The following is a 61,668-nucleotide window of genomic DNA, read 5'->3' on the forward strand; positions in this document are numbered from 1 at the left end:
CACTGTCTGTGAAGACACCTCTGACACTGACTCAGGCAACACTTAAACATCCACACATGTCCTGACAGCCTTATATTCAAACTAGTCTGTTTTGCTGTGGACCAGAGGACTCAAACACAAAAAAAACCTCCACAACTCTCAGAAAGTGACCACTAGAAAATGGATCTGAATTCTTCTAAAAGACAATACAAAAAAATTGGTCTTTTAAAGGTCGAAAGAGTCACTTATTAGTTGTTTATTCAGACAGTCTACTTAAAGCCACTGAGAGAATTTAAGCTTATAAGTCCTACTGACTGTAAATTCTGACTCACACAGCATACCCCCTTTATAAAGACAGACAGATGAACAAACCAATGGCAGTTTTTTTCTTTCTCTTTTTTTTTCCTCATGTCTGAAGAGAAGGGAAAGTACATAAAGAGGCAAAAATTTTAGAAATGCTATGACTAGTTAGAAAAGAAGTACAAATAGTAAGACATAGAAATGGGAATTCCATTCCTCCCTTTTGAGAATAATTTTGAGTAAGCCCACTGACTTCTCTATGCCTCTTTTCCTCCAGCAGTGTTGTTGTGCCTTGCTTCATTTATCTGTGTGGAAAGCAGAGACATATTTTGGGGGGGTGTTTGGAGGCATTTGTAAGAATTTACTTTGCATATGACTGAATCAAAACTCACACTCAGCCTGTGGTGTCATCCTCTCCCTGCTTGTATTGCCTGAGACTTGGGAAAGATCTTAGCAGCAATCTTTGAAAACATTTACAGCAACTACATGGCAGTGAACAGAAAACCATTTCTGATAATCTTGCAGAAGAGGTGAGGACTGATGGCATGGAAGAAAAAAAGAAGATGAGAAGATGACTGCAGGAGCTACTTTACTTGGCAAATGGGTACCCTTCAATCAAAATGTGTTTCATTCTGTCTCACCAAATGCCAGATAGCAGACTGAGAAGTACAAGTTAAGCCTAGAGAGTGGAGTAGTTTGCTTTGGAAAGCAGTGACTCTGAAAGGAATTTAGGGGTCATGCTGGATATATGACTCCAAAAGGCTTTTTGCAATAGTGTGGGAAAAGGGTTAATGCCATCCATGAGTTTATAAACACAAGAGAAGAGGGAGGTGAGCTTTCCCCCATATGATTGTTATTTCAATACCCTGTGCTGTTCTGGCCTCCATATTTTTAAAGGATGTTGGCAAAGGTGTTGAAAAGAGCCATAAAAAGTATTTAATGGCTGGAGACTTAGTGACTTACAAGTGAGAAATTTAAAGGACTCATTTTGTTAAGCTTATAAAAGGAAGATTGAAAGGTGATTTGATAATGGTTTGCAACCATATGCATAGGGAAAAAACACCAGGGAACAAAGGATTCTTTAATCTGCTGGAAGAGAAAAAAAAAGTATAGAAAGAATTGATGACTGAAAGCTTAAACTGAAAATTAAAAAATATATATTTTTGGCTATAAAGGTAAAAACTAATGAAAATTAGCAAACATGTTGGACTCTCCACCTCTTGCTGATTTTTTATAAAGAATGGAATCTTCTTCAGAAAGTGGCTGTAACTGAACAAAATATTTTTATTTATGTAAATGTAAGAAGAAAATTAGAAAAAAATAGGGTCATGATCAACTTCCAGTATTTTAGTTTTGTGATTGTTTGGTTGTTTGTTTGTTTTATTCAATCAGCTGTAGTACATGGTATCTTGCTTGAGCTTCAGGATTGTAGGCCTCCAGTGAGTGAAAGTGGAACTCTGCATAATATATACATAATATATACAGCAAACAGCAACTCCTTCCCCAACTTTTATTTTGAAGGACTTTGTCTCCAGCTGTCCAAAACCTAAGAGTCAAAATTAAATTTAAGCTGAGCATTCCTTTCTGGAGTTCATGAAGTGAAAGGACACAAAACCAAAATGTCAGCAAAAGAACTCATCAAAGAAAACTCCCTAATATTTGAAAATAATTCCAAGAGGTTTGGTCTGAATTTGAGTTTTACTTGTTGGTTTGCTTATTTTCACCATCTTCTTTTTGCTTCCTTCCTCTCCCATTTTTCTGGGCATTTTTCCATGTCCCACACAAGGAAACCAGTCTGGAATTGCTCTTTGACAGCTTCTGCTCTTGTTACAGCTCCCCCCAGGCTGTCTGTGCTGACCAACCATACTTCACCTCACTGTTGAGACAGGAGGAGACCCTGATCCTTGTTATTCTCCTTTAAGAGGCAGCAAATAACTCATAATGAATTGCTGATTTGTTTAATCTCACTCCCTCCTCCCTGTTTGGGAGTTATTTATGATTCTCATAAATACACTTGCCGAATAGTTCCTATTAACAATTCCAGGCTGCATCTCAGTTCAGAGCACTTCACTGCAAGTTTGCAATGTGTGACATTTGAGCTGTGTTATCTAGTTTAGAATAAGGATTTCTGGTATCGTTTTCCATCAGATGACTGAATTTCTGGAGTTCACTTTTCTTAACAGCTTAGGATAGTCTATCAAAGCAAAGCAGGTCTCCTCCTGTCACATTCACTGTGATCTCTGACAACTATTGTCACCTTTCTCTGCCCTAGGTGTAAATTGGAGACAATGCTTTCCTACTCACCTTTCAGGAATGTATTTCTGTAATAAAATATTGTCCTCTTTATAGGCAGTGGGTTAAATGAAGCTTTTACTGGTCTGGAAAATGATACCAGCTCCTTTTTTTTTATTCCTTTATTTTTCTTTCTGAGTTCTCCACATATTCCTGATGTTTCCTTGCATCTCCAGGGTCCTTGTCACCTGGTGCTGGAAAGGAAGTGCTGCCTCCTTGCTAATTTCTTCACTGTAGTCATGAAGACTTTCCAGTGCAAAAAAAAGCTACATGGGCAACAAGCAAGGACAGACTCTATAAAAATATTACATGAAATCATGCCTGTAACATATTCCTCCAAAAAGAAACACAATATATCAGTGGTTTCTGAACCTTGCACCAGACTTTACTATATGAGTGGTTCTGTGTAGTGCCTCTCTAGTGACCAGTGTCACTAATTATGTACCACTGATACTCAGGGCAACCGAGAGCTTAAGGAACTAGAGCTGTAGTAGCTCCTCTTGTGAAACTGGTAAATAGACAACCAACCATATTTCTTCCCTGTTCTTCAGTTTTCAAGAAAAATGTGGGCCTGGAAAAAAAACACAGGAAGATTTATTCTCATACATTTGTCCTTAAATCATAGCAGTAATCACATGGTCCATTCTTGCCATAATTTATGCATTGTAAAAACAATTTATGCATTTGTAAAGACAAATATGTGTCACATTCAAGGTGATACATACTACTGAGGTGGAAAAGAAGAAGAAAATTAATTTCATATTCATTGGTGATAAACATCTAAGTGCTAAGTACAAAGAACTGGAAAGTTTCCTTATGGAGAGGTAATCTAGTCTAACTCACGATGCTGAAAGCCAGTGAGAAGAGTTGCATGGTTATAGTGTGGAAAAAAAAATCACTGACCACAGTGTTTTGAGGATGGATAAGACAGAGAGTATGTTCATTGTTAACAAATGCTGCTCTCTCTCATTTGGAAGTGGAAGGTAATTAACATATGTAAATTAGTGTACAGTTCAGCAAGGTGAGGGGTGGCTGTTTGTTATAGATCAAAATGTAGTGGGCATGAATAGTTATTTCAGATAATTTAAGATAGTTTCCTTACATAAAACTATTGCATTGACTCATTTCCTGTTCATCATGCCAGTGGACAACACTGAATTGATCCTTCCACTGAAATTATAGCAATGGCCCAAAATCTGCCCAGTCATAGCCTCAAAACATTCAATAAGCATGAACACAGACTTTATTTTTTTACCTTCATACTTAATTTTGACACCTGAATTATTTAAGTCTTTAAGAGTGTTATATACAAGGATAGGGAGGAAAAAGAAAGAAGAAAACCTCTGTAAGGAGTAGGTGTTTGCCAGTAGTTAGACTGTCAGCTCTAGCTCACAACACTTAAATAAGGCTATAGGAGGGTAATACAGTGGCAAACTTGTTGTCTGAGACAACTGAGTTGCAGCTGCTCGGAGTAGCATGTGGGCACCTTTGCTAGTAGTGACCATTAGAAATACAAACCTTTGAAAATGTGATACAGAATTGGAGATTCAGGATGTACAGACATTTCACTCAGTTAAATGAACACTTTTAAGTAAAAGCTGTACACCATGGCCTTAGAAATGGCCTTCATAACCCTGGTCCCTGTTACTCACTGACTCCAGACACAGCATTACAAAGTCTTCTGACTAAGCAGATTTTAGTTTTAGTAGCTTCTCTGCAAGGATATGGATCTACCTTAAAGGCTACTTGTATTCCAATGACAATCTAACAATTCATTGCTCTTCATGTATCTATTAAAGGTATTATTTGCAGCATGAGTTACAGGTAAGTTATAGGGAACTTCTTTTTATTAAAGTGATTTCATTTCCATCACTTTTTATACCAACTTTTAATTTCTTTATAGTAATCCAGATAATAATCTACATATTATTGTATTAATAAATAAAGTGCTATCCTTTCCAGAGGTTTTGTGAATTGATAAGTATTTTGGACCATGGCAGATAACTCTGAGCTGTTTCCAGTGAAGAGAAAGTCTACTAAAATGACTAGTCATTCTAAATGTACAGTTTGAACACATTCAGTACAGTCATGTGAGATTTTAGCTGCTAAAGTAACCTAAGCCTAATGCAAATGCACTGAAATAACTTTTGGAGGATTCTCTAATTTGTTACCTCTATGTCTTTATTGACTACAGGAGTCAGACCAGTCAAACTGACCTAAAACTAAATGCATGAAAGATGATTTTGTTATTTCCCCACCACTAAATAATTGAAAAATTGAAAAAAAACCCCCAAACTTTGTTAAGGTTTTAGGATAAAAACATTTAAAGTTTAGAAAATAAAAATAATATAAATGACCAGTGAAAATTTCAGGTATTTTGGCATAAATTTTAAGACACAGTCACATTTTGTGCACAGTCACATTTTGTGCACAGTCACATTTTTCCCCTGTGAGTTCTGTTTGCTACAATGTTCACGTAATCAGATCTCTTTTATCATTATTGCCCAATACGTGTGTATAGGATTTATTCAGTGCACTCTGACAAATCCTTCCCTGAAATCAGAAATGCTAATTGCTCTGTATATTTTTCTGATTTGATTTTTACTCCAGCATCTCAGTACTTCAGAAACCATACCATAACACGTCTTTACAGCTGGAAATAGCATCATGATTCAGAGATTAAGAACAAAAGTATTCTTTAATCTTATAATAGCCAAATTATGCCTTATTTTTTCAGATGGTGTTGGATTATTTACAAAATCATTTGCTCCACACACAGATATGCCGGAGCCTTCTCAGTATTATCAGTGGTGCTCATATATGTCTGTTCTGTCACCTCCCAGAATTAATGTCTCCATGTCAGATTTAGGTCAGTTTAATGCTACTGAGAAATAGTTGCACTCTCACATTGCTCAGAAAATGAAGTCATATGCAAATGAATGGGAATCAGATTGCAGTGAAACTCCTTAGACACGACTTATTAGTCTCTGGCGCATCAATCAATGGCTGTGCATAAAAGATAGATATCAGACTAATCCTGCATCTTTCATAATGCATAAAATTTACAGTACCTATAATGGTCTTATGCATAAACTTAAATGTGAATTGTGAATGTTTACAATTATCTAGAAAATGGCCTGCTCTTATAATTATTAAAGCAACTGTATAAACCCTGGATGACAGAAAACACGGTTCTACTGCTATTAGGAGACAATTTAATGTGTGAAATCACATTAGCATGCTCAAAAGATGGCTTTCAATCATTCACATGAACATTACAAACCTGTTCTATGAAACTTCAAAAGGAGGACGGGTGAATTTTCAGGATATACCTTTAGAAGTACATTACTTGCACGTGGCAAGTAGAGCAGAACATCTCTCTGCTGTCCTGAGAAACCTTCAACTATACAAACTTCCTTCATAAACCAAGAAAGGAAGCTACTTATCTAAATCCGATACAAAAATTTGGTTAGGTACTAAAGCCAGTTTCCAGGTCTCATGACTCAGTGTTGCTTAGATGTTTTTCTCCCACTTCAGGAGGGAAGGTGAAGGAGTTTTGTTCATGGGGCCTCTCACATACTCTGTGACAGAATTAGAGATGACTTAGACTCACAGCTTCCTCTGCTGGGGTGAGCTCAAACCAGAGTGCAGGCCTGTATCCCAGTGTCCAAGCCTCTGGACACCCAGAGGGGAGAGTGCAGACATGTGGAGTACAGACCCATCTGTAATGTTTGGGTTTCTATGCCTGAAGTTCCCTCTGTACAGCTTGTCTTTCTTCTGATGCCTCTCCCACAACAACAGTCATCTTCCTCAGTCTTTATCAAGAAGATCCTCTCTCTGAGGATGGACATTTCCAAACTTTCATGCACTTCAAAGTTTAGAAAACTTCCCTGGCCTACTTCCTCTTTCCACTTGCCCTCCTACCTTCTAGCTCCATGACAATCTAGACTATTCTAACTGGTATAATAGCTCCAGTTTTTGACATAACTCTAAGGCTGATGTCTGCTTTTTGAAAATACTCTTCCAAGTCAAGAAATACTATCAGCAGGAAAACTAACTTCCAGTAGGACAGACCTGATCCTGAATTTCGAGGGCTACCTGGTTGTCATATATATTAACTAGAATGTTGCTTCTGTAAAAGTTACAAATTTTCTTGCTTCAAGAGAACCTGCATCAAATTCATAGAAAGGTATCCAAAAGGCAATGGTAGAAAAACAGAGACCTTCTATAATTGAACATATTTCATATTGCCTTTTGTATAAATGGCTTGCCTTTTCATTATGGATTATTTAATGTCTGTCAAAAGTCAAGAGCCAGTTGTGCTGTAACAATATTTCTGACTAGCTGATAAATATGAAATCCAGTTTAATTTATGAGAGGACAGGTAAGTGCGAGCCCTTGATACAAAAGATACATGAATGACCAAGGTCAAAACCAGTAATAGAATTTTGTATTTAGAGCTTAAATAATAACTCATAATCAGCAGAGATAGGAGAGGAAATGGAGGTCAAACACTGGTAGAAAGATTGAAGCAGCAAGTGCAGATGCTATTCAAACTGACAAAGTAAATATTATTTCACTGAATGGCATTTACCTTTTTTTTCACCTCCCATTTGTGACATGCAATAAAATTATATCACCCTGGACTGGAACTGCTTATCTGTTAAGAAAAGTGAACGAAAAGTGTACATACAAGACTCATACACACAAACTGGAGGGAAATCTCATTTGTGTAGACAGGAATATATGTGTATATATCTTTCATTTGAAAATAACACCCAAGCTCAGTTTTCATTGTTGCATAAACATGGCTGTATTTCAGGTTTCATTTTCTACTTGAATTATCATCTATAACTCCACCCATAGAAAATTAAAATTATTTCCAAATAATTAAAATCAGACTGTCTTTCAGTGCTAAGGGCTTCCATAGTTTCATATTCTCCGAGCCTTGATTAATAAGTCCTCAGTTGAAAGAAATTTTTATTAGGAGAGGACCCCAGGGACCATCTTCCTCTGAAATTTTCTAGTGGTGTGAGACAGTATAGTTTCAAATTCAATTATGTTCATGAAAGAAGAGGTGAATGTCTTACCAAAGAAAACAGAATTAGGAGTACTTGTCAGAGTTCTTCACCATTTTTTTTTTCTTGAACCATACATTAAATAAAGACATTGGAATCTCTAGAAAGCCATTCTCGAACAGAAGTTAACATCCATATCAAAATGGACATTTATGATCCATGGCACAAGACAAGATCACAGGAGAAAGACAAAGCCTCAAGCTGAAGTCTAAGTGAAACAGGCTATGAGAAGAGCAAGGTAGAGCAACATAGAGCAAAAACTATTTTCAGTCAGAAAAGAATATGGAAAGATAAAGGATTTCTGAAGTGTTGGCTGAGTTGCAGACAGATATGCACAAAGATGAAGTGGTGCTTGAAGTGGTGCTCTCTCACTCAAAGCAGAGCAGAGGCAAGAGAGCAATGTGAACAAAAATAGAATTAATGCACTCACCTGGACATGTTCTACAGGGTCTGCAAATATTGGAAGATAATTTAAAAATATAAAACAAAAAATAATATTGCAAGAATAGAGAATAGGACAATAGGGTTCACTAATAATCTGTATGCCATCCCACTGTATAGCTGATATTACCATAGAGAATATGCTCCACAAAATATTTATCAAGTGATCTTGGTCATTTATGCTTTAAAACCATAATAGGAGAGAAAGTTTTAGAACTGATGAAATGTCAAAAGTTACTACCTTCTCCTGGTATTTTGCCTTATACTTTCTGGTTGAGATTTAGCCCAAAATTAATTTCAAACACATTAATTTCATGTGACAAGTTACAAAATAGAAAGAAAACCTGTGCTGCCTTATGAATGGCAGTCCAGTCTCTGCAAATTTGTGGTCACATAATGCAAGAAAATAATCCAGCCCATTGCTGACCTGAATTACTGTGCAAATAATCTCTTCACTGAGCAAATCCATCTACAAGAAACATAGGATGTCTTAACCAAAGATCAGAATAAAGAAATCAGTCAATCAAATATTAAATGAGGAGAAGGAGGTGAGTTATTTTGCTTGCACTCAGTGCTCTAAAAAGCAGATGCCAATCGTATATCATCATTATACAGGTCTGATATAATAGGACTCAGCAGTCTTTTTCTTGTATCCAACACAACAAGGTAAGACAAAAGTATGAGTCAAATTTATTAAAATTACTAAAATAATATCCTTCTTTGAGCTTCGAATATGGAGTGAATTAGGGAACAGTATGACTTCTGAGATCACTCTACTGCTCATAGTCTTTTAAATAAGGAAAATCAGAGAATACTAAAACTTGGATGAAAAGAAGCCCGGTTTGTAAAGGCACAGAACACTGATCCAACAAGCTGTAGTGGGACAGTTGACATCAAAATTAAATGCTTTTGTTCACTTGGATGTCATCAGCTCTCAAAGCTGTCCTGGAGTTTATGAAAAGCAGCTTGTACAATCAGTGAGTACATACTGATTAGTAATGGATTCAAGTGTACTGAAATGTGCAGGCTACCAACTGTACCCATCAGAAATTAACGATAAGATGTACAGACATGTACAAAATTACTTTAGTGATGATTTGTATGGAGAAGGGAATCAAGATGATGTTTGAAATGCACATGTAGTTTCTTTTGACTGCTCTCCAAATTATCCAAAACCTCTTTAGGATATTTGCCAGATGAAAAGTATTGTGGTGTTTTTTGACTAGCATATTTAAAGCATAAGTTTCTCTCCTAAAATGTGTAAGTGTTTAAGGCCAAAGTGGAATACAACAACGCATTTCTTAACAGAATGGAGAAAATCATCAATAAGAACATCACAGCCTGTACTCTCAGTGAAGTTAGAATGAGACAAAATAATAGAATAAATCAGTTAGATTCAGAAGTCATTGGGTCCTACCACACCACTTGAAGCAAGGTCATCTTCAAAAACTAATTAGTTATGCTTTAGGAAACTAGAGCTCCCTGGGATAGCTTTGTATCCAATGGCAAGAAAAAGAGTGAAAATGCAAATAGATAGGATACCTCTTTTAGTCAAAATGGGCTTGCTTTTATTTATTCTGACCTGTCCCTGGAAGGTCTTTTGTAAATTAGAGTTTAGCCTCTTAATGACTAAACCTAATTTTATTAATATTTCCTCACATTCATAACATGTCAAGTATTTCAGAGGAAAAAAAATAGTTTTCAAACTATTTATTGTTCTTTGCTCTGTTAAAAAAACTTCCAAAATAAATCATTTTTGTGAAAATAAAGATTAGTGATATATGGCTAATGTCATGCCCCTAAACTCCAAATTGGAGAACATTCTAACATTCAAGTAAAGGCAATGAAAGGCAGTCTGTGGCCTCCTTTATTTTTGTAAGACTGCAATTTGACAGTAGTGGCATGTACCCAGAATGACAGAGAAGGTGGGTCAAGTGGGAAAAGCAAACCAGTATGGATATTATATGCTGGGATGCTGATGACAGTTACAGTTACAGAATTTCCAGGGGGATTTATGTTGGCAGCTATCCAGAAGCTGTAAAAATTCTTAAGGGCTACTAATGGCAGTCACACAGCTGGTCCCTTCCAAAGAGAGAAACTCAGAAAACTAACCCTAAGAGCAGATTCAATTGCTGCTTTTTAGTATCTCTTATTGCTGTGCATATTTTTAGCAGCCCTGGACAGCAATATTAATGTTGTTCCCCTTGAGCTGCACTTTGTGGAGCACCGTTACCCTTGTTGTAGCCTAGGAATTTGCTACCTTGCTCCCTGGCAGAGAGCAGAGCACACAGACCTGCCCATGTACACACAGACACTGGACACACAGACATGCACACTGTGTTACAAGGCTGTTCAAACAATGTTGGAAAAGTTCAAACTGAAGTTCTAGAGGAGGCATACCTTTTACTCAGATGGCAGCAGTAGATCTGGTACACAAAGTACGCAAAGTGCATTTATAAATCTTCAGTCTTCAAATTCATTTCAGGCTGCACTGCACACTCTTCCATCTACCAGTCTCTTACGTACCTGGGTTTTAATTGTTTCTCTCTTTGACATAATGAATGTCAGAAAGTAACCCTGAAGCACTGATTTTGCATCATAAATCACGGTATCTTTTTAAAAGGGAAAGATAATTACAACAAAATAGCAGTTCAAAACTGCTTGGAATTTACTTCTTACCTTTGACAAATAGCAGAGAAAATAATTGCCTAAAGACAATGTACAACATTGATTTAGATGATTTGTTATGCACACATAGTGTTTTCTGTGAAAACAACATTCTTTCCAAAAACCAAACACAAGCCAAAACAAAACAAAAAACCAAACCTGAGAACTCTTCAAGCTCCTGACAAATTAATTTGTTCAGGGCAAAACACTGCACATTTGTTATTCCTTGTCTGTTTCTTAAAAGCCTGTGTACCACATCTCTTCTGCCCTCTGTATTTATATGTGTTGTAGTTTATTTTAAAGAAGGCTTCATTTTATCAGCCTGCTTTCTTATTGCTCCTCTTATTTTTCATGAGAGTTGTCTTTCCTTGACTTTTTTTCTCTGTTGCTCTTTTAGTTTTGATGGAAATGCAATAGGATGTCATGGTTATGTGAACTGCTGTGTTCTGGTAGTGTTCTGTTTGTTTATTCTTTTTCTGGTGTGGAGTCTGTCATTACAGATTCTGCTGCTTTTGCTGAAAGCTGCTTGAGGTCATATAAAGTTAAACTTGAATATATGATGATCTCTTGTAGATGTTGTCCCAGACAAAGCAACATTATTTGAATCATATAATAGCCATCAGATGGTACTAGATTTCTCATCATGAAAAGCAAAGATTAAAAGAATATGATAGAAACAGAGGCAAAGTTATCATTGTGCTACCTTGAAGATTGTTTGTCTGTGTAAGTTGCTGTTCCTTTTGTACTTACTTCTGCTGTTGTTTTTAAAAAGCAATGGAGACATAGTCTGCATTATATCAGCCATCTGTTTAATATCTCCTCTTCTGTTCTTCATCCCCAGACCTTTCTCTTCACCTTTTAGACCCCATATGCAGTGCCTGAAACCTATTTCTCTAGGCTAGCATCTTCATTAAAATCACTGAGGTTTGTGTCTCCAAGCAGCCAGGGCAAACACTCTACATTGCAGTGTCAAGGTTTACAAAGAAAAGTTGTTCAGCAGCTCATCTGGAGCTAGCAGAGTGAGGCTGCAACTTAATCTGAAGCTCTCCAGATACTACTGAACCATGAAGGATAGAAATGGCTTACAAAAACCAGGTAAGCAGGTCCACCTGCTACTTCCCTGAAGAGGGGTATGGTATGAGGGATCTGAATAAAACTCCATTCTCTTCCAAATGTTCTCTTTGCTTTCTTCCCTACTATAAATCTCTCCTTGAGCTCATTTATGGGTCTGATCCTTAGCTGCAACGAACCCCTTTCATGCACATATCAAGCTCCTGACACTTTCTTCCTCTCCCACTCTCCTGTACAGCAAGTTTCCTATGGCAGATCCAACATACTCAGAAAAAAACACTAACCTGTAAAATAAAGAACAAGCAATTTTGAATCTTTCCTGTCATAGCAATGCTGTCAAGAACCTACTGGAGTCACTGTGTAGAAATGTAGCTTCTGTTATTAAAAATAAAACAAAAAATAGTTCATTGTCCCTATGTTCGCTAGAGAAGAATATTTCACTTATAGTGAAACAGAGTTAGCTGATACTTTTCTTAATGACTTAGATAAAGGCCATTTTAAAGACTTTTTTCTTTTTTTCTTTTTTCTTTTTTTTTTCTAAATGAAACAACAATCAAATGGAAGTGACAGCAGTCAGAATAAAGAATTCACAATGGAAATCAGAGCTTCCAAATAGTCTGTAGATGATGAAAGCAAAATTTATGTCCTTGGATATAGTAAGTACTACAAAATCCATCATTGTTGAAGCATCATTTTGATGACATTCTGTAGCATAGTCTTTCATTAGCAGGATGTTTCTTTTCTTTGGTTGTTTATTAGTTGTGTGGTTTGGCAACAACTCTTATAAATTAGTTCTCCAGAAGAAAATACCACATAGTTTCCTATTTTTTTTAGTATTGGAAGCAAACACAAATGAGGGTCTTTCTCCTTAGCTCTACCAATAATATTCAAAATAACAAATTAATTGACCTATCAGTGGCCTCTCTTGACCTTGGTCCCAGGGAAGCCCTCTCTAGTATTGGCCAGTTTCTGAAGCTAAACCTTCAACAAGAGAATGACTTGCCTTAGACAAAGCTGTCTGTAATCTGTGTCCTATGGTTTATGCCTGGAAGCACAGAAGGGTTTTATTCCCCCTCATAAAAAAAATAAAAATATAGAGCAAAGCAAATATACAATGTCACTGGATGCATCTGTGACCACTCTAAAACCCACTATAAAATACCTAATTTTGTCTCATAAAGCTCTCTGGCCTTGCTGTCACCAGGACATCACATTTTGACAGATACCTTGATCAGTACAAATATGTCCCTTATCTACTAATTACAATTGTGGAAACAATTTATCAAAAACTCGTTAGGTAGTAAATCAGAATTGGAAGTTGGTGTGGTAAGAAGTGGGCATTAACCAAAATGATTCTTTCTTTATTTTTTTGTTAATGCCCACTTCTTATCACACCAACTTCCAATTCTGATGCTACAAAATGTCATCAAAATGATGCTTCAACAATGATGAATTTTGTAGTACTATGTCCAAGGACGTAAGTTTTGCTTTCACCATCTACGGAGTATTTAGAAGCTCTGATTTCAATTGTGAATTCAGTATTCTGACTGCTGTCACTTCCATTTGATTGTTGTTTCATTGCAAAAATTTTGAATGTCTCCTGTCATAGCAATGCTGTCAAGAACCTACTGGAGTCACTGCGTAGAAATGTAGCTTCTGTTATTAAAAATAAAACAAAAAGTAGTTCATTGTCCCTATGCTCGCTAGAGAAGGATATTTCACTTACAGTGAAGCATAGTTAGCTGATACTTTTCTTAATGACTTAGATAGAAATAAAGGCCATTTTAAAGATTTTTTTTAACTGCACAAGAAGTTTAAATTCAGATCCAAACATTAATTTCACTTCTGTAAAGGACTGAAGAAGCATTCAGACTGAATAATATCCTCAGACTTTGGAGTTAAAACTGGAAATTCATGGATATCGGATTCAAACTGTGGCTTCTACATGATTAAGTGAAAAGATACTTCAAGTTGCTTTCAGGAGAGCATTACTTTGCTGAACATTGCTTCAGTGACTTCAGCAACAGTAACAAAGAGAACATTCATGTATGGCTGAAAACATTTTAAGATTTACATGAATGATGTGCTAAAGTGATTGAGAAGACAAAACAAACATACCTAAACATACCAAAACAAACATACCTAAATGCTGACCTTCTGAGAACAGCCAGACACCTTTGGGCTATGCCTGAATGATACTGAAAGGAATATACTGTAGAAGGTCCCCTCCTTCTCATATTGCAGAGTGTTCTTTGGCATTCTAGACTGTTACCATTAACTTTTCAGTCTCAAGTAAGATGGGCAGCAGCTTTTTATGTACTTTTAATGTATATACATGCATAGAATGACGTCAGTATCCAAGTTACATGCAATATAGGTCACACCTTGATACAGATTTTGCTAAGTAGCCCTGACAGGGAACAAAACAGCAGGAAAACTATCAGAAGTGGCAGAAAAAGTACAGCTTTCTAGAAGAACAAATAGTAAAATTAACTAATCTGCAGTCAGAAAAAAACATATATATATTTACTTGTCTTTAGATTCACTTGAAGACTAACTGAAATATCAGGCTCTCAGGTTTATGATGATTGTTTTCACTTGGCATACCATTCCCATGCAAAAGAAACACGTAAAGAATTGTTTCCTCCTAAGTTCATATACCATAGCCAACAAATTGCTGCCCAGGCAATGTCACTTATTTCCTCTGAACTATGAAATGCTATAGAAAGCTGTCATTCTCCTCCACAAGAGCTTCTGGAAGCCTAACATCCACACTTACTAATCTAATGATTCTTAACAAATCCACTTCTCATTTTCTAATCAGTTAGTTTCAAAACAAATTTCCCTGTCCCATTCCAGACAACATATTCTGACCCGAAATAAAATGTACTGTTCTGTCCCCTGAATTCAGCAGTTCTCAGCCTGTTCAGTCTGTCAATTCTTCCAGTTCCCCATCCCTCCTCACATAATTATACCCATCGCTGCCAGTTCCCAAAGAAGTCAGTGTCCAAACATGTCATCTATGAAAACTGTACTCACATAAGTAGCTCTGTGCAGGAAAACTAGGATACCAAACGCCAAGAAGGAAGTGGAAGAGTAACTAACTTTAAAAATACACATACTCTCAAACTATGTAAGATCTTAATAGCATTTAGCATCCTAAAAGCATGGCAAAATTAATTAGCTAGAAGAAACAGGGCTCTACTAAGTACCAGACAGTATAAAAGAAACTTTTCAGATCTACACAGGAATGTAAAAAGGCTGGTGTCTAGGAGAAAGTAAAACCACAGACTTCCTACTGTTTAAGAACAAAGTATGACAATCATGAGCAGCACAGAAAACGTCATTGAAGTTCTTTGTGGGAAAAGACCTAAGTGTGTATCAATCAAGACAATGTCAGTGGGAAAATGGCTTCAAACCACCAGTGGCTAAAACCAACAAGGTATACTTAGAAACAAATGCTCACCTTGAAAATTTAAAGCAGAAAGGGAAAGGTTTAAGTAATCAGATTGCATGGTTACTGATTCCCAGAAAGCTTTTCAGCCCATCCTGTGTGAAAGTGTATGCTGGGGCATAGCTCTGGCTCTTGCTGTCAGGGTGTATTCTCATGGAAATTTCTAACTGAATCACTCAGTGGGCACATTTACATGGCAAAAAGCTGTAGAAAAATCTCCCAAAGCCAGAGGAAAGTTATACTGCCAAAACTGTTAAGCCCTAAGTGGGTTTCCAAATAAAATTCAGTTGCTCTATTGGGTGCCTCTTGAATGAGTCAACAATAAACTAAGGCACTAGTTAAAAAAGGCCTTTTTAATATGGAAAAGTATCTTTCAGTTTCTGAAGCAGCAATCCCCTTGAGAATAAACTGAAAGGTGAGACTTGTGAAAGGCTTTGTCCAGTTTCAGCCCAGTGCCTTTCATATGTTTAGAGATGCATTCTACTGTTGCTGCATATCAAGTTTGCAGCTTTAGTGTGGTTTTCATCAGTTGCGCAGAGCAAAAGAAACATTTCTTTGGCCTCTAGACAGCTTTTTAACATTTTCAGTATTGTGACTAACCTTCTAACACACAGGCCCATTCATGGTCCACTTTCATTCCCTCTCTTGTTAACCTCACATCACGCCTTTTCCTTCAGAAGTTCCTCTGTTTGAGTACATGGAGAGTTCACAGAAGGTAAGTTTAAAATGAACTTCCTTCAGTGCAGGGCTGTTGTGGAGGTTGCAATTAATTTCATACAGCACTAAGAGACTTTGGAGGCCCCTTGTTATTTCATAAAGATCTCCATCAGTTGTTTTGATCTGTAGCTTTCTCTTAAGTACTTTATATAATTATGGTAAGAATGACATATTTTTTCTGAAACCCAAACCTCTGGGGTGTATGGTAGACAAATTACTGTTTATGACTTTATAAAACCAAAAACTAAACACAAGAATCATGGTAAGAAGTATGTACAGCCTTGTTTGCAAATGAATGTTACAAGACACTGGAGTTGCAAATACATGCTGGGCTAATTCCTTCTCTAAAAATACCAGTAAAATACCTGAAATTAATGTTGAATCTTAAGGCATTCAGTTACTTGAGCTCACCAAAATATTCTAGAACATGATTTCAACATTATTAAACAGCTGTTAAAGAATTGGTCCTCCTGCATTTTACCTCTAACAGATAAGTTATGTAAGAATATTTTCTCTCTGCTTGCTTGAAAGGTAACAGCATTTAATATCTTATAAATAATTACAGTGGCTAACATGAGCAGCTCTCATGGTCTGCTGAAATTCAGCCTTAAAAGACCACAAGTGCAGCTTCCATTGAGTTTTTGTTCATGTGATACTGTGCTTCTCCCTGTGATGTTTCACGTGCACTGTGATATTATGTCCAATGAGTTAACCAGGCTGCCTATTTGTCATATTTTATTGAGATAGCAAGGTTGTATTTGGAGGGATGGCTCCTAAGAGATGCAAGGTGTGACCATACTTCAGGCTTAGTCTGATGTTTGAGAAGGGGGAAATATTTTTGACAAATGCACATTGCAACCTCCCACATCATGACAAGTGTCAAAATCCCTGATTTCCTATTAAGTAGTAAGGTTCCTATGCAGTATCACCCAATTTTCTACTTAAATGTGTGTATTTAAATGCTGATTTACAACCTTTTGTTTCTATCTATAAAAGAATATTTTCCCCCAGTTACAATTGTGCAACTGGCCTTTCATTCTAATACTCCATTCAATTACAACTTGGTTCTTTATAATCTTTTTGTTTTCTGTTTAAATGCTTTATTGCTATTTAAATTTTCCATTTACAGAACATAAAGTCTGGCAAACAACAGCAAGAATAAACATATATGGAATATAGAATACAACTGTACCCATCATCCTTTCAAGCACAAATAAAATCACCAGCCAAATCTTCTCGTTACTTATAGAAATAGTTGAAAAAAGCCCCCACTCATGTGCCATGAAAAGAATTTCTCATGTAGATTATTTCCCAATCAAACAGGGTAGGTGGATAATAGCACAGAAAACAAGGACTAAAAAACGGAGTAACTTTTAAATAGCATAAATGATAGCAGCATACAGACAAGGTAGCTTTAATGAGTCTGCCAGCACGAGACAATTTTAAAACCTGGCAGTTAGCAGTGTTTTTCTTAGCTTGTGGTATTTGAAGGACATTGATATACACATCAAACAGAATTCAGGACATGTATTGTGCAAGTGCCAGTCGAAGCTTTATGTGTAAGCTAAAGTTGGAATTCAATCCCTTTATCATACATGAGACATACAAACTCCCTCCTACCACTTTTCCACTCATTCTGAATGAATAACAAATTTTCTGAGGATTTGCAGTAAATATGGTCATTAAAAGGAAGTGTCTAAACCAAAAAATATCACACACTCCACACCACAGATAGGTCAAATGATATACTGATCTTGCAATGATTGTATTGTTTTATTACTCATAAAATTGAGCACTAAAATTATAAAACACTAAATTTATCTAAGTGGTCATATTAAAAACAATCAAAAATACTCTTTTTCCACAAATGGGGGATAGGAACAAATGTAAATTCCCAAATATTGACCTTTGTTTTCTTGTCATACACGTTGTCATCCATCACGTTTTCCCTGTTTCTTCCACTCTGCAGAAATGTGCATGTATGAGCATACATATGCCCTCAAAACCCCCTCTTTCTGCTTTTTGTGGCATCATTACCTCACTTGAATCTATTTCAACCCAAATCCTTTTATCTTTCTGCAGTGCAACTCTCCATGAGATAATCATAATTTGCCATCATTTTTAATAGCTAGAAGTTCACCAGTCACCAAAAGCAGTTGCATAATCTCTTCTGCAGGAGAGAATTACAAAGGCTATCCCTCAGTCACCTAAGGAAAATAGGAAAATTGGATGTCCTTCTAAAATAATCTCCTGAAAACAAGTTGGTAAGATCAGTTGTATTGTTGAAAATGGAAGATGACAACCACTTCGAAAGATATTTCTTTGTTTACAACATGTAAAACAATGTTGTTTTCCTGAAGAGAAAACTGCTGATTAGAGGATGACAGAGAAAGACTTAATGTATCTGTTCAGGTGGCTTTGTCATCCTGTTTTCACCTGCTTATGATGAAATAACAGACTTCTCCTTGCAATGGAATTGCAGGATATCTTCCTGCAATGATACATGCTAATGAGAAATAAATGGAAGTCATTGAAAATGAAGCAAGGCTTCCTAGCCCAACTAGATACTTAACATATCTGCCAACTGCACTGTTAAATCATCATATGCAGTCTTTATAGAAAAGCTGTGCTATGCCAAAAGTTATAGACTAAACAAAGTTGCTTCCCGTGTCATGTATTTTACATTTGAAATATCGAGAAATATTTTAACTGGTTTTTAATACAACCTGAGAGGAATGAGTGGGTAAAAAACATAATGCAACAAACTTCTAGGAAGAAAGGTAAGAAAGATTTGGAAGCAGACTTACAATGAATACTTTAAAGATGAAAGATAATTACTTCTAGCTAAGTTCTGAATGCTTCAGCTACCATAAAAGGGAACAATAAACCTCTGGCAAACACACAGGGCAAGATGTGGCTAAGTGAAAGGGTTTACCTCTAGAAATAAATTTAGAATGTTGCAGTGCTTTGAAGATAAGAAATCCCTTCATAGCTGCAGGTACAGTTGATCCCTGAAGGGGGACTTGTAGCCCAAGGTGTGGAGGGGGAATAGTGTCTCCTGCCAAACTGTGTAGAGGGGGTGGAGGCTGGTCCTGCTGGTACCAGGCTCTGGGGTGGAATTCCCCTCCACAGGCACAGACCAGTACCCCTCCTGCAAGAGCAGCTGACAGACACCTCCTGCTAAAAAATCTAGCATACTAAGAGTCTTTTTTTCAATATATTTAATGAGTCTTTTGTGACTCTTTTAAGCAAGACTGGAGAGCAGGTTTTTTATATATACGTAAAACATGACTCCTTTCCCAAGGGTGGCAGTTGTCACCATCACAGTCAACAAGAGCCACAGGTGCTTCCACAAATGCAAAGCTGTGGTCTTTTGAAAAGGAGATATAAATATCTGAGTTTATTTCTGTCCTTTACCTTAGGCAGCTGGTTTTGTAGCTGTTTGTAGCACCATGCAGTATACAACTGGTGAAAAGATAAGGAATCATTTGGATGGAAGGCATGATACAATTGTAAGAAATTATTATCTTTGTTCCCCAAATGTCACATAATCAATGAGAGGAAAAATTGTTTCTTTGAGAAATATTACTGCTTCTAAAACATCAAGGCTGATGAAAGGGAATAGCTAAACAACTCCCTAGCTATTCTAAATACTTTTTTAACTTTCTGAAACAATTGAACCTATGCTATGAATACATTTTTCTTACACATCTCAGCAGAATAGAATCAAAGGAAGAGAAGAGGAGGGAAGACATTAATTCCTTCCTTGTATGAAAACATAAAATTTCATACTAACTGCAGTACTTGCAAAACAAAGTGTTTATGATAAAATAAAAAATGAAATTTTCTGAGAAGTGAGAAGTTTATGGTGTTCATTGACTCCTGAGTGGTGCTTGAGGTGTCAGTGTAAAACTACAGGTATAAGCTACTGTAAAGTAAGCTAGACCAGGCATTCATGGTGTGTTTGATACTCCATTGAAATTTCCCAATTTTTTAGCAGCAGATGTGAGGAGTAAGTTATCTTATTTACTTTGGATAGTAGAATGCTCAAAATCATTTCAAAATAACTAAATCTGTAACTTGCTTATCCTGTGGTGACTTGTTCAGAGTACTTTTGAATAGTTTTGCTAATTTGTCTGGTCAAGATCACTCAAAAAGAGTGATCTAAAGAGAGGAAATACATTTGCTGTGGCTTTGATAAATCACATTAAACTCAAAGTATTCACTGATAACTTAAAAATTCATTTAAACTGAGCTTCATTTAGTTTATTTCACTTCCAAGATAAGACCAGAATGAAAACTATATAGAAATTGTTTCACTTAGACAAAGATCAGATGAAGTAGTAACTCCTAAACAGAACACTTTACAACTGTGTAATTTTGTCTCTTTAGTTCTTATTTAATCTCAGAAACCTTTGAGATTTCTCCTAAAGTATATTTACCTTCAGATCACTAGGACATTTATTTGATTACTGTATAACTAGCAGCAGCCAATAATGCTGGATAAAAGTTGTTTACCCTGGATAAACAGGACATTAACTGCTGTGCTTCTTCCATCCTTCAAAGGAACGACGTTACTGTAGGACAGTCAAACTTACATTCACTAACAACACAATCAATATTTTAAAATTTGCCAGTCTTTTAATGTTAGATTTGCTTAGGGCAAAGCAGAAACATCCAAAGTCTGCAGCAGAAATGTGTATCATGGCCTCTAGCCTTTAAGTAGGCTACTATGTTAACTACCTTAAGTCACCCAGTGACCAATTAACTGATTTTAGAAATGCCTCACGAAAAAATCCTCATTTTGAAATATTTGCTGCTAGAATCCTTTTCTCTGCAAAATGTATATGTTTTAATCTCACTGAAGCATAGACAAACTTCAAGAGGGACTTTGGAACACAGACAAATCATCCCATGGAGCGTAGGTGACAAGATATTAGCAGAGATTATCAGTAGCTCAATGTAAATTGCTGTTATCCAGCACAAGTAGCTGCAGGGAAAGAGCCCAAGTTTTGGCAAACACACAGATATGTGCACACCTGGGCAGGCACAGAGTCATGGATACACATAGACATGTATGAAGGCAGACACATACATGTGCCCACATGTGCATGACCAAAAATGTACACGCAGTCACACACACAGATGCACAAGCAGAGTTCCATCCAGAAAGGCAACAGAGTTTCTGGACCTACCATGAAAGAATTCTGAATAGCTTCTAGTTGGCCTAGGATCTCAGAACAATGGAAGACTATGGTTCCTATATGTCACAATAAATAATAATAACCAAAACAAAAGCCACCAACCAAACAAAACCTCCAAAACCAAACCAAAAAATCCAACCAACCAAAAAGAAAGAAGGAAACAAACAAAAACCAGAAAAAAACCAACCAACCAACCAAAAAAACCAGAAATAAACCCAAACTTACAGAATAAGACACTTGTTCTTCCCATTTTTATATGATTTCTAATGGTTGTCTCAAGACAAATATTTTTAAGATATCTGTATGTATGCATCAGTCTGTACAGTTCCTTTCATCAATATTCTTCCTTTTAGTATCAAAAAGAATTATTTGCTTTGCCTTTGGCTGCAGTATCTCCTCTCTGAGAAAAAACATATCTCATACCAAATCTACTGCTCAAAACATAGATCAATAAATGTGATGTGGCCAGTGACACTGATATGGAGGGGCTGAAGGGGCCCAGACAAAGGTGCAGCAGAAATGGCAGAAATGGGGAAACTGTGGCAGAAATGGGAAAATATGGCAGGACACAGCAGGCACCACAGGACAAACTTCAGTGCTTGGGCAGTTGTCACTTATATCTGCAATCATTCCTGATCTTTCCTGGGGGAAAGGCGGAGCACTAGGAGGAAGCAGCTCCTAGGTTTGATCCATGGCATTACCTTGACCCAAACTATTCAGCTTTCACAGGGACACAAGACAAGATTAAATACTAGTGAAAATTAATAAAATCCCTAGTTTAATTGGCAGCTACTACCCATATTAAATAGATCCTCTTAAAGAATGGTGTTTCTGAACCACTAAGGTTGAAATGTAATTGAAAATGTGCTTATGAGAAACATTTTTTGCAAAGCCTGTGAAACTGTGAGGATTAGGTTAAAGTATCGAATGTGATCAATATCTTGCAATCGCATTAAGGCCTTGGGCAACAGGGATCCTCAGCCCTTCCCATTTTCTGTTTTCTGTTTCTAGGCACCATCGTAGGCAATCAGACATGAACAGAAAATGAATTTGCTACAAGCTAGTAGCATTGTAAGTGGCTTTGATATAAGTGGAACAAGGGTCAGTAACTTCTAAGCTCCAGTAGCCTGATAAGAATATTAAGTCTACCATTTATCCCCAGTGACTGCTTGATTAGCCATACAGTGCTCTGCTGACAGAGTTCACTAAAAATACATTATGCTAATAACACTTGAGTGCCAGTAAAACTGGGGAAGCCCAAGTTTTAACACAAAGAATGAGTCATTATGGTATTTACCTGGCAGATAGTTACAGGCAAAATATGGGCCAAAAAAAAAAAGGCATATTAGTTCTGTTTGCAAAGATATGAATAGAAACAGAGGTGACTTCTAGAGAACATTAGAATTAGAATAATTAAAAAGAAATACCCCACGTTGTCACGCTGGAACATGGGAAATAGAGATGCTTAGTTTTCCAGAGCAAGCAGCTGCTAGCGGGGACAAGTCACCTATATGTATTTATCTTTGTCTCAACTATGTCATACGGCTATTCACTGGTGCCTCTTTCTGCCTGGTTTAACACCGGGTGTGTTTCCTCCTTGCTGTGTGTTGGGATCACAGTCAGGATTCCCACTGTGATGCCACAGCTCCTGCCTGTTCCCCAGCCCACTGCCACTGCAACCTCACTGCCCTGCCAGAACAGCCTTTGCTCCCTTCTAAGGGGAGGATTTGAGCCTGTCTCTCTTTCTTAGCATCAGCTACAGGTGTTACATGTCCCAGCAACAATCCCAACCACTCTGCCAGTACGGGAGGCTGGGGAGGTTCTTTGCTGCTTCAGATTAACTCACTGAATCTGTTTCTTCCAAACACTGAACACCCTCGGTCCTCCTCACAGTTCTGCTGTCCTCTACTGCAATTAGCACCCTAATTAGCTGACCTAGCAGGGCTCTGAGCTCCATACAGAAGGCAGACCCATTCTGCAGCAGAGCCTGGCTGCCAGCTACTGCACAGGCGAATTGGCCACAACTCACAGCAAAGGCAAGCAATCATTTCACAGACATACAACTGAGACTTTTGCAAAAGAGGATCAAGCTTGAAAAAAAAAAAGGCATGATTAATCTGGCCATTAGTGCTGATCATTTTTTTCCCCTCCAAATCTTTTACTAGCCAAAAATACTTTTAAAAGCCCAGCCAAAATTAAGTCAAATTTACCAGAACACTTCAAAAGGCAATGTCTTCTTAATTTGAAAAGGATTTGATTTTTTAATGTATTTTAGAGGTGCCATAAAAATATTTTCAAGAGCTGACAACGGTTAAAACCCAAGTGTTTTCTTTAGAATATGTTAAATGTTTTGGTGAACCTGAAATATATCTTTAATTTTAGTGCTTCATTTTGCCCAGAAAATGGAAGAATAAAAAAATATCTTGGGACTCTACCAACTTTGAGAAATTTTGACAGTGAGCCAAACCCCTCAGCTACTCCCAGTCAACTATTACAAGCCACCAAACTGTTTAAATGCAGCAGAACAAAAGAGCTAAGTAGTCTAATCTATTGTAGCTGCTTATACATGAAGCAGTAATGTGAGAAAGGTCCAGGCAATGCAGAAAAGCAAACACTTCCATGCCACAATCTGTCTTATGCTAATGGAAGTGCCTAAAACAGGTCAGATAAATCATGCCTTAAAAATGCCTATTTCTCTTCATTCACTAGAGAGAAAACAGGTGACTAGTGCTGGTTTAACATTCTACCTTGTCATTGTCAACAGTGGGGTGAGAGGAATTTCTGCATTTTAATAACTCACCAAATGATTAAAATTTTGATGTGAAAGCCCCAAAACATGAGGTCAGAAGCTGGAACAACTGAAAAATGAAGAGGATATAAATTCTTTTTGCTTCCTCTGGCATTCAGCATTTCATGGTCTACATTTCATGTGTTTTCCTTCCTTTCTTACCTTTTCTTCCATTTACCCCTCTCATCTTTCTTTTATATCCACCTATCTTCTGTCTTTCTTTCTTGAAACCACACAGTTTGATAGCTGTTTTTAGAATGTACTGGGACAGTGTCCACCTGCTTCTGTCATCTGCTGGTTCTCTTTCATCACCATTAGAAAATGAAAGAGGACACTTTAAAAATCATGGGTGTAGCAGGTTATGGGAATTCCCCCAAACTGGCAAACTGTATCCTCAGTACAAAATGACATTAGATGTGATTCCAAGCAAGGATTCCTTTGGTTTTTCAGAGTTTAACCGTGAAATATCACTTTTTTTGCCCTCCATTTTTCAATTTATTGTCTGAATTGAGACCTCCCCTTGAAGTATTGTTTTGAAATCAAGTATTCCTGGAACCCTAATTTCACTTTGTGTCTTTCCCTTCAAGGACCTACTGTGAATTTGATATGCAGTATTTTACATTTTACATTCATCTTACAAGCCAGATATCAAAGTTCTTGGTTGGACCTTAGAAGATTCTTCACTTGGTCCAAATCTAGCCAATGGTTTCACTGTTGATTTCCATGATAAAAGAACAGTGAGCAAATTAGAAAAATATAATCCCTATAGTTAAGCAGAAAAGAGTTTTGTGTAGAGTTAATAACAAATCTAATGTTTATTCTTCATTATATATATATATATAATATATATCATTCTTCATTATTCTATATTATGCATGCATGTGTGTATGTACATGTATATATATACATGCACTGCATCTATGAAAGTGAAATTTCATTTCACTTTTATCTAAAGCTTTTTGATTGTGACAACTACACACTAAAAAAATACAGTAGGGATCACAACAAAAATTAAAGGCAATCTGTATTACTTCTGGTTGTAAAAAATCATGTGTTTGACTACACCTCTGAGAGAAGAGAGGAAAGCCTGTATCATCCCACTCCATAAAAGCAGTTTACAGGCGCCAGACAACTAAGTAGAAAATGTCATTCCATAGCAACTCATCATGCTCCTGGATGACTGATCTGCTGATCACTTTGGCTGTATGGAAAGTTAAAGCAAGCTGAAAGTTTTCAATTTCTAGTGAATACTGTACTTAAACAACAGAAAATTACATACATACACCCACTGTTCCACTCCAACCGTGTGTGATATATGGACTCCAGTTAAAAAAAAAAAAAACCAAAACCAAAAAAACCCAAACAAAACACTAAACCAAGTGGTAAATAATCAAACTATTCTCATTAGCCTTGTTGCATAGTCTACAATTTTGCAAGCAATAAGAAACCACATGCAATGTTAGTATCTTTTGTTTTCTACTGTCCTTTACTTTTTGCCATTTGCATTACCAATTACCCTTTACATTTTCCCTTATCATTTTTCTTCCCCTTCTGTGATTCTGAAATTTTTATTCACCAAATTCACTATAATTTTTAAGCACACTTTGGTTTAGAAAGTTAATTATATTAAAGTTAATTATCCCTAAACATGCCAGTGTAGGTTCTTCAGCTAATCATACAAAAGTCTATCCTGTTAACCTGATAGATTCTCAGTTAATGCCAGAAACATAGGACAGGGCCAAAATCTTTGCTGAGCACATCTGAATCTGATTTTTGGCAGTGGAAGGGTGAATTGGACACATGCAAACTACGTTTCAGGCACAGCAGTCATGATCAGGTAACATCCTGCCACTGATACCTAAGAATTTCATCATGGTAAGTCTACAGACACTTCAGTAGATCCTGAACATGGAGCAAGTCAAAGACACTGCAGAATGAGGTTTTACAGAAGCAAACCATCATTCTACCTTCAGCTTATCATGTAAATTTACTTTTATGGAAATCTGGGACTTTGGCCCCTGTTTTTGAATCACTTATCATCTGTCTTTTTCATAATTCAGTGCTGTGCTCTTGGCAGTAACAGTGAGCATGTTAGACTCAGAAACCGTAATTAGTATCTGTTCATACAAATGTTCCGGCCTGTTTTTTCTCATTACTCAAACTCCACACACAAGACATGTTTAGAAGCATAAATTGTTTCCCTACTGCGCTTCTAATTAACACTTCCATTAAGACCCAGGCAGAGAGCATGGAACATACTGAAAGGAACTGCTGTTTACAGAAACGGTGATAAAATGTATACAAATATGTCCTGCAAAGTGCAATCAAGCCAGCTTGTGTGACATGTGGATGTGTTTCTCTGTATGTAGGCACAAACAGATGTGATACACTCACTTGCAAGACTAATTTGTTCATTAACATTAAAAAAAACCCTAGATGAATAACAGTCCATTAATTTTTGTAATTACTTCTTGCATGCCCATATCATTGCTCAATTTAGTTTCTGAAGCCCTTGGTAGCTTCAGATTGGCTCCTTGGCATGATCATACTGGATGCTTGAGTTCCCCTCCATTGACTAGCATATTAGATTTACTCATATTTTTATATTTACACACTTTTTAATGGCCCCTACCCCTTTTCTAATTCAGTGGGAAATTTGAATTAACCTTAAATTAAGATAAAAAGTAACAGTTTAGCTTTTTTCTTCTCCATCTTGAAAAGCAGAATGGATTATCAAACGGCTTGCTAAACATCATAAATAGTTCTGGATTTCTAGAAGACTTGATTTATGCCTTTGAATAGAAACATGCATAATCTTTTCGATTTTGCAAATGTTCAATACAAAACCAAGTGGAAAAAACCTCCAAGCCTCTGTAACTCAATTTCACCTCCAGAAATCCCAATGTGAGACTCAGGAGAGTCAATTCACATGGAAGGAGATTAAACAAATAGTCTTGTGACCTAAAGTGCAATAAGCTTTGCACTGTAAGTTTGAAAGTCTGACAATTAGCTGCAACTCAGGTTGGTTATAGGGGGATGTTGCTTTTGTTTTTAATTACATTTTATTGAAAAGCCAAGTGATAAGCATCAAAAGACAAGACTGTCTTGGCTCATCAAAGATGGGGTGGGGGAGGTTGTTTGTTCTGTGAATTCAGGCAAACTAAAAGAGCTTTCTCCTGTGTTTACCTGAGTAATTAACGAAAGACCAAATAGCTTTTGAGCCAGCAGGCTGCAGTTAATTGGAGTTACGTTCATTCAGTGAACTTAGTGCTTTGGCTTAAAAAGGATTTACAGTGTAGGTGACAAACCTTTATAGGAAAACATTGCAGCAAAGGCTGAATTTAGAAGACAGCTTCCAGATGATGTAATTTATGTGGAGACCTTTCTCTTTCAGTTAAAGTTTGAAAGTGGAAAAAGTACGGGATAAACTGAGCAAAATGCTTGGAAGAAGTTTAGTTAAATAATAAGTTTAAAAAGAAGAATGAAGACAAGAAATCTATTGCTAGCATTTTTTTAACTGGTAAGATCAGTGACTTCGGAAAAGTTTGTCAGTCTGCCTTAAGGAAAATTATGTTTGTAGGGACAGACACATTTTAGTTTCTGAAGTTATTGCCATGCCTTTTTTTTTCTAATATATCTCACGAAGGACTGGAGACATACTGTGATGCTCTTTATCAGATGTAGTAGCATTTAATAATCTACTGTTATTATCAAATAATAAGACAATTTGCTTTTAAGTATGCGACTTGAAATGTCAATAATTATCAGTATTTGTAACTCTGTTGGATTTTTTTTTCCAGACCTGCCTGAATGAATTCACCAAAGAGTTCTTAGACAGACCTCTGGTAGTAGAGGTGATCACCTTCTGCCCAATGGACAATCCTGCTGAGCTAAAGGACAAATCCAAGAGGTGTACCCTCTCACCCTGATGAATGTTGTTAAGGTAAATGAAGAAGGTTCTTCTTGCCTCTTTCCTTGCTCTAGTAAACCAAGAGTTATTTTCTGTGCTTTGTAAAAGTTAAAGAGTTTTTCACTTGTACAAGAAGAAATTTGAAATAAAATGAGGAAGTGTTCTTTCTTTCTTCCTGAACAAACTAACTTTGAGGTATATACAATTTTCTTGGATCCAGTTCTCACCAAACAACTTTGAGTTGGTCAGACCTCAATCTCAAGACACCTCATGAGTTTGTTCACTAAATATTTATAAAATTCAACCTTTTTCCTTCACTCCCATTTTTACTGTCAATGTTCAAAACAACCAGAGTTCTTTGGCTAAATAATTGCATTATACATTGTTGTAGGATAAATGAATTCCCAGTCACTCCAAGTTCTCTCTGACCTGTGTCCAAAAACCTGTTAACCAGATTTCTTGGAGTTTATGGTACTGGTGAGTGGTGTATACTTCCATATATTTTTAATAGTAAAAAAATGTGAAATGTCATAATTTGTTCAATTTCTCATGTTTTTATATGTTTTTTAATATTTTATTTTTGTCAAATAAGAGAAGATAAAACATATTCATTGTTCTCTCCTTTTAAAAACCATAATTATACTCAGTCTTCCAGTAATGACTTTTTATAGACAGTCTCAGAATTCATTGTTCAAAGTCAATAATTGTAGTTCTTCCTCTCTATCTCACTCCTTTCTCTGTTTGCCTTATTCTTTTTGAGTAGACATGCTGATGAGCTAAACTGGTATTTCCACGAACTTTCAGGCATGAAGTGTAATCAGAGTAATATGTGAAATATCATTGTCATCACTGGGCTGGGACCAGGTCTGGATGCCTTTTACCCTGAGCCCTACTACTGAAATATCTGCAACACTTTCTGGGAGGCAGGAAGATATTTCAATGGTTTTATTTTTAGACTGTCTGTTGAGACTAAAATTGTGCAGTGCATTAGAAAACTTGTTTCAACCTCAAGTGCTGTGACTGTCTGGAAAGGTTGCAGCACAATCTGTGTTTAAGATCCTGTGGGCTAGATTCCCAATTGCTTCCTTTCTAATTTGGTAAAGCTAAGAGATCCATTACATTTTAATATGCAGTTCATGAATTTATAGAAAAAGCTGATATTTTCATAGTACTGTAACTGTACCACTACACAGTTTTAGTGTGCACAATATTATTATTTACAAAGCAGGTTCAAAATTGACACTTGTTAGATCAAGGAATCCTGAAAAGGTAGTAGCTACACAGAGAATATTGAATATTTAAGCAATCTGATAAACAAGATTTATTCTGAGTAACCAAAACGTTTTTGGAAGTCAAAGTGTTTTCATAATCTAAATGCAGAAAAAATAGATTTAATTGAATAATTTATTGCAGGGGGGTTTTATATATAGAACTAATGTTTGGTATTATTAATCCTCTGAATATATTATTTCCCAACATAACATTTCTACAGAATCTGTTAAATGTGGTTCTCTGAGTTAATGCAAGAACATACATACACAAAGGGATTTTTCCCTTTTCAAAATCAGTACTAAAAGCAATGAATTTGATTCCCATCATCCGTGGACAAGAGTTTTGAAATACTTCCTCTCCTGAAACTATTCTGATATGTGGAATTAGCTGGCAAAGTAAATTGAAACTTAGAGAAATAGTTCCTTTGTAATGATTTACAATCATTATAATCTTCCCTCTGGTTTCACATAGAAAGATACTTCCCATGTCACAGGTTCTCAGTCCAGTCAACTCCAAAGCAGAGGAGAGGAGAGGACAAGAGCAGAAAAGGAGAGGAGACAGGAAGTAACATATGGATGATTAATTCCAGGCACAAAATCCAGCTAGCAGGTGCCTTTTCTTATATGGCTTGTATAGGCCTATGTAGATAATTCAGAAATCATAATGCCAAGTCACATAATAAATAAAGTCCCAATTATACCCATCACCTCGTATTTTGGCCAATACAACACTTGGCTCCATTCCATCCTATGGGATCATTTGCATGTAAAACAAGCCAGATAGTTTTGCAAAGAAGAAATTGTTTCTGGGATGAAAGATATGCAGAGCCCCACATATGTGCCAAGCTCAAAGTTCCTTTAAAGGCATAACAATATGAGAAGTGATTTGGGGATAAATTATATTTATTGCTGCCTGATTTGTAGCATAGAAAGAAATGAGGGACACGAGGGGATTCTATCACACACATCTACAGATCCCAGGACATAATTTTGCTGCATAACTCCACAGGAAGAAAATGATGCTTCCTCAATTTTATCTAGAAAGGGAAAACACACGAAAAAGACCTTTTCAGTTCACTAAACAGGACAAGTGTAAAAATTCTGATTATTTTCTGTACATTGAAAAAATAAATCAGGAAATGGATCTGTTCATTGCATTACAGGCTTCTAGTAGCTTTAGGCTTGATCCACAAGAACTGCATTACATTGGATTTGCAAGCACATAGTGGGCATGAAGGGCATTCCCCTCCCCACCATGAAGAGTCTCTCTGGGAACAGAGTGCCCAGGAGTCACCAGTTGCAAGGAACAACCTAATCTAGTCACCTCAAATATCCTGAAGCATTCTTTTGAAGCTGTTCCCTTGTTCTCCAAATTGTGAAATATTTGAGGGACAAAGAAAGTGACAATGCAAGAATGACAACCAACATATTGATAGAACTGTTGTCAGGGTAGGATTCAAGTCCCTGGTCCATTAAAAATAATTTCAAAAGTACAAAGATAATTTTAAAATAGTTTTTAAAAATGTACAAAAGATTCAGTGAAACAGAGCACAAAAGCCCTAAACCAGAATATGCTGCAATATGGTGATCAGCAAACACCATCCAGGGTAGAAAAGTATGCTCAAGTAACTGCAAAAATAATTTTACAGGTAAGTTCTATAACCAGTGAACGAATGTCTAAAAAGAAGCCACACTCACTTCAGCTTTGCTTTCTACAGATTTGGAAGTGGTTTGACATTGCTTTCCAGATCAATTCCTCAAGTGACCTACACAAAGAAATATCTACATCTATGACTCTTGAGCTGGAAGGGGATCAATACTTCCCTCTGTTTCCCTTCATTTTTGCAAGAATATGTCTCCATATTTTTCCAATGACAAAAGTTATTTCTAAATCCCTCACATTAAGGACATCTAATTTTTACTTTTATTTTTTTTGATCATACAAACAAGTTTCCTGAAATAGAAAGGAATGTGAAGGAAGAAGCTGTTCCATCTCAGAAATAAGTTCTCAAATAGCTTTTAATGTGTTATAACAGTAATTTATATACAAAGTTGTAACAAACCAAATATTTAAAACCATTAAATTTTCTCATGTTACAGAATTTTAAAAATTAAATCAATGCATTCAAAGGAGGCTGTAAGGAGAGGAAAGTAGCCTGGAGCCCAAAGCTAGGAATCCACTAATTAAGATATGCAATAAAAATGTTAATCAAGTAAACTTAGGGAGGATGGGGGAAAGCGATTACATAATCCTCTTGGCACCGTATAATGTCTCAGTGCTCTCACACAGGAAAATGATGAGTAGGTAAACAAGAGGAAAAAAACCCAGGTCCTTTGATTGTGGGCCAAAGAAACTGCTCCAATCAGCTTCTCTAACCAACATTTGCAGTTCAAGTAGAAAACATTCAGATCTAAGAGCTCTCTCTAGTGTGCCAGCCTGGGTACAGATAACAGAAGCTAACAAAGGAGCCTGAGAAACAGGAGTATTCATGATTCTTGTTGAGTATGGCCATAGCAATGTTTTCTGTTATTCTATTTTAGTAACTATTCTATAATTGCAAAACTGTAAGTAAACGGGATTCTGTGTTCTGCATTATAGATGTTTCACTGCTAACCAGCAAGGAAATGCTTCATTCAAACTTGCTTGGATCTGTAAAGTGAGGGCTTTGGGACTATGTAGCCTTGTTGCCTAATAAGTACAGTGCTGTTTGTAACAGGCTTTGTGCTAAACTAATAACACAGAACCCAACACTGATCAGGCTCTGTGTGGACTTCTTTTGGCCTAACTGGAGCCATATTTAGTCTTGTTTAATGGTGCCAACAATTATCTAATAATCGGATGACTATTACCTACTTTGTTGTAGCTTGTGAACAACTGTATGGGGTAATAGCAAGCAGGTACTCAGTGAACTATTTATCACCCTAGAATAAAGTAAAAGTTCAAGAGTATGGGCATGGGGTGATAGCAGGGGTGTTGGAACTATAGGCACAGGATGACACCAGGGGCCACAGGGCTATAAACATGTCACCGATGGTCATTAAAGGGATGCAACCATGTGAGCAGTGTAAACATTGCTTTAAGGATAACAAAGAAAATAATGACCGTGCCTCTAACATAAGCTAAAGGTACTACACATGGTAAAGTGGAAATGTGAGCCAATGAAGAAATAGCAGGGCATAGATCATATTGTAGAACATATAAAATTACTCCAGACAGACCCAAAAGTGAGGAGGAAGGAAACGCACATCGACATCACAGTTCTCTCAAAAAAAGACTATGATGCTGATGACAGGTTGTGATCCTTTTCTCCTGCCCTGAACCAATGCCTGAAGCTTAGGACCCAGAAACACACTGGAAGTATGACAGTATACCAGAGAAACATGGAGATATTTGACTCTTTATATATACCAATCTTAACTGCATATGATTTGAATCATAATTATTAATAAAATTATAAATGGACTAATGGTCATTCTTTGATAAATCTATTAGAATAACAATAAAATCCCTCTTTGTGTGCGATATATACTTATTTTCCACGTTACAAGATGTTGAATGTAGTAAATAGGTGAGTATAAACACAATTTATTCTGTAACCTGGCTACAACAAACTGGCAACACTTGCAGGATGCACAATACCCCAGTGTATTTCTCAGGTGTTTTAAAAAGAGACATTTTAGGAGATCAAAATAATATAAAGTCCATAAATACAGAGAAGACATTTTCCCAAATTATCCAAGAATCCTCTGGTTTGGAAGTAGGGTAATATCGAAAAAAAAAAAAAAAGAGAGAGAATTTTCCCACATTCATAATAAATTGCAATTATTACCATTGGCATCTGCAGCTCAAAGCATGGTGCTGGTCTGAGGATTATTTGAAACCATCCATCTATCTGTCAGAAATTCATAAACTCATAAAATGCTTACCAAATTGTGCAAGCATATATTTCAGAGAACTCATTATTTTTCAATAACATTTAATTTATCATTAGAAAGCAGAACAGTTAATCACAGCAACCAGCTAATTTCTGGCAAAAATAAACTCATTGGTACTAATTTTAATAAGTTCTCCTTTTACGCTAACACTGTAACTTTAAACTTCCTGACCTGAATGTTTTTCGCTATGTTTATACTGAATTATTGTGCCCAATACAAAAAATGATTAGGCTTAAAGAAATCATTCAGGTTAGGTGGAAGTCATTCTGTAAAGCTCAAATAATGTATTTATTCATTACATGGCTAAAGGTCTCTACTGTTTTGTGATTCTGTATATTGATTTCAGAGAAATTGTCTTTTTGGATCATCCTAACACACCTTCCAATTCTACTACTTACTTATCAAAACAGTAATAATGATTTGCAATAAGCAATTTTGATTGCAGTTGTGATACTATTGTAAACAAAAATTATTAGCATGTGATGTCTTGCCTGGAAAACATCTATAAGTATGTGCAGTTTGACTTCATCGACCAGATTTTTGTTGGACCTGGATTTTGTTACAAAAATATTAAAATATTCATATTTACTTGAAAAAATTCACTTTGTTAACATGTGACATTGCAGTATCAGAAATGATAATGAACAAATGAACAAATAATTATATGAATTAAAAAGGAATTTATAGTATCCATGTGGAAATCACTCCTCATTAGTTTTTAATCAACATATTTTTAATAAAACTATTTAAAATGGGAAAAGAAAAAATTAAATTTACTTATTACACACATTGTAAAAAAAGCAAGAAAATTATCATTTTTGTAACCAAGATAGTGACATATTTATCTCTTCTACCAAGACAAAAAAGGATGAATGCATGAAACCAGGGAAATGAAATAAATTAAAACATTTTTCTTTCTTTTCCTGAATATCAAAAATAGCTATAATTATTGCTGTTTTATAAAGAAGGTGCCTTAGGAACAGAAGAGTCACCTGGGTACAGACTGGTCTGGTTATTAGTGCCCATTCACCCTGGTGCACGAAAGCAGTTCAGGAAGTGCATCTGAGCCATTGTACAATCTTAGTTTTGATTTTAGTCTCTTGGCTTTGTTTTCAAAGGCAATATATAAAGTTTTTGGTATACAAATGGTGTTTTTCTTATAGTCTTCAAGCAGATACAGATTTCAGCACAATGCAGGTATTTTCAAAGGTGAAATACAACCCCAGTAGAATGCAGGTTGGGAACAAATCATGTATATAGAGGAGGAGAAGTCTGGAGAATTAGGCTATAAATACACAGAAACAATGACAAACCTCTAACCCTTAACTGTGTAGCACTACAGGCCAATACAATAATTTATGATATCAATAAAACTGGATGGAACATCAACTAAAAATGCCTATAAAAAGGAAAAAAAATCTCTTCCCCAAAATATCAGTAACAAAGAAAAGGTTAAACTGCAATGAACATGCCTTTTTTTACTTTTCAATCCAGAGTTTTGAAGGGAAAAAAATGAAATTTACTCCACTAGCTAGTCAGTGATGTATATAATTAAATAGAAAGGTTTTGGAGGATGTGATTTTATGGTTACCATAGCAACTAACACCTAGATGGTCCATATTCCTGTGCTCTTCTACCATGAAAAAAAAATAAAAAATAAACCCTTCTCTGACCTACTTGAAAACAAATAGGTTTGTATTGTTCAAACTCCCATTGTTCTTCACAGGCATTTGTTATCACTCAGAATCAGGGATAATCATACCCTGGAAAGCAATATGCATGTGGCTTGACCTATAGTGTAGCAGTGGAAATCCTGTGCACAGTCACATGCAGCTCAATCTGGCCATTCATGGCTCCAGTTCTATGTGTGGGCAAAGGAAATGAAAGGGCTTAAAGGGCTGTTCCATTTTATAGCCTAAGCTGCTCATATTTAGAAAAGTTTCTGATTTTTTATTTACCAGTGTCACTCAAATACTTTGATCCTATAACTTTAAGAACTACAAACTTTTGAAACCTTATTTGCAGTGAGCAGAAGCAGAAAGTTTCCCACCTTGCTGTTGTTCTATTGTGAACTGAAGATGAACTAAAGCAGAAGTGCTGATATTGCCAGGGAGGATTTTCCAGTGTTCATGTTGCTAAGAAAATCACCTCCCCTCTCTCATGTTGCACCTGAGAACGTAAGAGAATAGGGTCAGAAGGAATGTGACAAAGGGCAGAAATTTATTATCTATTCAGTACTTGTGGACACTGTTTAAATTATTTGTTCTGAGTTTAGAAGTTCTCTAATTTCAAATTTGTTTCATATGAGTTTTTAAAGGGTGCAATGACATTCAAGAATGAGAACAAAAATTCAGCCCAACAAAGTAAATTACCATTTTATTGTTTATTATCTCTTCCCTCAAAGACCTCACAAATGTTACTCTTAATTTTACGTGTAATCTTTGACTCACCAGGAGTTTGTTTCTAATATATGCACATATGGAAGGTAAAATTAATATTGACATTGACAAAAAAGGAAGAAGATATTACTTTCTGTTTTCTATTGAAATGTCTGGACATAATATCAAAAAAATTTAACACCTCTTTATCACCTGCTGCTTTTAGGCAATAATTGACTATGAAACACATCCAAATGTAATTATTAGTGAAATATGTATTTATTAATGAAATATTTCTTATTAGAATGACAGCCTCCCCTTTTACATTCTTTCATTGTTTTCCCTCTAGGACTTCCTATCCTGATGTCTAGAAATCTTAACTTTAAATCATAATCATTTCCATTCTGTGACCAGAACAGAAATACTCTGTGCTACCAGACAAGCATACAAGAAACTACCTTGTCCTCCTCAATCAGTTCATCCTTTTAGAACATCAGTGGGAAAAAGTCCAGTTTTAGAATAGAACTGGGGAGAGGTTTTACCTAGTCAGTATTCCACAAGCTTCTCCACTAGCCTTCGTGTACTCCAAGTCTTCACTGTACCTGCCAATCCATATGCAGGAGACAGGTGTTCATCCTTCCAGTTTGTTAACTACCTTGCCACAATACATCAACATTTATGTATCATTTTGTGGAGGTTTGGTTTGCACAGTTTAGTCTGCATTTCTGCCTGTGCTTGAATAGGATTGGAGAAATACCTGTTAAAGCTACTGGATTACCTTATGTTTATATAGCTGGTTTTAATGATATATTTAATATTCATATTATATAGCAAATATTTCAAGTTTCCTCTGTGCTCACTGCAGGAAGTAAGCTTGCAGTTCTAAACCAGGGATCATCTTCTGCCTGCAGAGGTTGGGCAATGTCTGCATTGTATTTTCACTTGGTTAGACAACTTTAAGCATGGCAAGACAACCAAGCATTAGCAGCTTTTTGATCTCACTCAGATGCAGCCAACAAGGACAGACACACTGTACCATGTGTAGGTTCATCTGTGAATTTAAGTGAGTGCACTGAATCACTTCACAAGCACTTGAAAAGAGTCATCATACATGAAAAACTTGCATCAGGATCAGTGTGTGGCATTTGATCCATAGAGCTATCAGAGACAAGATAAAGACCCATATAAAATGTCATAGAATCATGGAATGTTTTGGGTTGAAAGGGACCTTAAATGTCATCTTGTACCCTTGCCATGGGTAGGGACACCTTCCACTAGACCAGGTTTCTCCAAGCATCAGCCAGCCTGTTCTTGGACTCTTGTAGGGGTGGAGCATCCACAGTTTCCTGGGCAACATGTTCCAGTGCCTCACCCTTGTCACTATAAAGCATTTCTTCCATATATCCAAGCTTAACCTAGTCTCCTTCAGTTTGAAACCTTTCCCACATGTCCTGTCACTGTCCTGTCACTACATGACCTTGTAAAAAGTCCCTCTCCATTACCCTTGTAGGCTCCCTTCAGGTACTGAAAAGGCTGGAATTAGGTCACCCCCAAGCCTTCTCTTTTCCAGGTTGAGCAATCCCAATTCTCTGTCTTTCCTTATAGCAGAGGTGCTCCATCCCCAAATCAACGTGATGGCCTCCTCTGAACTTGCTCCAACAGGTCCATGTCCTTCCTGTACTGGTACCCCAGAGCTGGAGGCAGCACTGCAGGTGGGGTCTCACCACAGCAGAGCAGAGGGGCAAAATCCCCTCCCTCCCTCCCCTGCTGCCCACACTGCTTTGGATGCAGCCCAGGACATGGGTGGTTTCTGGGCTCCCAGTGCACATGGCTGGGGCATGTCCAGCCTCTCACCCTCCAGCACCCCCAAGTCCTTCCCAGCAGAGCTGCTCTTGGTCTGTTCATCTTCCAGCCTGTGCTGATGCTCCAAACAACAGAGTGCAGTGACCTCAGGCACTCCAGTGGTGTTGGTGGTCAACATGACACATGAGCACACAACCCATACACTGTCATCGGAAAACAACTGAGCAGTCTCAGACCAAAAGTTTAATGTTGTTCCTATACTTTGCAGGACACCTAAGGAGGAGTTGAACCTTTCTGTCTCACTGAAAAATAAATGTTAACGCTTTCCACTGTACCTATTAAAAATACAAAATGAACAATTTGCAAGGTTAATAATTAAAGGCAGATTTTCTGATACAGTCTGTTATTTGTCTCACGTAAACTGCCTCATATATTTGGCATATGTCAAGCACTACAGAAATGTGAAACATGCTGCACCTCCTGACTTACACTGCTATGACTGAAAGTGGAATTGGAATTATGTGAGGGGAGTTTAAGTTGCTTCACCTTCAGTAAAACATACCTTGCCCTTTTTCTTCTCAACATCAAATACAGCTGCAAATATGACACTATTTAGCCTATGGAGTCATAAAACACACACATAAATCACAGGTATATGAAGAAATACCAGAATTTCTGAAGCATATCGACACTCCCTAAAGTATTTCTAACATAACCCTGTGCACTGTCAGATTCCAACCAAAATAAGAAAGAGAAATTTGGGAGGTCTAATGTTCACACACCATCAGTCCAAAGTTATTTAACACAATTGTTTCTGTAATTGCAGCTCCCTGGAAATGTTTGGTGTTCAATAGCCCTTGAAAATCAGACTCCCAATTGGCTGATGATGGGTTTTGTTAGATGCACATGCTGAGTTGGAAAATACAACCACACAGAACCCCAGAGATTTCTCAATGCTGTCACAGGTTTTGGGGTGAACAGAGTCTCAACAGAATCTAAGGCATTTTTCTTCATACAGAGATGCATCTCTCTGCTGACTTTTTAACATGTATGTAAGAGTCTAAGCTACTGAAACTCAGTAACTTCTAAACTGGGGTGATAGAAAAATTATGGCAACAACAGAAAATGTATTTTCTAGAAAAGGCCTTAAGAAACTTTAAATTAACCATTTAACCATTGACCATTACCTTTGATGAAATAGCTAAGTCTAACTGAGATGTCTCAGATGACACAAAACAGGTTATTTTTAAACTTTGCAGATAACCTTTTTTTCAGTTAGCAGTATATACAAATCATCCCTCAATTCCTAATCAAGTTAAATGAGTTGCCTTCAGGCTTTATCAACATGAGCAGTGACATCATTAAATATTAAGAAACATTAGGGCATTTTCTCCTACAAGGGACATCAGTTGGCAAGAGTCTTGTTTCAGCGGTGAGGAGACAATGTCTTGGGACTGTAAAGGTGGAGGAGCACATATTCCTGACCAGGACCACATATTGTATCCACATCTACTGAATGGAGAAATCTCAACAGGACTGAGGAAAAGGTAGTGGACTGGTCCATAGCTCTTTGAGGTTCTTCTGATTTCTGTAGCCCTTCTAAAGCCACATCTGATGATACAACAATTACAAGACATGGTGAAAATTACAGCTGATTTTATAGAGGCTTCCTTTCTGCAGCGCTTAAAGTATTGCAGTCAATAACTGCTGCCTCAGGAATTATTGTGCTGGGTAAAATCATATCCTCAGGAGAACAGAACTCTGTGTTCAAACAATGAGACTTTTCTGATGTGAAGAAAATACAGTCAATGTGTAGGAGCTCTGTGAAGGATTCTGCTATGGATCTCAGGCTGGCACAGAGGAGGACTGCTGATCCTGGGGCAGCCTGTTAGAGGCAGTCTAGACCTCTGTGGGTTCATGTCCCAGCTTACGGCTTCTGCCCATTTGACTTGGTGACAGTACTACAGACTATCAGCTCTGCAGGGTGAGGATGCAGACTCAACCTCCTTGTCACATGGGGCAATGGCAGCCAAAGAGACCTCTGGTCTGGGAATGAGAGACCCAGTAGGGTCAGAGCTGCAATCTGTGAGCACATTCAGCCTGAGAGGCAACCCCAACACATGTCCTCTCCAACACGAGTTCCAAATATCCACTTTGCAAGCATAGTGCTTCCCAAACCAGATTACACTGATGTTTTACAGAGATGTGCCAGAGCAATAGACTGCCAAAAGTGCCCAAGTTCACAGACAATCCCTAAACAATCTCTCCTTTTGCCACCACAGTGCAACTGGCTACTGTAACAGATGTTCACACCAGCCAGGAGAGTTTTTTCCTTATCCCATCAGTTAAAATCCTCAACAGTATTAAAAAGCCATAGTAAAGAGACCAGCAAATCAAATCCATTACTGACTGGTATATGAAGTTTAACCGAGACAACTTTGCAAAGACACAAGCTGTGCAAACAAAGCTGTATCTATCACCATCTCCTACACGCTGCCTGGGTAATCTGCATATTTAAAAAAGCTTCCTAGTATTCATGCCTGAAAGTGCATACTGAGGGAAACTGAAGCCAGATGGTTAGATGTCACAGTGACTAAAAAACTGCTTTTAAAAAGGTAAGTTTCCAATAATTAATAGTCTGCATCTTCAGATAATGTAAATTACTGAAGTGAACTGCACAGTTCTGATTTACACTGCCACATGATCTAGTTGTGTGTGTTCAACCCTTATTCTCAAAACACTTAGCACAGATTGCTTGGATAACTCATTTTTGAGGTGGGGAGGGGCTTTCCATTTGCTGAAAGCCTTTAAGGATATGACATATTCTGAACCACTCTAAAACATAACTATGTGCTAATTAAAACTACATATTTTTAAATAATATAGCAGGGAAGAGATATAACTCCAGCTGGAATGGCCATCTCACTACAGAGTAGAGACACAGCAGACTTTCCAGAGACACAAATGACAGTGAAGCACCTCCCAGCAAGAACTGGTGGTGACAGGTCAAGTCATGACAATTCTGCTCACTCTCAATATCGTAATGGAAAGACGTCAAAGAGCTTCTGATGACAAAATGACTGTCACAATTCTTTGCTGATCAAAGCAAAATTTTCAGTTTAAGTTTCAGTGTAATTTTTAGCATTCATAAAGTAGCTAAAAGATATTATACCTCTTCCCACCTGGTAGACTCTTGTGTTACACCATGCATGGCAGTAATGAAGACAGATTAATGTTATTTATTTGCTGACACTGACAAGAGTAGCCTGTCTTTTTTTCTGTGTTTTATCATTAAAGTCTTGTTTTTCAGCCTCAAATAGCCCCAAGACAATGCACTGTAATAATTAAGTACCAGAAAACCCAAACCAAATGAAAAAAAAATCCAACAGCAATATTAATAGGCTGAATGAAGTCACCAAAAGGCAACAAATTCTACTCAGTGATAACAATACAGCCTTAACACACTTCTGAATTAGGAACTATTAGAAGAAAATGGGTCTAGTTTTTATAAAGATTTCTTTGAAGTATTTCTCAGAAATCCCTGTTCATCAAGCACTATAGGTAAACATTAAAAAAACCTCTGCAAACCAAAGCAACAGCAAGGCTATGCAGGTAGTGCAGTACTAGAGCACATTGCACAGAAAGACTGTCAGATCTCCAAGTTAGTTTTTCAAGCCCAGCTATACCAAAACAGATCTGACCTGATCCCACAGTGGCTACAGTCCTGCTTTGTGCTGGGATTTTGACTAAGAGACTTTCAATGGTCCCTTCCCAGTGCCATTTTTGTGATTTGATGATTCCATGAAAACAGCTGCAAGATGCTGGCCTGATGCGGGATGTGCTTGGACAGCCAACACCTTGCCAAGAAAACAAGTAATATCACTGTGTCTCTATAATTTCTATGCAGCCTGAGACTTTCCCTGCCTGCCACTGGGGCTGTAACTCTTACTGAAACAAGCAGGCAAAACATCTCCCAATGAAAATAGTTATACTTTTAAGTACAGTTTTAATTACAATGACAAAGACCATTGATTTTCACACATGGAAACAAATTTATTCTGGTGCTTGTGCTTACAAGACCCAGTATGAAATTCTTGGCTTACTTCTTCTAAGTTCTTGAGCTGGCTTCTTTCATCTGTTTTATTTTTCTTTTATTAAGAATTAATTAAAGCTATCAAGCTCATCTTTCTGACTGAAGTCAGCCTCTTTTTCTTGGGTAAGTATAGGCAGTACTTACAGCTGCAAGCAATGTAAAGTCTATTTTACAACTATTTTTGATTTCAAAGGGTCGCTGCCAAGGTGATTAGCATGAAATCTAAATGAGCTTTCAACCTGCTTCCTTCACTGTGATGCTGATTTAACTGGTAAAATCTTGCCAGCAACACCAGTTTGAAAACCAGCCTTTGAAGCCATGACACAGCCAAAGGCTTCCTGAAGTCCAAGGAGATTATGTCTGCAGTGGCACTCCTGTCAGCTGTCACTGTCCCTTCTCAGGAGAAGTTAATCAAATTTGTTCAGTCTGACCTCTGCTTTAGCTATTCTGGGCCTGTCTAAGCTGTACCTGTCCAGTGCTCCCTGTCGGGGTCCTGCTTGCTGCTGCAGTCGGGCTTGGCTCCCTCCCAAACAGGGGTGTCAGGTCAGCTCCCCTCCCCGCCTGGCCTCTCATCTGCCTCTTCCAGCTGGCAGGGAGTCCAGCCTTTCTGCCACTTGCCCTTCTCCTTCCTCATCTAACTTAGGGATAATGAGTATTTCTGCTTTAATTTTTCCTCTTTGTGACAAGGTGGGTATGTACATCCTTCCCAAATTCAGCTGTTTCGTGATTATCCACCACCACTGGCTGAAATGGGGCTGCAGGGACTTTGGGGAGGGGAAGGAGGAAGCTCCCCCACCCCAGCACTAAGCTGTAAAATCTTCCTTTTCTTTTTAATGTTTATTCACCATTAACTTCATTTTCTTTTACTCAGATCAAGTGCATTTATTATGTGGAGAGCTGGTAGTGATGTTTTTAATTAAGATTGTCTAATAATTTCCTTCATAGCATTTGGTTTTCAGTATAGTTTATAACCCCAGGAATGTTAATCATTCTGGGCTAAATTTTGCATGCTTTGTTTCTGCCTAAAATGGAACTGAATATGAGATCATCAGCTGCCCTGCTCCTGCATCCTATTTTTCTTCCCCCAAATATTATTTTGCTTTAATAAAGTACAATAGTCTGGGAGCTAGATGATCATAAATTGCACTTTGATAATTTCTACTCCATAATGCTAATAATTCTGTGCAATTGTATCTGTAATCAAGCAAGGTGTTATGCATTTTTTGCATAGAAAGCAGAAAATTGCCAGTCCATCAGCTTAATCAGTGAAGCAGTGGAGGTTTTCAAAGATTGTACAAGGTCACCAGTGCAAACTGGGATTAAGACTTCATGGAAGAAATGTGATGTTATATGCCATACACAATGCTTCCAGACTGTTTTCTTTTACAAAATATTAAGCAGAAGAAGCCAAGACATGAAAAGAATTTGTACAGCCATCAGATTTTACACTCTGATCATAGAGGATGTCCTGCATACCATGCAACACATCAGAGACTCAGCGGAGCTGGGACTACTAGGCTTTTCATGATAGCTGGCAGGGAGTCTAAGCACAAGTTTGTCAGATCAGCATGGGGGGCCACATATCATTTCTAAAAGTTAAATAAAAAGTTACTGTGATTACGAAAAAAAAAAAAGAGGGAAAAAGTGGTTGTTTCCATTCCACTGGACATTTCAGTAGTAATGCTGAGCTGGAGTCTTGGTGACCTTTATCTTTTCCCTTTTATTTCCTTTCTTTACAAGGTTAAGATTACATGCAAAATGGAAATTCAGGATTTCAGATACATTTGCAGTCTTTTTTCTTCTTCACTGTGTTCCCCTGGGGAAGAAGACTGCCCTCAGAAACTTTCCATAACTTGCAAGATTAGCTGTACTCTGGGGCAGACACAAGGAGACACAACCCCTGTGGGGCAGCTCAGCAGCAGCAATTTGGGTCTGAGCTCCAGTGAGAACTGTTTAGTTCTCAGAACTCCAGGCAGCAAGGCTGCCCTCTTTTATTCTAATTACTTCTACTGTCTTCAACAAATTGGTAGAAAGGCTTTCAAGCCTAGCTATACCCTTCCAGTACCCACCAGTTCAAAGCAGGTATCTCACATCTTTTTTCCCGCAGGATTTGTGTGCTCAGAGCTCTAAAGGGGCACAAGGAAATTTTACAGACATCGAGTGCTTCTGACCTGCTTGGTAAAGCAGAAGAGTTGCACCTGTGGCCCAACCCAGTTTGCCTCAGCCATGAAGTAGCTTCATTGAAGTTAGTCTTCAAGCACACAGGCTTTGTCCCTTGTGAGGAAAGCTGCCGTCACCTTTGGCACTGAATCCAAGATCACTCACTCTTCTGCTTCGACTGTAATTCTTAGGTCCAATAGATAAGGAAGAGAGCCCGACTCTAAAGTTCTCCTATTCTGTAAGGTTAACCTTCACTTTAATCCTCATACTTTACATTCATTTTAGTGAGTGTGATTTCTTGAATATATCAGGTCACAATCTTCAGCAGCAGAAAGAGAAGGGGAGAAAACCTTTCTTAGACAAGAATGCTAATTCTGAGAGTGAGCATCCAAAGGTTGAGTCAGCCTGTGCCACATTGTGAGAGTTCAGCAATGCTCCATTCATTTGTGTGACAAGCCTCATTATGAGGAAGGTTTTTAAAAGCAATTCATTCTGAGGAAGTCTTGGATACAGTTCCAAAAGCAGAAAATAAAACTTAAAATAAAAAAAAACTGGGGAAAGCAAAAAGAGCAGGCAGAAGAATCAAGCAGGAAGGCATACAAAAAATCAGCTCTTTTGCAAGTTCATTTTTTCATTATGTTTGACATTCTTTGGGAGACAGAACTGTGCTGCACACTTGTGGCCTCAGGCACTGAAGCTGGAAGAAGATATTTGCAGAGCTGCAGAACACACACATAGCTGTATAACACGGAAAAGATACAAAAACTGAATTGACAAGATCCTGATGCTAACTTGCTACAGAATTGCATCAGCCAAGATAGTCTATTTTGAAGTAGAAAATTGCACATAATCCTGTTTTATTACCTATTTGGACCTTTGGGTAGTGATGAAAGGGTGTAGTATTTAATGTTCCGCTGAAAAATAAAAGCCAAGACCAATACAAACAGATTTGACAGATTTCCTGATGAAAACAAGCAGTACTTGGAAGTCGGTGATTTTCTGGGAGATGAGTGATACCATCAGTAATAATTCTGATCAGACAACTAGAAAAATACATAACTTGATGAAGCTCTATGGGTTCTAACAAACTTTGTGATTGTAATTTTTAAGTTAATCACATAATCACTGAGCAATTAAAAGAAAACAAAGTGTTTTGTGCTCCCTCTGCTGTTCTGGAGCAGCAGGCAGCTTACAAATGCTAGACCCACAGCTCTGCTGCTTGATACAATTCAGTGATGAAGAAGCAGAAAGAAGAAACTGTGACTTTCAGTGTATTTTCGTATGTAGCCGATTTTGTTGTTGTTAAAAAAGTGAACTAGAAAGGCAAAATGTATTTTAGTTCCCTGTTAGAAGAAAAGTACAGTTCTCTTCTTGAGATTGTTAAAAAAATGATTTCTAATTATTTTCATTATGTGAACTTTAAGGCACCTGGCAAAAATCACCTTCTGACTGTTGCTTGAGGGCAAGGCTGTGAGACTGAGTGGCTTGCAATAATACAGATATGGGCAAATTCTCTCCAGATCCTTGTTGCTATTTAGATTTTCTGCTACAATCTAAGCTAATGGTTGATCAGGCCTCAGCTAGGCATATTAACCAGGTAAAACTGAGGATTTCACTCAGATGCTCAGAGAGGGCAAATACAAAAGATTTCCTATTAAAAATAATTTGAAAGATATGAGAAATAGAATATATAGTGTTTTAATAAAAGGACATTTGAACTCATTGGATTTACAGGAAAATACAACTGAGTTTGAGATAGGTTGAATTGTTCAAGAACAGGTTGGATGGGGCCATGAACAACCTGGCTTAGTCCATGACAGGAGGGTTGAAACTAGATGGTCTTTAATGTCCCTCACAACCCAAACCATTTTATGGTTCTGGCATGTTTTGGTTCAAAGTTTTTCCCATCCTACACAGCATTCATAGGTGCTATGTGAAAGGGATAGTTCCTCTCCCACAGCAATGGTGCTTCTGCTGACAGTTCCTGAAGGAAAAGGTAGAAAGAGTGATGTCAGAGTACAGGGTGACCTCATTACTCCTGAAAAAGCATCACACTTATCTTTTAGTAAAAAATGAAAAGAGATCAGAAGTCCAATGGGACTTGTGAGATACTGAATGAAGGACCTCTTAACTTTCAAAAGAACAGAAGCTGACCTTCCTCGCATAAAAATTGCATTGGTAGATTCTCTTTATATCTGATTAAAGCTGGGTTTTGGTTCCAGCACTAACTCAAGGTAAAACATGAATTGTAAATACAAAGCAGAATAAGTATATGCACAAGCATCAGTGACACATATAACTCCAACTATCTCACTAGCAACTTGTGATGTTTTAAAGGACCAAAACAACAAGAACATTGGTGTTTGAATGCACTGCTACAGCCCTAGACCTATAAGATAGTATGCATGCATAATTCTACTACTTCTTTGTCCTTTTTTACTACCACATTAGCACTTCTGCTCTGGAAAAGCATTCATGCAATCTCTCTACATGGGCCACAGTTGCAGGGATCAGCTGGGGGAGTTCTCCTTTGGTGGCATAACTCAAAATCAGCCTAGTCCCAAGGCAGATACAAGTCCCCCAGGGACAACAGGATTGCATTAACAGAGCACCTGTGTAAACAACTGGAGAACTAGGCCACCTTCTTGCTGCGTCCCACAGTTTTTATCTTATCATGCTCTTCATCATTTATAGAATTGCTCCTAAAAGCAATTTCAGAGGGATATAAAATGTCTTCTTTCAGCAAAGGAATTTGCGTAAGGCACACATGAAAAAGACGTGAGAAAATTCCACTGGCTGTTTGATAACTGAGAAACACAACTTGCTAACACAATGAAGCATGACACATCATCAGGATGCTACATTTTTCTGGAGAAGTGTCAAACAGCACATTTTTATGAAGCATGAATACTGTGCATTATAAAAAGAGAAAAAGATTTAAGTTTTATTTCAACCTCAGCTACCAGCTCATCACCCTTAGGGCAGAGATGCTTCCATATTGAAGATTGCATAGTTTAGAAGTTCACATAAAATATTATGGCATGAATAACAGTAAAAGCATAAAACTCAGACCTTTTGATGTGAAGGTGGTAGGTAAATCTCATTCTTTCTATGATAATAATTTTTGTTCTTTAAAAATACCCTAAGAAAAATTAATTCTTGCTTTAAAGTAAAATGGAGGAGGAATAACATAAAAATTGAACTGCTTACATTATTAATTTGATTCTATTTTATAAGAGAAAGGTAGTTTCAGGGAACATTTTCCTTGTGATTCACTGAAAAATGTGTTTTTAATGGGATCTGTAGGCTTAAATGTTCTGGACAGTTCCGAGTGATGATGTACATCTGTGTACTATTTCCCTCTGTGGAAATTACAACATCTATGAATTATGTTTATAACATCTCAAAGCCAGAGAGACAGATGAGATTTGGCAGCATTAGGGTCTAATTTTAGAATGCACCCGGTTGCCTAATAATCTTTTACACCAGACATGCTACTATACCTTCTTATGAACTGCAGCTTATTATTGCTAATATATTACAGATAAAAAACCCCTCTCTCATTTCTGCAATGACTTTCGTATGGCTAGAGCCAGCAGAAAGGAGACTCAGTTTCCAGAGAAACAGCTTTAGCTCCCAGACTGAGATTCAGCTTCACAACCACATTTGGGTCATCCTCCCTCTCCTTCAGTACCACTTCAGTCTGGTTTGGAACTCTGCTCCTGACTTTTACTTCCTTCTAAGCAATGTCATGTATAAAAATAATCTGGTTTCACACTTGATTTTCTATCTACTCCCTTTTTGACTTAGCAAAAGTCATTATCTCTGCTGAAAATGTTCTTTGCTGTCTTGAAGAGTCTATATTTGAACTTTAACATCAACCCTAAATGATGTAATGGACAATTTTAGTGAGAAAACTCTATACCAAACAGGCAACTGCGCTGCTAATATCTCATTCTTAACACTATCACAATATTCATCAGAGCTATGTGAAGATTTGGAATTAATTTTTTCAAAGACACTTCTCTTCTGAAATTTTCAAGAGTCCTCATCAAGGTTTGAGTGAAATATTCTAAGATCATTGCCTGAATTTCATCTTCTTAGAAATAAAAATTACACAACTGGAATAATAAGGAAAATGAAAAGGAAAAAAAAACAACACCCCAACCACAACTTTGTATAGAACAGGCATTAATTTTCAACTGAAATAACCAGACCAATTTCCTTCCTTTTGTACCTAATATACAATAAGTAGAAGGAAAATGTAAGCATTACCCTGAAACCTGCAGAAGAATTACGGGACTAGTGATACCTGATCACTGTGCCCAGTTATTTTCTACAGATCAGTTCCTGAACAACATGGTCTGCTTGAGAGGTGTGAAAGATCAACAGCTGCAAAAACAGAGCAATAGCTGCAGTGAAGTTTTACACCTGCATGCAGAGAGTCCTTCAACAACTGCATGAACTTTGTCCTTTATCTATGAGGCAAAGGGGCTTTTTAGGTGTCATGTTGTTGTTTCCTTAGTAAACAATGGGCATAATTAAAGCTATTATGTATCCTCCAGGTAAAATGATGCCAGTATTAAGTTGGAAGAAATATGGCTGATGATTTAACAGGCTACGTTTGTAATTCTACTGGAGATAAGAAAACACTGCCAAATGAAAAGAATAAAAGGTGGTAGTAAATTTTTGTTATTGCTCAGGAAATGGCTGCAACACTTAGCTGTAAATGCAGTTCATAGAAAAATGTTATTAATAAACAGGCTTTTGACAACAAAAGTTTAGTTTAGTACAGCATAATGTAAGTTTCCCTGGACTGCATTTTACTTAGTAAACAGAGCCTACCTACAGATCCAAAAAACACTGTAGCTGAGAAAAACATGAGTTAGAAGAACCACTTGAAGTTGTGAATTTAAAACTAGAAGTCAGTGATATAGTAATCACTTGCTGTTCTCAAAGGAGACTGAGAAATAAGCAGAAGGGTAGGGTAGAATAAAAGGTATAATTCATCATTCTCTGAGCATTTTTTTAGAAGAAAAATGGTGCTAAGATGACTGGAAGAATTTAGTTTGGGGGTTTTGTTACCAGAACCACCATCTATGTAAATGATATGGATCGCATTGATAAATGGTTAAAATGGAATGGAACAAACCCCAAAAAATAAGAATCTGTGGCAACAGCTGTCCAAAACAGAGTATCTCCGTCTTTCATTTAGAAACCTGCAGCAGGTTGAGTGAGTTATTCCATGCTGCAAAAATGCCTTTGGGATGTGCTCCTGCTGGCATCCTTGTACCACCTGCTTGGGAAGTACTGTACCATGGGCCTTAGCATTTGCACAGACTTCTGTAAGAGGGAAATGTCAGCTTCCTTCTGATGTCTCAGTTTGTAGCTACAGAGCTGTGCAGGCACAAGCAGTGCCAGGTGAACAGAGGCAAGGCACACACATGCAGAGAGGGCTCTGTGGCACTTAGCTCAGTGAGGCTGGAATCTGCATCTTGATTTTTCCATCTAGGCAAAGTGATTATATGGTGAATGAAGAGTAGATTTCATGCATGTGAAATAAGACCTATTGAATACTAGCTACCAAATGAGCCTCCAGGAACATTGCCCCTCAACCTCAGGCTTAAGGCTTGAAAAGCTTCCTATTAGAAACACCTTTTTTTCCCCAAAAATCTATTCAGCTATTAATATGTCTTCCTTTTGAAAATATTTCCCATGTCATGGCTGAAATGATTTATACAATGGCAGACCTTATGCTCTCCCCCTGCTATTTTTATAAAAAACATTTTTACATCTCAGGGGAAGTGGTCTGAAAAAAAGGTTTAGGTAGAGTGGTTAGGCTGGGAAATGACTAGAGATAAGTAATCCAGAGAATAAAACTAACTGCACCCTACAGGTTATAGAATAACAATAATATATTAGAAAATTAAGCATTGGAGGACCTAACAGAACTGAAATTTGAAGTTAACACTGTAGGTAGAAAAAAACATGTACAGTAATCTTGTACTGTGAGGGAAGTGTACTAAACACTGATGCTGAATACATTTCTTGGAAGCAGACGGCTGGTGAAGTAAACAGTTTTCCATTTTGGTTTTTAGATTTTATTTGATAGAAAAAACATTCATTTAAACAGAATGTTTTATAATGAAGGCCATCAGCATTTTACTGACATGGGACTAATTCTTTCACCACAGGACATATTTGAGGTATTTAACAGTAACATTTGCTCTGCTTACTCTTTGATGCATCTGCACCACATCTTATTGAAGACAGCTACTGATGTGTACCCCATGCTACTTAATGCTGTAACCAACTCAATTTCTATCCATAAAGAAAAGTTACTTCCTTCTCAGACCAGTAGTCAGGAACACCTGGTAGTTTAAGGATCAGTATTTTAATTTAATCAGTATTTCAGAAATCCAAAGATCTCCTTTGAGTATTTCTGTTGGGATACAAAATTCCACATTCAGGGGTACAATCACGTAATCCTCTAAAAAATGAGTATTTGTTAAGTATGGAATCATAGAATCATTTATGTTGGAAAAGGCCTTTAGGATCATCGAGTTCAAATAGAAGTTGAACAGTGCCAAGGCCACTGCTAAACCAAGTGAGACACATACACATCTTTTAAATACCTCCAAGGATGGTGACTCTGCCACTACCCTGGGCAGCCTTTTCTATGCTTGAAAACCCAGTTCTGTTGAGCAATTTTCCCCAATATCTGACCTACATCTCCCCTGAAAAAACTTGAGGCCATTTCCTCTAGTATATATTTTGTTACCAGGTAGAAGAGATCAACCTCCACCTGGTTACAACCTCCTTTCAGGTAGTTGTAGGGAACCACAACATTTCTGCAGGCTAAACACCCCCAGCTCTCTCAAGCTGCTCCTCATAATATTTGTGCTCCAGACCCTTCACCAGCTCCACTGCCCCCTCTGGACACACTCCAACACCTCAATGTCCTTCTTGTAGTGAGGGATCCAAAACCAAACACTGAATTCGAGGTGCTGCCTTACTAGTGCCAAGTAGAGGATCAAAAAAAGAGTGAACAAAAAGGGAGGCCTCTAAATACCTCTAAGATATTTTAAAAAACCCTGCATCAATTCCTCCTAGAAAGACATAAGCCACCGCACTAAAAGCCTGGTACATTATTACAGAGAGAGCACAGGAGCAGATCCATCCTGGTAACCAGTTACTTAATTTTTATGTTCTCTTGCATTTACAGCACGTAATTTAAACTATATTCACTTTGAAAAATTAAGCCTTGGTGCTGCATTTCAATCTTAAGAATTTATTTCATTGCCAGATGTTAGAAAGACACAGGAAATAAACACTTGAAAGTAGACAGAAACTGTTTGTGCCTGGCTTACTTTACATCTCTAAGATTTTCTTCTTGCATATACCATAAACCTGTAAATCCCATATTCCAAGATTCCTAAAAATAATTTCCAAGTATCTGAGTATTTTTTTAAGACTGTGTAGCTGGCATCTCTGGCTTATTGCATTTAAGAAACAAACAAAGCAGTTTTAAACAACACTATTTTAAAGACAAATTGCCTTTCTGAATCTCCAAAGAAGTAATCTCACTCAGACACAGGAAGATCTATTGTCCTCTCATTCCCAGGCACAACTTCCATTAAAGCAGATCAAGGAGGGAATACATTTTCTAGTATTTAGATTTTTAAAACTATCTCAAATCAGACCCATGAAGAATATTAAGACCATTTTAATGGACAACCCATTAAAAAAGAGAGCAAACACATACATTTTATTGAGCAGAAACAGCAATGTATTACACACTGGTTGCTACACTAGCACAACTCCATTTTATTGACTTCATTATATTACCCTATGTTCAACAACACTAAGGTATAACAAAATAAAAAGAAAAAAAAATCAGGGTGTAAGATTAGAGTCCCCTTCAGTAGAACAGCAGTGAGTTTCATTGTGGGATCTCTGCAATTAACAAGAAAAATCATTGAAAAAATCAGAAATGTAGAGCTGTCATGAGCAATATCCCATTCTCTTTGTAGATAACCTTCATTTAAATAAAGCCTGCTAACCCATTTCTGCCTCAGAATGCATAACAATGCTAAAACAGATATTTTAACTTCAGTTATACAGGAAACATGATCATTGGGCTAAGACAGAAATTTTTCTCCTTCCACCACAGAAGCCACAGATGTTCCTTTGTGTTTCTGTGTGCAACAGCTTCACAATCACCTTCACACAGAAGTAATAGGAATAGGTGGGGATTCAACAATGTACAACCACCAATTTGTACCCAGCAAATGCTGACTAGAAACATTCTGTGGAAAATAAGATAATGTCATCTTCTGCTTTTCTCACTTTTTAATGTGCTCCTGGAACAACCAGCAATGTATACACACACATAACATACAAGTATATCCTACATAGCCTATATAATCTCTCTGCACTCTTTCTTGTAAGAGGTGAACAAAGACCATTCAGTACTCTAAGCCTGACAGTTATTCTCAACACCCCTGAGTAACTGCCCTCCATGTGCTACATTTGTTTTGGAGTGGAGCCAGATAAAACACTCAAAGTTTGAGTTCATTTCCCCTCCCCCCTCCCAAATGCTTCTGTATTCTTTTACACTGTTAAAAAAAACCAACACATTGTGTAGTGTCCTATTAATACTATAGGTTCATTGTTCACAGATGGGTTGAGAAGTGCCTGGGAATAAATCAAAATAAAGATTTTTTTACCAAGTCACCAATATCTAAACATTTTTTGTTACAACTTTATATTTGACAAGTGGAGCATTTATTTTATATATTATCAGTGTTCAAGTTCTTTTATCCTATCTTTCTTTTACCATGTTTTAGAAGGGGCAAAAAAGCACAGTGTGTTCTAATTTTTGTTTGGCTTCCTTTGTATTTATAGTATTTCATGTCATACCTTTGGGGTCTGAGCATATGATTTAGAAAAAAAATTATGTCCCATCCTACTGATATTTCTGTCCTTTGGCTCGACCAATTTAAGTATTCTCTTCTGTGATGGATGCACTCGACTCCTTAACCAAAGGAAGAGTAGTTTTGTCAAGCTCCAAAGGAGGTAAAGGCTTGAGCTGTAAGGAGGCCAAGAACTTCCCTAGTTCCAGTCTGTTGTCTGAAAATCCTCAAAGGAGCAGAGTGACACAGTGAGCATCAATGCATATGAGCTCGGAACACCGATCATGCAATTAGCACATGAATAGTGGATGGCTTTTCCAAAGACTCATTGATCAAGAAACAAAAAAAATTGTGGGCACAAGGAATCTCAAGTGTACCTTTCCCAACCCGTGAAATCTGTCTACAAGCCAACCACTTTATTTCATAATTACAACAGTCTAAGCGAACTTTCTTGGAAAGCATACTGGCTGCATGATGGTGATCTCCCCTTGAGCTGGGACAGTTCTCAAGGTTGCTCCTTCAGATGGAGAGACCTTTCACCAACTGCAAATCTTTGGTAAATGACCAGTATAATTGATAATCTTGTATTATAATACACTGTGATTTTGTTTCTTGGAAATTTTGATTTTTGTATTTTTTCAAATGATTGTGTGGTTCAGTAGTAGTAATATTGAAAAAAAACTTCATTAAACAAGAATTTAACTTCATCATATTTCAATTTTTTAAACAAATTGTAACATTATAGCTTAACTGATTAGAAGAATTATATATAATAAGTTGGTTATTTCTTAGGTGAAATGTCTTTAGATTAGCTTTTAGAATAAAAAATAATAATCTCATATGGAATTTTTTTCCCTTGAACTAGAAGGCAAGAAGGAAAACAATCAGTTTCTTTGCTCTCCATTTCCAAACTTGTTTCTTAACAGCTTCTATGTTAGAGAATAGGCCTCTTTCTCCAACTACAACAACAATCTCTTTTACAAAAAATTTTCTTTTCTCTGACCCAGGAAATGGAGCTGCAAGAGGGCACAGGTATCACTTCTGCGGTGCAGACCCAGACATTTCACCCCACCCCAACCACCCACACTCCGCTTTTTACATTTGCACTCTGGTGGACAAAGGAGTCCTCGTGAGTTGTGGTCCATGGGCTGACCTGCACAGACCATTATCCTCCAGCAAGAGGTTAGTACAGACTCCCACCACTCCAGCTGGGTTTGAAATAGGTTGTATACTCTAGCTTTGATGCCAGCTTGTTTTATGACTCAAGTTCTTGGACAGAGGCTGTTAGTTAGTTACCATACATATAATAAAATACAACTTAGCCCTTATTAAAGGATGCTTGGTATATATGGGTTTGTTTAAGTTTGTCACCAGGGAAGACTACAAGTAAGGTAAATATTGTGATTGTATAAAGTACAGCAAAATTCTACTTTTGTTTATCAAAGCTATTGCCATTTTGCTCCCAATTCAGCATAGCAGTGGAATTAGTAGCTGTTCAGTTAGTACTTAGACAGGAATAGTGGGGATTACCATGTTACCACTCAATAACAGCTAAACAGAAAAAAAAGTTTTCAATTTCTAATGTCAATAGTCATTATTTTTGTCCAATCTCTTGCCCAGTCAGTGACTGGGATGTATGAGTGTGTTTACTTACTGCACACTGTGAAGTGCTGGGGACTTATGATAAATTCCTTGCACAGGCCCATTGTGTTAATCTGATTTTGTAGTGATTCTGTGGACTAAATAAAGATATTTTGGTAAAACTCTCCCCAAGAATATTAAAATATGAGCAACTGTACCATTTAGTACAATTCATTGGCTGAATCAGTCCTATCAGTATATCACAAAGTATTTCCCTACTTTATCACATGCTGTTACATCTGCATTATTCATTGCATCATTCAAGAAAAGAACACCTATATATGAACAGTAAAATTAGAGACCTGAGCCTTGTGTAAGGTTCTTTATAGTAACTTCTGTGCTGTTTATGTTTGTGGTTTTCTCTCAGTACATGCAGAAGTGACAGAAGAGACAGACAAGAGAGAGAATGAGACTGAGAGTTATCTTTGCATGTACTGGAGAATACTGGCTATTCTACAGAGCTGTTATCTTTTCAGATAAAAGCAGTAGAATTTTAATGCCAAAAAATACATTTGACCAGATAGCATTTACAAATATGATTGAACTGCTTTGAAATTGCAACAGGTATGCTTTTGCCTCCTAAATTATTGAAGGATTTTGAGAAACTCTGAAGAGATATGTGGTCTAAGAACAAATGCTGGTTAGTTGAAGTCTCAGTGTTTGAAGTCAGGAATGATTGTTCGAGATATATGATACTGTTATATATACAGATATATTATACTGTTACAGATACCCAAACAAAATGTTATGCTGCACTCACAACTCCTGTTGACAATAATGAACTTCTCTTAGTATTGTTTACACATGTTTCTCAAATTATGCCACAGCAGCTTCAGTGGGAAGGCTTTCACTTTTAGAGAAGGATTGTGAAGAAATACGTCATTGTCCAGACCATAAAAAGTTTTCATTGCAAAGCAATCCATAAGAAAACATTTTCATCATACAGAAGAACACAAGAAAACTGATGACCCAGGACTTGGTGCTATTGGCTATTGCTGCTGAAGCAGTGCTTGTCTTGCTAATATGCTAAGATTTTGCTTTCTTCCAGCAGTTGCCTTTAACAGCAGGATTTAATGAATACAACAGACAAATGATTTGCTGAAGAACTGGCTTTGCTCCCCTTCCCACTCTCCTTGGGCAAGGTCTCCAGCCTCTGCAGTGACCCAATTGCCAGTACAGGGGGGCAGAGCCCCTCTGCCTTCACTGGCAGAAGGAAATTATGCACCACCTTCCAGAACTGCTATCCAATACAAATATCCAGAAGCTCATTATTAACCCTATTAAATGTGCTAAGTATCATACGTATTTTCCTTACCTTTGTATTATATGCACTGTGCTAAACTGAAGCCATTTCTTCTTATAGTCTGCAGCCCCATTTTCTGACTTGAGTTCTCTGTCATTTCTTTTGCTTTGTTGCAATATGATCCCTCCCAGTAAAAAGGGCTGCATCCTAAAGAGAGTGAAATGCTATGTGCTTTCATAAATAGAAATGTTTCAATTATTCTTTGATTCCTTTGCACCTCTGCAACAAGATGGACTTTCATTTAGCAGACCATCTCCATATGAAAACATATCATTTAGCAACCTTGGTACAGACTTTTCTTCTGTTTATGTGAAATACATAGCTATTTCACCTACATATCTTAACCCAGACTCTACATTCTTTACCATCATTCTTTGGTTCACAAGCATAAAAAGAATTCTCTTTAGATCTATTTCCCTGCTGTCATATTTTCCTTTAGAGATATTCTGAAGAAAGCTTCTTTTTGTGAATTGAAAAATGTCATTGCATCCTTTGTACTGTCTAATTTTTCATCTTATTAATACCAATAATACAATGTATTTGAACACTGCAATATTTTCATAAGATTCATTGGGGGTCTACCTTTTTCCAGCACTACTCTAATGTTCAGATAATGAAGCGTGGGGGCTGAAATAGGTAACCTGTTGACCACCTGAACCCAGAAAGATTAAAATGTATGATTCAAAGCTGTTCGAGGGATATACCTTCTGGAAGAAAGATTCCTGTTGTGCTCTATCATTAACATCTAGACACTTCATACTGGAAAACTCTGAGGAAAGTAGAAATTCCATTGCTTCAATAGCCAAAAATACACATTCAGGCAAAATGCTAGGGACAGGAATAAGGGTTATTGAGCTACATTTATACTGCCAATTAAGCTATTCGAAGACATTTCTTTTTCTCCTGTACAGACTAAATATTCAGGTAGCTCAAAAATGAACAAGTAACTGGAGCAAAATATCACCTCTGGTATTTCTCATAAAGGAGGCAGAGAATGGCACCAACAAATATCAAACAAAGAGAACAAATGTAATATGTTGATAATAAAGCTTTCCATGAAATTTTAGCCTCTGGAAATTAGGTGCCAAGAAAAAGTATAATTAATGAATTGGAATACATGCAGCAGTAAGAGCAACAGTAGAGTAAATACATTATTATCAGAAATTACTTCTTGCAAATATACCTCTGATGGACAGGAAACTGCAGGGAATTTTCAAAATTTCAAAATGCTGTTTTATGAGAGTTGTTATGTAGGTAGAGAGCATAAAAGATTCAACAACAGTCAATTTCATCAAAATTGACTTTAATAATAAATGTTGCCAAAAACCTTTAAGGCAGAAAATTTAGTGCATGTCTACTAACTTTGAAATAGCTGCAGTCAACAAATATGGAGACAATACCTTGCTTTTGACTTCTTCTGGACTCCTAGAAGTTAAAGATTGTACCTGGTATCACAGCCCAGGTATTTTCTACAGACTGTTAGAAGAGAACCCCAGTCTCTTCTGACCGTCAAAGCCAAAAACCTCCTGGCCCTTGTTCAAGTGCCTTATTGACTTCACTGAGTTTGAGGTGTGATTGACATTTCAAAATAAAATTGACAGCAGAACAAGAGTTTGATCTGTACTACTGTAAAGGATTTATTTAATAATAAAAAAGTTATTTTATTCAAAATTTAACTGTTCATTGGTATATTAAATGTGCTTTGTATCTCCTCCTCTCATCAAACACATGTGATTACAAACTGTAATCTTTCTGGCTTGCTTCACCAATGTTAATTCCAGATGTATTGCACAAACTCTCTGCTGAGCACCATTTATTGTACCTAGAAGGTCTGAGAATTTGCTTCTGTATGGAATACAGCTGCCAAGTCAGAGTCATCTGCACTTCAGAGGAATATAAAGTGGTAAAAATCAAATTCTGTTTGACACCTTGATCATGCCTTGAGGCTACAAATCTGATGGGTTTTGATTAGTGAAAAACATTGTGGTTGTGAGAACAGGTGGAATATGACAATTCAAGATGTTCCTAAAGTGTGGTAAAGGATAAATAGACTTCAGTGTCTTTGACAGGTACTTCTAAGAGATAACTACAACCACTTCAGTCTCGAAGGCTTTTTGGCCATTAATGAAACTTTTGGTAATCCATAGGTATTGTGACAAATCGTCATCTCTCCTACATTATTTTTAGGTACACTGAGTTCAACCTACTCTCTCTGCTCCCCAGGCTATTGGGAGGCTTCTTTGGCAGTTGCAAAGTTGGATGGTTTGCTATTTATCTTGCTGTGAAGCGGAGTTTTCTCACATAGCAAATCATCTTCCAAGGTGTTAACATTTCCCGTTCCCACTCATCAAAACACTTACCACGAAACAGATGCACCAAAGATGAATCAAGTTTGAATTCATACTTTAGTTACTAGGCTTCACTTTCAACAGATCTGTGTAGATCTGCATAGACATAATTCAGATAAGACAATAAAGCTGAGCTGACCAAGGAACAGCAACCTCCTGTCCTCTAAGGACAGCTTAATTAAAGTAATGAGTATATTTTTCTCTCCTATATATTGAAACTATATGGTATTTTGCACTGGCCAATCAAAAGGAGAGGATATCAAGATTTTATTCTATTTTTACTAGTTGTTCTTGGCCCCACGAGTTTTTCCCTCCTACAGCATCACAGCAGGATTTAAGTGTCCTGTATGTAGGCAGGTTTTCACTACTTCTGTGCCCTTCATCAGAATAGCAAGTCTCTATTACATGCAGAGTCACCAAAGAAAGACTGTGCTAAAAGAAGAGGAAGAAATGGAAACAGCACAAAAGCACCCAGTTGGACAGGTTTTTCAAGGCAAAAACTGTGCTTATGGGTTACAGAAACCCAAAACTAATATCCAAGTTTAATACTACCACCCAATAGTCTCCTCCTATTTGTATAATTTATTTAAAAAGAGATAAAAGAGTTTAATTTTCATCTTAAAAGGGGCAGAAGAGTTTAATTTATCATAGATGAACTGTGATTTTTTTTCTTTTGAAGAATTTATGCCATTCATTCTCATAAACTTTCAGAAGACCAAAATTATCATTATTGCCAGGTACACCAGGATGTTATTACCAGAATGAATCCTTTCAGTCGTGAGTCCTTCAGGAATTTTAGCAGGAAATGTTTGCCTAGGGAAGATCACAAATTAAAGCACCTGCTTTTCACTAATAAATTCACTAGGAATGTCTTTCTTTAAAGCGTAATCAGTAGTCATGAGCATTTATCACTATGAGAATAAAGAGAACTAATTTGGCAGTTCTGCCTTCAGTCTTCTTCACACTTATTTTATATCAAAATAGCTCCTCTGACTTCATCTGACTTTACTGAGACTGCTTCTGCTTTGTACCAGGTTTTGAAAATAATCGTATCCAAATTCCTTTATTTCAACTATTTTTCTTAGACAGTTTATGAAATTCTGATGAAACTGTGAACGGGACCACCCCTGGTTTGTGTGTTCTCCTTTGCACTGAAAAGCTAAGTTATATTCTGTGCAAACTCCTTTGATAGCTTGACAAGAAGGGATACAGTTTAGGTCTGTGGTTTGGAAGATGTGCCTCTGCTTGGTTAAGCCCTGGTATTAGTACTAAGCAATCCTTTAATCAATGCCCTCTGTTCTCCCATATAAGTCAAAACATCCTAAAAATCTCATCTGAAGGGCTGGATGAGGACAGAGAAGACCAGATTTTCAACATCTCTGTAATTATAGACCTCCATAGTTTCACTGCTTATTGCTTTGTACATGTGCACCAAGAGAGAAGAAAATACACCTACAAGAGGTACAGCAACCAATGCCATATTCCAAACATAACCAGGCACCTCAAGTGTCAGCACAGAGACAGGAAACTCCCGAGAATTTGCCCATGTTTTGTTGGCATGCAACAGTGCTAACTAAAGTCATGCTTGATTAGTGCATGTATCCAGTACTGTTGATACTATTTAAACTGTAACAGGCCTGGATATTAATGCTGATGCATTTAATTTAAACATGAAGCAAAAAGGCTTACCTGTGAACTTTTTGTATGTAAAAAACTGCTTTGAGAACAAGACTGTAGTCCTCATACTTCAGAGAGCACATGGATGTATTTATGCCTGTTTGTGACATGGCGGGTCCAAGAGGTGTCTCCCTGTAAGCCCCTTGTGCATTCATGCAGGTGCTGTTGCAAATTGTATCCACTTTAAAAGGAAGGCAAGCAAATCCTTATTCTGTCTTTTCATATCAAATTATACCAAGCATCTAGGACAAACACATACTATGGATGAAATAAGGAGAAAACTCACAATTCTTCTAGTTTTTTGGGGGCTGCTTACAATAATTTTAAGCCTAATATAATTTGATAACTATTTTATTTCCATTGCTTTATGAGAAACTCTCAAACAAAAAAGAGCTGATGAAATTTCTAGTCTGCAATAATTTCAGATAAATCAAATAAATTACATGACCAAAAGGTTACACAAATTATTTAAACATCTGAGTGAAATCTTAGGGGACCTATAAACATTTCTCAGTGATGAAACATAACAATAAGAGTTTTCTTTGTGGAGGTTATGCTGAGGTTCTCTTGGATTCTTTATATATAAAACCATAAAAAGTGATTCCTGGGATATATATATCAAATGAGATTCCCTTCACGCCTTACATGTAGCTAATATTTCACTAAAATCTAATAACATTATAGCTATAAACAATACAATATTCTCTATACAGGGATATGTTGAATGCTTACTAAAACACTGAAAAAATTGTATCTGCTTATTTAACCCACTTATAGAAAAAAACCAAAACCAAAACCAAAAAACAATCAAACAAAAAATCCTCAAACAACAAAGGAATGGAATATGAGTTACATATAATTTCTTTGAAGCATTACTTGTCTATTTTCCAGTGTCTGAACAGAGTCTAGTAAAAAAGGATTCTTAAACACTAAAATACAATGGGAAATTAAAAAATGTCAAGTTAAGATGCTGCAGAACAATTTGTTCATATCTCTATTTGTGGTTTACAATGATCCCAGTGCTCTGTTCTTGTCGCTATTTCAAAGTTCCCAAGCATGGCATCACTTGCCTTTGTAGCTGCAGTTTACTCTGTAAGTACAAACTAATGTTCATCGAGCATGGAATCCTAAATAAATAGTTTTACACCACCTTTCCCATACTCTAAGGATAAAGACTTGAATGTTTTAAGAAAAAAAATTAACATCAATATTGCATTAAGAATATTCCACAACATCTAGACATTGGATTCAGATGTACAATAGGTGTATGCAGAAATGCTAGTGGATCTTCAAGTTATTACTTCACAGAACCTGATCTTGCACCTTTGAAGTAAATAAGAATTAAATCACTCTGTTTCTTGCAGGAAGTGCTTCTCTTGTAAGGTCTTGTTTTGTAGTGTTTGTATGGGGTTAAGAAACTTTATCTGCAACCACTGACAATATATATATCTCCAGAGGTTTTTGTTCTAGAACATAGACTTGATCACTTGCTCAGGAAAACATTACTACAGATTTCAATATGTAAATGCTACAGCATCAAATATTTATGGGAGGGAAGTATTGAGAATGAACAATAAAATACAACCAACCATGGAAAGATCTATTATATCAACAATGCTGCTAGACTTTTTCTTGTTGTCTTGGACATAAATTGCAAATAGAAAATAGTGTTGTGCCATTCTGTCAGAAAATTATAGATTTAAAACCACTAAAATTCAAGCCCTAGTAAATGAAACTATTTTTTCTTGTCATTCCTTAGGACCACAATGTTATTACATAAGGGAAAAAAAGAGGAATAAGACATATTGTTCCTACAACTAATTCTCACAAAATATTTATGTATTTTATAAAAAGCAGATCACCTAGGGGTAGTTTTTCTCTGGATTGTATTGTTAAATGTAGTCATTCTAAATATATGTTTCCAATATTCCTGCTTTGAATAGACAGGCAACATCTCAGGAAAAAAAATTAATGTCAGTAATTTTGGGTCATCATGTTGATAATTTGCAACTTCCACTGTTGCACTTACACACACACAAACAAAGAAATTATTTCAAAAGCTTATTTGTTGTATAAAGCTACATAATGTTTCGTGAAGGAAGAAAACCTCTTTTTTCAGGAGGGTAAAATGTAGCAGGAATCATATTCTCTGTAAATCATTTAGAGGTATCATATGCAAAGGGCATTTATGAACAGAATATGTGCAGTAAACCCATATGATAGCTTGCTATTTTTCCCCTTT

The 61,668-nt window shown here is 37.0% G+C and overlaps 1 long non-coding RNA gene across 1 annotated transcript; it reads left to right on the forward strand.

Moving 5' to 3' along the window:
* The first annotated feature begins 15,981 nt into the window (after positions 1 to 15,981).
* LOC139680367 (uncharacterized) lies at positions 15,982 to 53,530 on the forward strand. Its single transcript, XR_011699340.1, has 3 exons — positions 15,982 to 15,997; positions 27,792 to 27,934; positions 53,465 to 53,530. It is a non-coding gene; the product is annotated as an uncharacterized lncRNA (long non-coding RNA).
* Positions 53,531 to 61,668: the final 8,138 nt, after the last annotated feature.

This window comes from Pithys albifrons, chromosome 1 (assembly GCF_047495875.1).
Source record: "Pithys albifrons albifrons isolate INPA30051 chromosome 1, PitAlb_v1, whole genome shotgun sequence".
Lineage (NCBI taxonomy): Eukaryota > Metazoa > Chordata > Aves > Passeriformes > Thamnophilidae > Pithys > Pithys albifrons.